Genomic DNA, 72,089 nt, shown 5'->3' with positions numbered 1-72,089 from the left:
TTTGCAGGTTATACAGCAATTCAGGTGCAGGTAACTTTTCAAGCAGTTGAGGGTTTCTGCCTCCACCAGCAAACCAGGCAGCGAATTCCAGACACCCACCTGGGCGGAGAGGCTTTACCTCCTGCCCCCCCACCTCGAATCCTTCCACCGATCACCTTAAATCTACCCCCCCAACCGCTCTTCTCCCCCCCACCCCCCTCCCCCCAACCCCACCCTGCAACCCGTCCCTCCGCCCTCCCCCCCCAACTGCTCCCTCCACCCCCAACCCCTCCCTCCCCCCAACCCAACCCCTCCCCCTCCCTTCCCTCCCCTCCCAGGTAATTGACCTCCCCGCCAATTTGCGAATCTCCTGGTTCGCGTCTTGACTTCCCCGCGCTTTGAACTTACCGCCCATCGCCTGAGCAACGCTCCCCCCGCCCGGTCTCTCTCTCTCTCCTTTTCCCGGGGGGGGGGGCAACAGCAGCCGCGGTGGAGCAGAGGCCGCAAAATGGTTCCGATCCGAGGTGCAGCCCGTCTGTCCCACACGCGCAAACTGCAACACAGCTTTTGCTGGAGAGACCCCTCCGCCCGTCCCACACGCGCACCACAACACAGCTTTTGTTGGAGAGACCCCTCCGCCTGTCCCACACGCGCTAACCACAACACAGCTTTTGCTGGAAAGACGCTTCCGCCTGTCCCACACGCGCTAACCACAGCACAGCTTTTGCTGGAGAGACCCCTCCGCCTGTCCCACACGCGCTAACCACAACGCAGCTTTTGTTGGAGAGACCCCTCCGCCTGTCCCACACGCGCTAACCACAACATAGCTTTTGCTGGAGAGACCCCTCCGCCCGTCCCACACGCGCTAACCACAGCACAGCTTTTGTTGGAGAGACCCCTCCGCCTGTCCCACACGCGCACCACAGCACAGCTTTTGCTGGAGAGACCCCTCCGCCTGTCCCACACGCGCTAACCACAACGCAGCTTTTGTTGGAGAGACCCCTCCGCCTGTCCCACATGCAAATACTGCAGCACAGCTTTTGTTGGAGAGACGCCTCCGCCTGTCCCACACGCGCTAACCACAGCACAGCTTTTGCAGGAGGGACCCCTCCGCCTGTCCCACACGCGCAAACCACAGCACAGCTTTTACTGGAGAGACCCCTCCGCCTGTCCCACACGCGCAAACCGCAACACAGCTTTTGCTGGAGAGACCCCTTCGCCTGTACCACACGCGCAAACCGCAGCACAGCTTTTGCTGGAGAGACCCCTCCGCCTGTCCCACACGCGCAAACTACAACACAGCTTTTGCTGGAGAGACCCCTCCGCCTGTCCCACACGCGCGCACCACAGCACAGCTTTTGCTGGAGAGACCCCTCCGCCTGTCCCACACGCGCAAACTACAACACAGCTTTTGCTGGAGAGACCCCTCCGCCTGACCCACACGCGCAAACCACAACACAGCTTTTGCTGGAGAGACCCCTCCGCCTGACCCACACGCGCAAACTACAACACAGCTTTTGCTGGAGAGACCCCTCCGCCTGTCCCACACACGCGCACCACAACACAGCTTTTGCTGGAGAGACCCCTCCGCCTGTCCCACACGCGTGCAAAACACAGCACAGCTTTTGCTGGAGAGACCCCTCCGCCTGTCCCACACACACATACTGCAACACAGCTTTTGCTGGAGAGACCCGTCATTCCCTCATCTGGCTGGAACCTGTCTGCTCAAATCCCTTTCAAAAACACCTTTCCCCTCGGCGATTTCACCGCTTGCGAGATATCACGGGATCGTGAGCCACCGCGAACATCAGCCCTTCACTGTACACTTAAGGGGAAGCTAGATACATACACCAGGGAGAAAGAAATAGAAGGATGTGCTGTTGGGCGGGCGGCATGTCAGTGGGGATGGTGAAAAAGGCAGACGGGACACTTGACTTTATCAATCGAGGCATAGATGACAAAAAGTTGGGAGGATGTGTTGGAGTTGTATAGAACCTTGGTGAGACCACAGCTGGAGTACTGTGTGCAGTTCTGGTCGCCACATTATAGGAAGGATGTGATTGCACTGGAGGGGGTGCAGAGGAGATTCACCAGGATGTTGCCTGGGATGAAACATTTAAGTTATGAAGCGAGGTTGGATAGATTCGGGTTGTTTTCGTTGGAGCAGAGAAGACTGAGGGGGATGACCTGATCGAGGTGGACAAGATTATGAGAGGCATGGACAGGGTGGATAGGGAGCAGCTGTTCCCTTTCATTGAAGGGTCAGTCACGAGGGGATGCAAGTTCAAGGTGAGGGGCAGGAGGCTTAGGGGGGGATGGCTACGAGGTGGCTTTTTGGAGCAGCTTGTGGTGGAGCCCACTAGGGAACAGGCAATTCTAGATTTAGTGATGTGTAATCAGGCAGATTTGATAAGGGAGCTTAAGGTGAAGGAACACTTAGGAGGATGTGACCATAATATGATAGTATTTACCCTGCAATTTGAGAGGAAAAAGCTGGAATCAGATGTATCGGTATTACAGTTGAATAAAGGCAACTACAGAGGCATGAAGGAGGAGCTGGCCAGAATTGACTGGGAGATGAGCCTAGCAGGAAAGACAGTGGAACAGCAATGGCAGGAGTTTCTGGGAGTAATTTGGGAGACACAGCAAAAATTGACCCCTAGGAAGAAGCATACTAAAGGGAGGACAAGGCAACCATGGCTGACAAGGGAAGTCAGGGACAGCATAAAAGCTAAAGAGAAAGCATACAATGCGGCGAAGAGCAGTGGGAAACCAGGGGATTGGGAAGCCTACAAAGACAAACAGAGGACAACTAAAAAAAAATGAGGGAGATGATTAAATATGAGGGTAAACTAGCCAGTAATATAAAAGAAGATTGCAAGAGTTTTTTTAGATATATAAAGGGTAAGAGAGAGGCCAAAATGGACATTGGGCCGCTGGAGAAGTAGTAGTGGGGAACAAAGAAATGGCGGAGGAACTGAATAGGTACTTTGCGTCAGTCTTCACAGTGGAAGACACGAGTGACATCCCCAAAGTTCAAGAGAGTCGGGGGGCAGAGGTGAGTATGGTGGCCATTACCAAGGAGAAGGTGCTAGGAAAACTGAAAAGGTCTGAAGGTGGATAAATCACCTGGACCAGATGGATTACACCCCAGAGTTCTGAAGAAGATAGCTGAAGAGATAGTGGAGGTGTTAGTGGTGATCTTTCAGGAATCACTGGAGTCAGGGAGGGTCCCAGAGGACTGGAAAATCGCTAATGTAACCCCACTGTTTAAGAAGGGAGTGAGGCAAAAGACGGGAAATTACAGGCCGATTAGCCTGACCTCGGTCGTTGGTAAGATTTTAGAGTCCATTATTAAGGATGAGATTTCAGAATACTTGGAAGTGCATGGTAAAATCGGACAAAGTCAGCATAGTTTTTCATCAAGGGGAGGTCATGCCTGACAAATCTGTTGGAATTCTTTGAGGAGGTAACGAGTAGTTTAGACAAAGGAGAGCCAATGGATGTTATCTACTTGGACTTCCAGAAGGCCTTTGACAAGGTGCCGCACGGGAGGCTGCTCAGTAAGATAAGAGCCCATGGTGCTAGAGGCAAGGTACTAGCATGGATAGAAGATTGGCTGTCTGGCAGGAGGCAGAGAGTGGGGATAAGGGGGTCCTTCTCATGATGGTGGCCGGTGACTAGTGGAGTTCCGCAGGGGTCAGTGTTGGGACCACAACTTTTCACTTTATACATTAATGATCTAGATGAAGGAACTGAGGGCATCCTGGCTAACTTTGCAGATGATACAAAGATAGGTGGAGGGACAGGTGGAATTGAGGAGGCGGGGAGGCTGCAGAAGGATTTGGACAGGTTAGGAGAATGGGCAAAGAAGTGGCAGATGGAATACAATGTGGGGAAGTGTGAGGTCATGAACTTTGGTAGAAAGAATAGAGGCATAGGCTATTTTCTAAATGGGGAGAGAATTCAGAAGTCTGGAGTGCAAAGGGACTCGGGAGTCCTAGTTCAGGATTCTCTTAAGGTTAACTTGCAGGTTGAGTCGGTAGTTAGGAAGGCAAATGCAATGTTGGCATTCATTTCGAGAGGACTAGAATATAAAAGCAGGGATGTGCTGCTGATGCTTTATAAGGCTCTGGTTAGACCACATTTAGAATATTGTGAGCAATTTTGGGCCCCGTATCTCAGGAAGGATGTGCTGGCCCTGGAGAGGGTCCAGAGGAGGTTCATGAGAATGATCCCAGGAATGAAAGGCTTAACCTATGATGAACGTTTGAGGACTCTGGGTCTATATTCGATGGAGTTTAGAAGGATGAGGGGGGGTCTGATTGAAACTTACATAATACTGAAAGGCCTGGATAGAGTGGACGTGGGGAAGATGTTTCCATTAGTAGGAGAGACTAGGACCCGAGGGCACAGCCTCAGAGTAAAGGGAAGACCTTTTAGAACAGAGATGAGGAGAAACTTCTTTAGCCAGAGAGTGGTGAATCTATGGAATTCATTGCCACAGAAGGCTGTGGAGGCCAGGTCATTGAATGTATTTAAGACCGAGATAGATAGGTTCTTGACTGGTCAGGGGATCAAAGGTTATGGGGAGAATGGGGTTGAGAAACTTATCAGCCATGATTGAATGGCGGAGCAGACTCGAATGTCCTCATTTCTGCTCCTCTGTCTTATGGTCTCATGTGAGGAAAAACTTTTTTACCCAGAGGGTGGTGACGGTCTGGAATGCACTGCCTGGGAGGGTGGTGGAGGCGGGTTGCCTCACATCCTTTAAAAAGTACCTGGATGAGCACGCGGCATGTCCTAACATTCAAGTCTATGGGGCCGAGTGCTGGTAAATGGGATTAGATAAGTTGGTCAGGTGTTTCTCACGTGTCAGTGCAGACTCGATGGGCCGAAGGGCCTCTTCTGCACCGTGTGATTCTGTATGTCTACAGATCCCTGAAGGTAGCAGCACAGGTAGATAAAGTGGTTAAGAAGTAACACAGGATACTTTCCTTTAATAGCCGAGCTCTAGGATATAAGAGCAGGGGGAGGCTACGCTGGAACTGTATCAAACACTAGTTAGAGCACAGCTGCAGTACCGTGTACAGCTCTGGTCACCACATTACAGGAAAGGTGTGATCATGCTGGAGAGGGTCGCAGAGGAGATTTCTGACGATGTTACCTCAGAATGGAGAATTTTAACTTTGAGGGAAGATTGGAGAGAGGGGTTGTTTTCTTTAGAACAGAGGAGGCTGAGGGGAGATTTCATACAATTCTGAGGGGCCCAGATAGAGTGAATATTTCTCTCAGCAGAGAGGTCAGTAACCAGGGGGGGAATAGGTTTAGAGTCATTGGTAGAAGGATTAGAGTAATTTTTTTCACCCAGAAGGTGGTGGCGATGTGGGGGGGGCGGGGGAGTGAGGTCTGGAACTCACTACCCCGAGCAGCTGGTGAACACAGAAACCCTCATGGCATTAAAAAAAACATATGAACTCAGAACCATAAAACCGCAGAAAAGTCACAGCACAAGAAGGAGGCCATTCAGCCCATCCTGTCTGCGGCCGGCCAACGAAAAACAAGAAAAAAAAATCTAGCTGCTCATTTCAATCCCACTTTCCAGTGCCCGGTCCAGTCGCCTTGCAGGTTATACAGCAATTCAGGTGCAGGTAACTTTTCAAGCAGTTGAGGGTTTCTGCCTCCACCAGCAAACCAGGCAACGAATTCCAGACACCCACCTGGGCGGAGGCGCTTCTCCTCCTGCCCCCCTCGAATCCTTCCACCGATCACCTTAAATCTATACCCCCAACCCCTCCGCTCACCCCCAAACCCCTCTCCTCCTATCCCCAACCCCTCCCTAACCCCCCAACACCTCTCCTCCTCAACCCAACCTCTCCCTCCCTTCCTAACCCCCTGACCCCTCCCTCCCCTCACCCACCCCCCAACCCCTCCCTCCCCTCCACCCTCCCTGCTCTCCACACCCCCCCAACCCCTCCCTCCCCCTTCTCCTCCCCCCCAACCCCTCCCCTCCTCCCCCAACCCCTCCCCCTGCCTGCCCCCAAACCCCTGAACCCCTCCCCTCCCTCTGAACTCCACCCCCCCAAACCCGGTAATTGACCTCCCCACTCGTTTGTGAATCTCCTGGTTCGCGTCTTGTCTTCCCCGCGCTTTGAACTTACCGCCCATCGCCTGAGCAACGCTCGCTCGCCCATCCATGGGTTTCTTCCCCCACCCCTCGCGCCTCTCTCTCTCTCTCCTTTTCCTGGGCCGGGGGGTGGTGGGGGGGGGGGGGGTAAGAGGGGCAACGGCAGCTACAGTGGAGCAGAGGCTGCAAAAAGGTTCAGAGCCGAGGTGCAGAGGTGCAGGCCGCCTGTCCCACACGTGCTTACCACAGCACAGCTTTTGCTGGAGAGGCCCCTCCGCCTGTCCCACACGCGCATCGTGCAACACAGCTTTTGCTGGAGAGACCCCTCCGCCTGTCCCACACGCGCATCGTGCAACACAGCTTTTGCTGGAGAGACCCCTCCGCCTGTCCCACGCGTGCGGACTACAACACAGCTTTTGCTGGAGAGACCCCTCCACCTGTCCCACACGCGCATACTGCATGTCCGCATTCTCACCGCTCCCTGTGGGTGAGGAGGTCTCCGCATTCTCACCGCTACCTGTGGGTAACGAGCTCTCCGCATTCTCACCGCTCCCTGTGGGTAACGGTCTCCCCGCATCCTCGCCGCTCCCTGTGGGTAACGAGCTCTCCGCATCCTCACCGTTCCATGTGGGTAACAAGATCTCCGCATTCTCACCGCTCACGGTGGGGAATGAGCTCTCCGCATCCTCACCGCCCCCAGTGGATAACGATCTCTCCGCATTCTCACCGCTCCCTGTGGGTAACGAGCTCTCCCCATTCTCACCGCTCCCTGTGGGTAACGGTCTCTCCGCATCCTCAACGCTCCCTGTGGGTAATGAGGTCTCCGCATCCTCATCGTTCCATGTGGGTAAGGAGCTCTCCGCATCCACACCTCTCCCGGTGGGTAACGGGATCTCCGCATTCTCACCGCTCCCTGTGGTAACGGGATCTCCGCATTCTCTGCAACTTGCAGACACTTCCTCCTACCTCTCCCTGGACCATGACCCCACCGCTGAACATCAAGCCATTGTTTCCAGGACTGTCACTGACCTCATCTCCTCTGGAGATCTTCCTTCCACAGCTTCCAACCTGATAGTCTCCCAACCTCGGACAGCCCGCTTCTACCTCCTACCCAAAATCAACAAACAGGACTGTCCCGGCAGACCGATCGTGTCAGCCTGTTCCTGCCCCACAGAACTCATTTCTCGTTATCTTGACCCCCTTCTCTCTCCCTTTGTCCAGTCCCTTCCCACCTACATCCGTGATTCCTCTGACACCTTACGTCACATCAACAATTTCCAGTTCCCTGGCCCCAACCGCCTCCTCTTCATCATGGATGTCCAATCCCTCTACACCTCCATCCCCCATCAGGATGGTCTGGTGGCTCTCCGCTTCTTCCTTGAACATAGGCCTGAACAATCCCCATCCACCACTACTCTCCTCCGTCTGGCTGAACTTGTTCTCACACTGAACAATTTCTCCTTTAACTCCTCTCACTTCCTCCGAATAAAAGGTGTGGCTATGGGTACCCGCATGGGCCATAGCTATGCCGGTCTCTTTATGGAGTATGTGGAGCATTCCTTGTTCCAGTCCTACTCCGGCCCCCTCCCACAACTCTTTCTCCGGTACATCGATGATTACTTCGGTGCTGCTTCATGCTCTCGTCGGGACCTGGAAAAATTTATTAACTTTGCTTCCACTCTCCACCCCTCCATCATTTTCACATGGTCCATCTCTGACACTTCCCTTCCCTTCCTTCACCTCTCTGTCTCAATTTCTGGTGATAGACCGTCCATCAATATTCATTACAAGCCTACCGACTCCCACAGCTACCTCGACTACAGCTCCTCACACCCTGCTTCCTGTAAGGACTCCATCCCATTCTCTCAGTTCCTTCGCCTCTGTCGCATCTGTTCTGATGATGCCACTTTCAAAAACAGTTCCTCTGACATGTCCTCCTTCTTCCTTAACCGAGGTTTTCCACCCACGGTGGTTGACAGGGCCCTCAACCGTGTCTGGCCCATCTCCCGCTCATCCGCCCTCACGCCTTCTCCTCCCTCCCAGAAACATGATAGGGTCCCCTTTGTCCTCACTTATCACCCCACCAGGCTCCACATTCAAAGGATCATCCTCCATCATTTCTGCCAACTCCAGCATAATGCCACCACCAAACACATCTTCCCTTCACCCCCCCGGCGGTATTCTGTAGGGATCGTTCCCTCCGTGACACCCTGGTCCACTCCTCCATCACCCCTGCTCCTCAACCCCCTCCCATGGCACCCACCCATGCGACCGCAGAAGATGCAACATCTGCCCCTTCACTTCCTCTCTCCTCACCGTCAAAGGGCCCAAATACTCCTTTCAAATGAAGCAGCTTTTCACTTGCACTTCCCTCAACTTAGTCTACTGCATTTGTTGCTCCCAACGTGGTTTCCTCTACATTGGAGAGACCAAACGCAGACTGGGTGACCGCTTTGCAGAACACCTTCGGTCTGTCCGCAAGCATTACCCAGACCTCCCTGTCGCTTGCCATTTTAACACTCCACCCTGCTCTCTTGCCCATATTTCTGTCCGTGGCTTGCTGCATTGTTCCAGTCAAGCTCAACGCAAACTGGAGGAACAGCACCTCATCTTCCGAATAGGCACTTTACTAGCCTTCCGGACTGAATATTGAGTTCAACAAATTTAGATCTTGAACTCCCTCCTCCATCCCCACCCCCTTCCCCCTCCCTTTTGTTTTTTCCAATAATTTATATAGATTTTTCTTTTCCCACCTTTTTCCATTATTTTTAAATGTTTTTCCACCCATTGTTTATTTCTACCTTTTAGTATTCCCCCACCCCCACTAGAGCTATCTGTACCTTATCTGTCCTGTCTTCTACTCTTAATTAGCACATTCCTTTAGATAATATCACCACCTTCAAAACCTCTTTGTTCTTTTGTCTGTGACAGCTTTTGGTTATCTCCACCTATTACTGGCTGCTTCTCCCAACAAACCCACCCCCCTCTTAAACCAGCTTATATTTCACCCCTTTCCTATTTTTACTTAGTTCTGTTGAAGGGTCATGAGGACTCGAAACGTCAACTGTGCTCTCCTCCACCGATGTTGCCAGACCTGCTGAGTTTTTCCAGGTATTTCTGTTTCCGTTTTTGATTTAGGCTTAAATGCTGGAGCATAATTAAGACATTAGCAGACGAGTCACAGATTGGAGGGTGGGTGTAGATCGTGAGGAAGGAAGCTGTAGACTGCAGGAAGATTTCAATGGGCTGGCCGGGTAAGCAGGAAAAGCGGAAAATGGAATTCAATCCGGAGAAGTGTGTGGGAATGAATTTGGAAAAGGCTAGCAAGGTAGGGGGATACACAAGAAATGATAGGACAGTGACAAGTGTAGAAGAATAGAGGGACCTTAGGGTGATATAGGGAGTGACAAGGTATTGGAGGTGTTGGCAGGCTTAAAAGGGGACAAATCTCCAGGTCCGGATGATTTGTGTCCCAGACTGCTGAGGGAGACAAGGGAGGACATCGCAGGGGCTCTGACCCAAATTTTTAATTCCTCTCTGGCCACGGGGGAGGTGCCAGAGGACTGGAGAACATCTAATGTGGTTCCGCTATTTAAGAAGGGTTGTAGAGATAAGCCAGGGAACTACAGGCCAGTGAGTCTCATGTCAGTGGTCAGGAAACTATTGGAGAAAATTCTGAAGGAGAGAATCTATCTCCACTTGGAGAGGCAAGGTTTGATCAGGGATAGTCAGCATGGCTTTGTCAGAGGGAGGTCATGCCTAAGAAATTTGATTGAATTTTTTGAGGAGGTGACCAGGTGTGTAGATGAGGGTAGTGCAGTTGATGTAGTTTATATGGATTTCAGCAAAGCCTTTGACAAGGTCCCACATGGGAGACTTATAAAGAAGGCAAATGCACATGGGATACAGGGTAATTTGATAAGGTGGATTCAAAATTGGCTTAGTTGTAGGAGACAGAGGGTGATGACAGAAGGATGCTTTAGTGACTGAAAGCCAGTGTCCAGTGGCGTACCACAGGGATCTGTGCTGGGTCCCCTATTATTCATCATTTACATAAACAACATAGATGACTATGTGGGGGGTAGGATTAGTAAGTTTGCGGATGACACAAAGATTGGCCGGGTGGTTAACAGTGAGGTTGAGTGTTTTGGGCTACAGGAAGATATAGACGGGATGGTCAAATGGGCAGATAAGTGGCAGATGGAATTTAACCCTGAAAAGTGTGAGCTGATACACTTTGGAAGGAGTAATTTGACAAGGAAGTATTCAATGAACTGCATGACACTAGGAAGTTCTGAGGAACAAAGGGAGGTTGGCGTGTGTGTCCATAGATCTCTGAAGGCGGAAGGGCATGTTAGTGGGGTGGTGAAAAAGGCATATGGGACACTTGCCTTTATCAATCGAGGCATAGATTACAAAAATAGGGAGATCATGTTGGAGTTGTATAGAATCTTGGTGAGGCCACAGCTGGAGTACTGTGCACAGTTATAGTCGCCACATTATAGGAAAGATGTGATTGCACTGGAGGGGGTGCAGAGGAGATTCACCAGGATGTTGCCTGGGATGAAACATTTAACTTATGAAGAGAGGTTGGATAGATTCGGGTTGTTTTCGTTGGAGCAGAGAAGACTGAGGGGGGTGACGTGATCGAGGTGTACAAGATTATGAGGGGCATGGACAGGGTGGATAGGGAGCAGCTGTTCCCCTTCTTTGAAGGATCAGTCACGAGGGGGACACAAGTTCAAGGTGAGGGGCAAGAGGTTTAGGGGGGGATGGCTACGAGATGGCTTTTTGGAGCAGCTTTTGGTGTAGCTCACTAGGGAACAGGCAATTCTAGATTTAGTGATGTGCAATCTGGCAGATTTGATAAGGGAGTTTAAGGTGAAGGAACCCTTAGGAGGAAGTGACCATAATACTTAGGAGGAAGTGACCATAATATGATAGTATTTACCCTGCAATTTGAGAGGAAAAAGCTGGAATCAGATGTAACGGTATTACAGTTGAATAAAAGCAATTACAGAGGCATGAGGGAGGAGCTGGCCAGAATTGACTGGGAGATGAGCCTAGCAGCAAAGACAGTGGAACAGCAATGGCAGGAGTTCCTGGGAGTAATTTGGGAGACACAGCAAAAATTCAGCCCTAGGAAGAAGAAGCATACTAAAGGGAGGACAAGGCAACCATGGCTGACAAGGGAAGTCAGGGACAGCATAAAAGCTAAAGAGAAAGCATACAATGCGGCAAAGAGCAGTGGGAAACCAGAGGATTGGGAAGCCTACAAAGACCAACAGAGGACAACTAAAAAAGAAATAAGGAGGGAGAAGGTTAAATATGAGGGTAAACTAGCCAGTAATATAAAAGAAGATTGCAAGAGATTTTTTAGATATATAAAGGGTAAGAGAGAGGCAAAAGTGGACATTGGGCCGCTGGAAAATGACGCTGGACAAGTAGTAGTGGGGAACAAAGAAATAGCGGAGGAACTGAATAGGTACTTTGCGTCAGTCTTCACAGTGGAAGACACGAGTGACATCCCCAAAGTTCAAGAGAGTCGGGGGGCAGAGGTCAGTATGGTGGCCATTAGCAAGGAGAAGGTGCTAGGAAAACTGAAAGGTCTGAAGGTGGATAAATCACCTGGACCAGATGGATTACACCCCAGGGTTCTGAAGGAGATAGCTGAAGAGATAGTGGAGGCGTTAGTGGGGATCTTTCAGGAATCACTGGAGTCAGGGAGGGTCCCAGAGGACTGGAAAATCGCTAATGTAACCCCCCTGTTTAAGAAGGGAGTGAGGCAAAAGACGGGAAATTACAGGCCGATTAGCCTGATCTCGGTCGTTGGTAAGATTTTAGAGTCCATTTATTAAGGATGAAATTTCAGAAGTGCATGGTAAAATCGGACAAAGTCAGCATGGTTTCATCAAGGGGAGGTCATGCCTGACAAATCTGTTCGAATTCTTTGAGGAGGTAACGAGTATGTTATACAAAGGAGAGCCAATGGATGTTATCTACTTGGACTTCCAGAAGGCCTTTGACAAGGTGCCGCACGGGAGGCTGCTCAGTAAGATAAGAGCCCATGGTGTTAGAGGCAAGGTACTAGCATGGATAGAAGCTTGGCTGTCTGGCAGGAGGCAGAGAGTGGGGATAAGGGGGACCTTCTCAGGATGGTGGCCGGTGACTAGTGGAGTTCCGCAGGGGTCAGTGTTGGGACCACAACTTTTCACTTTATACATTAATGATCTAGATGAAGAAACTGAGGGCATCCTGGCTAAGTTTGCAGATGATACAAAGATAGGTGGAGGGACAGGTGGAATTGAGGAGGCGGGGAGGCTGCAGAAGGATTTGGACAGGTTAGGAGAATGGGCAAAGAAGTGGCAGATGGAATACAATGTGGGGAAGTGTGAGGTCATGCACTTTGGTAGGAATAGAGGCATAGGCTATTTTCTAAATGGGGAGAGAATTCAGAAGTCTGGAGTGCAAAGGGACTTGGGAGTCCTAGTTCAGGATTCTCTTAAGGTTAACTTGCAGGTTGAGTCGGTAATTAGGAAGGCAAATGCAATGTTGGCATTTATTTCGAGAGGACTAGAATATAAAAGCAGGGATGTGCTGCTGATGCTTTATAAGGCTCTGGTTAGACCACATTTAGAATATTGTGAGCAATTTTGGGCCCTGTATCTCAGGAAGGATGTGCTGGCCCTGGAGACGGTCCAGAGGAGGTTCACGAGAATGATCCCAGGAATGAAAGGCTTAACATATGAGGAACGTTTGAGGACTCTGGGTCTATACTCGATGGATTTTTAGAAGGATGAGGGGGGGTCTGAATGAAACTTACAGAATACTGAAAGGCCTGGATAGAGTGGACGTGGGGAAGATGTTTCCATTAGTAGGAGAGACTAGGGCTCGAGGGCACAGCCTCAGAGTAAAGGGAAGACCTTTTAGAACAGAGATGAGGAGAAACTTCTTTAGCCAGAGAGTGGTGAATCGATGGAATTCATTGCCACAGAAGGCTGTGGAGGCCAGGTCATTGACTGTATTTAAGACCGAGATAGATAGGTTCTTGATTGGTCAGGGGATCAAAGGTTACGGGGAGAATGGGGTTGAGAAACTTATCAGCCATGATTCAATGGCAGAGCAGACGGGATGGACCGGATGGCCTCATTTCCGCTCCTCTGTCTTATGGTCTCATGTGAGGAAAAACTTTTTTACCCAGAGGGCGGTGACGGTCTGGAATGCGATGCCTGGGAGGGTGGTGGAGGCGGGTTGCCTCACATCCTTTAAAAAGTACCTGGATGAGCACTCGGCACCTCATAACATTCAAGTCTATGGGGCCCAGCGCTGGTAAATGGGGTTAGGTAAGTCGGTCAGGTGTTTCTCACGTGTCAGTGCAGACTCGATGGGCCGAAGGGACTCTTCTGCACTGTGTGATTCTGTGATTCTGTATGTCTACAGATCCCTGAAGGTAGCAGCACAGGTAGATAAAGTGGTTAAGAAGGGACACGGGACACTTCCCTTTAATAGCCGAGCTCTAGGATATAAGAGCAGGGGGAGGCTATGCTGGAACTGTATCAAACACTAGTTAGAGCACAGCTGGAGTACCGTGTACAGCTCTGGTCACCACATTACAGGAAGGATGTGATCACGCTGGAGAGGGTCACAGAGGAGATTTCTGATGACGTTCCCTCAGAATGGAGAATTTTAACTTTGAGGGAAGATTGGAGAGAGGGGTTGTTTTCTTTAGAACAGAGGAGGCTGAGGGGAGATTTCATGCAATTCTGAGGGGCCCAGATAGAGTGAATAGTTCTCTCAGCAGAGAGGTCAGTAACCGGGGAGGGGGGGGGGGGGAGGAATAGGTTTAGAGTAATTGGTAGACGGATTAGAGTAATTTTTTTCACCCAGAGGGTGGTGGAGATGTGGGGGGGGGAGTGAGGTCTGGAACTCACTACCCGAAGCGGCCGGTGAACACAGAAACCGTCATGGCATTAATAAAAAGACATATGAACTCAGAACCATAAAACCGCAGAAAAGTCACAGCACAAGGAGGCCATTCAGCCCATCCTGTCTGCGGCCGGCCAACGAAAAACAAAAAAAGAAAAATCTAGCTGCTCATTTCAATCCCACTTTCCAGTGCCCAGTCCAGTCGCCTTGCAGGTTACACAGCAATTCAGGTGCAGGTAACTTTTCAAGCAGTTGAGGGTTTCTGCCTCCACCAGCAAACCAGGCAGCGAATTCCAGACACCCACCTGGGCGGAGAGGCTTTACCTCCTGCCCCCCCACCTCGAATCCTTCCACCGATCACCTTAAATTGACCCCCACAACCCCTCCCTCCCACCCAACCCCTTCCCTCCCCCCCAACCCCTGCCTCCTCCCCTCTCCCCCAACCCTTCCCTCAGCCTCCCCCAACTCCTCCCTCCCCTCACCCCCCCAACCCCTCCCCTTCCCCAACCCCTCCCCTTCCCCCACCCCAACACCTCCTCCCCCCACCCTTCCCCAACCCCTCCCTCCCTCCGCTCCCCCAGGTAATTGACCTCCCGACTCGTTTGCGAATCTACTGGTTCGCGTCTTGTCTTCCCCGCGCTTTGAACTTACCGCCGACCGCCTGAGCAACGCTCGCTCGCCCATCCGAGTCTTTCTCACCCCACCCCCCCGTCTCTCTCTCTCCTTTTCCCGGGGGAGGGGCAACAGCAGCCGCGGTGGAGCAGAGGCTGGAAGAGGTTCCGAGCCGAGGTGCAGCCCGTCTGTCCCACATGCGCACAGCACAACACAGCTTTTGCTGGGGAGACCCCTCCGCCTGTCCCACACGCGCTAACCACAGCACAGCTTTGCTGGAGAGACCCCTCCGCCTGTCCCACACGCGCTAACCACAGCACAGCTTTGCTGGAGAGACCCCTCCGCCTGTCCCACACGCGCTAACCACAACACAGCTTTTGCTGGAGAGACCCCTCCGCCTGTCCCACACGCGCTAACCACAGCACAGCTTTGCTGGAGAGACCCCTCCGCCTGTCCCACACGCGCGTACAACAACACAGCTTTTGCTGGAGAGACCCCTCCGCCTGTCCCACACGCGCTAATCACAACACAGCTTTTGCTGGAGAGACCCCTCCGCCTGTCCCACACGCGCTAACCACAGCACAGCTTTGCTGGAGAGACCCCTCCGCCTGTCCCACACGCGCGTACAACAACACAGCTTTTGCTGGAGAGACCCCTCCGCCTGTCGCACACGCGCAAACCACAGCACAGCTTTTGCTGGAGAGACGCCTCCGCCTGTCCCACACGCGCTAACCACAGCACAGCTTTGCTGGAGAGACCCCTCCGCCTGTCCCACACGCGCTAACCACAGCACAGCTTTGCTGGAGAGACCCCTCCGCCTGTCCCACACGCGCTAACCACAGCACAGCTTTGCTGGAGAGACCCCTCCGCCTGTCCCACACGTGCGTACAACAACACAGCTTTTGCTGGAGAGACCCCTCCGCCTGTCCCACACGCGCAAACCACAGCACAGCTTTTGCTGGAGAGACTCCTCGCCTGTCCCATACGCGCGTACAACAACACAGCTTTTGCTGGAGAGACCCCTCCGCCTGTCCCATACGCGCGCACCACAACACAGCTTTTGCTGGACAGACCCCTCCGCCTGTCCCATACGCGCAAACTACAGCACAGCTTTTGCTGGAGAGACCCCTCCGCCTGTCCCACACGCGTTTACCGCAACACAGCTTTTGCTCTGGAGACCCCTCCGCCTGTCCCACACGCGTTTACCACAACACAGCTTTTGCTGGAGAGTCCCCTCCGCCTGTCCCACACGCGCAAACCACAGCACAGCATTTGCTGGAGAGACCCCTCCGCCTGTCCCACACGCGCAAACTACAACACAGCTTTTGCTGGAGAGACCCCTCCGCCTGACCCACACGCGCAAACCACAACACAGCTTTTGCTGGAGAGACCCCTCCGTCTGACCCACACGCGCAAACTACAACACAGCTTTTGCTGGAGAGACCCCTCCGCCTGTCCCATACGCGTGCACCACAACACAGCTTTTGCTGGAGAGACCCCTCCGCCTGTCCCATATGCGCAAACTACAGCACACCTTTTGCTGGAGAGACCCCTCCGCCTGTCCCACACACGTTTACCGCAACACTGCTTTTGCTCTGGAGACCCCTCCGCCTGTCCCACACGCGTTTACCACAACACAGCTTTTGCTGGAGAGTCCCCTCCGCCTGTCCCACACGCGCAAACCACAGCACAGCATTTGCTGGAGAGACCCCTCCGCCTGTCCCACACGCGCAAACTACAACACAGCTTTTGCTGGAGAGACCCCTCCGCCTGACCCACACGCGCAAACCACAACACAGCTTTTGCTGGAGAGACCCCTCCGCCTGACCCACACGCGCAAACTACAACACAGCTTTTGCTGGAGAGACCCCTCCGCCTGTCCCATACGCACGTACAACAACACAGCTTTTGCTGGAGAGACCCCTCCGCCTGTCCCATACGCGCGCACCACAACACAGCTTTTGCTGGAGAGACCCCTCCGCCTGTCCCATATGCGCAAACTACAGCACAGCTTTTGCTGGAGAGACCCCTCCGCCTGTCCCACACACGTTTACCGCAACACAGCTTTTGCTCTGGAGACCCCTCCGCCTGTCCCACACGCGTTTACCACAACACAGCTTTTGCTGGAGAGTCCCCTCCGCCTGTCCCACACGCGCAAACCACAGCACAGCATTTGCTGGAGAGACCCCTCCGCCTGTCCCACACGCGCAAACTACAACACAGCTTTTGCTGGAGAGACCCCTCCGCCTGACCCACACGCGCAAACCACAACACAGCATTTGCTGGAGAGACCCCTCCGCCTGACCCACACGCGCAAACTACAACACAGCTTTGCTGGAGAGACCCCTCCGCCTGTCCCACACGCGCGGACTGCAACACAGCTTTTCCTGGAGAGACCCCTCCGCCTGTCCCACATGCGCATACTGCCACACAGCTTCTGCTGGAGAGTGCCCCTTTGCGTGTCCCACACGCACATACTGCAACACAGCTTTTGCTGGAGCGACGCCTCCGCCTGTCCCACACGCGCAAACTACAACACAGCTTTTGCTGGAGAGTACCCCTCCGCCTGTCCCTCACACGCAAACTACAACACAGCCTTTGCTGGAGAGACCCCTCCGCCTGTCCCACACGCGCACATTGCAACACAGCCTTTGCTGGAGAGACCCCTCCGCCTGTTCCACACGCGCACATTGCAACACAGCCTTTGCTGGAGAGTCCCCCTCTGCCTGTCCCACACGTACATACTGCAACAGCTTTTGTTGGAGAGACCCCTCCGCCTGTCCCACACGTACATACTGCAACAGCTTTTGTTGGAGAGTACCACTCCGCCTGTCCCACACGTACATACTGCAACAGCTTTTGCTGGAGAGTACCCCTCCGCCTGTCCCACATGCGCATACCGCCACACAGCTTTGCTGGAGACCCCTCCGCCTGTCCCACACGCGCAAACTACAACACAGCTTTTGCTGGAGAGACCCCTCCGCCTGACCCACACGCGCAAACCACAACACAGCTTTTGCTGGAGAGACCCCTCCGCCTGACCCACACGCGCAAACTACAACACAGCTTTTGCTGGAGAGACCCCTCCGCCTGTCCCATACGCACGTACAACAACACAGCTTTTGCTGGAGAGACCCCTCCGCCTGTCCCATACGCGCGCACCACAACACAGCTTTTGCTGGAGAGACCCCTCCGCCTGTCCCATATGCGCAAACTACAGCACAGCTTTTGCTGGAGAGACCCCTCCGCCTGTCCCACACACGTTTACCGCAACACAGCTTTTGCTCTGGAGACCCCTCCGCCTGTCCCACACGCGTTTACCACAACACAGCTTTTGCTGGAGAGTCCCCTCCGCCTGTCCCACACGCGCAAACCACAGCACAGCATTTGCTGGAGAGACCCCTCCGCCTGTCCCACACGCGCAAACTACAACACAGCTTTTGCTGGAGAGACCCCTCCGCCTGACCCACACGCGCAAACCACAACACAGCATTTGCTGGAGAGACCCCTCCGCCTGACCCACACGCGCAAACTACAACACAGCTTTGCTGGAGAGACCCCTCCGCCTGTCCCACACGCGCGGACTGCAACACAGCTTTTCCTGGAGAGACCCCTCCGCCTGTCCCATGCGCATACTGCCACACAGCTTCTGCTGGAGAGTGCCCCTTTGCGTGTCCCACACGCACATACTGCAACACAGCTTTTGCTGGAGCGACGCCTCCGCCTGTCCCACACGCGCAAACTACAACACAGCTTTTGCTGGAGAGTACCCCTCCGCCTGTCCCTCACACGCAAACTACAACACAGCCTTTGCTGGAGAGACCCCTCCGCCTGTCCCACACGCGCACATTGCAACACAGCCTTTGCTGGAGAGACCCCTCCGCCTGTTCCACACGCGCACATTGCAACACAGCCTTTGCTGGAGAGTCCCCCTCTGCCTGTCCCACACGTACATACTGCAACAGCTTTTGTTGGAGAGACCCCTCCGCCTGTCCCACACGTACATACTGCAACAGCTTTTGTTGGAGAGTACCACTCCGCCTGTCCCACACGTACATACTGCAACAGCTTTTGCTGGAGAGTACCCCTCCGCCTGTCCCACATGCGCATACCGCCACACAGCTTTGCTGGAGACCCCTCCGCCTGTCCCACATGCGCATACTGCCACACAGCTTTGCTGGAGACCCCTCCGCCTGTCCCACATGCGCATACTGCAACACAGCTTTGCTGGAGAGTCCCGTCCTTCCCTCATCTGGCTGGAACCTGTCTGATCAAATCCCTTTCAAAAACACCTTCCCCCTTGGCGAATTCACCGCTTGCGAGATATCACGGGAACGTGAGCCCCCGCGAACATCAGCCCTTCACTGTACATTTAAGGGGAAGCTAGATACATACACGAGGGAGAAAGGAATAGAAGGATGTGCTAATGGGCGGGGGGCATGTCAGTGGGGGTGGTGAAAAAGTCAGACGGGACACTTGCCTTTATCAATCAAGGCATGGATGACAAAAAGTAGGGAGGTCATGTTGGAGTTGTATGGAACCTTGGTGAGGCCACAGCTGGAGTACTGTGTGCAGTTCTGGTCGCCACATTATAGGAAGGATGTGTTTGCACTGGAGGGGGTGCAGAGGAGATTCACCAGGATGTTGCCTGGGATGAAACATTTAAGTTATGAAGAGAGGTTGGATAGACTTGGGTTGTTTTCGTTGGAGCAGAGAAGACTGAGGGGCGACCTGATCAAGGTGTACAAGATTATGAGGGGCATGGACAGGGTGGATAGGGAGCAGCTGTTCCCCTTAGTTGAAGGGTCAGTCACGAGGGGGACACAAGTTCAAGGTGAGGGGCAGGAGGTTTAGGGGGGGATGTGAGGAAAAACTTTTTTACCCAGAGGGTGGTGATGGTCTGAAATGCGCTGCCTGGGAGGGTGGTGGAGGCGGGTTGCCTCACATCCTTTAAAAAGTACCTGGATGAGCACTCGGCATGTCCTAACATTCAAGGCTATGGGGCCGAGCGCTGGTAAATGGGATTAGGTAGGTAGGTCAGGAGTTTCTCACGTGTCGGTGCAGGCTCAATGGGCCGAAGGGCCTCTTCTGCACGGTGTGTGATTCTGTGATTCTGAGATGAAGAGGGGTGGGTGGAGGCTCATGTAGAGAATAAATACTGACAGAGACCAATTGAACCGACTGGCCTGGCCCTGTGCTGTAGACTCAATGGAACAGAGACAAATGTATTTATTTTAGATCTACCTATACTCAAATCCCCTTGCGGTAAAGGCTAACGTACCATTTGCCTTCCCATTTGAAGATAGAAGTTAGGAGCAGGATGAGGCCACTCGGCCCCTCGAGCCTGCTCCCCCATGCAATGAGATCATGGCTGATATGACTGTACCCTCAGCTCCACATTCCTGCCTCCCTCCACCCCCTCAATAACCTTTCACTCCCCTTGCCTAGGGTGACCTGATGGAAGTCTTTAAGATGATGAAGGGGTGCAATAATCCAATGGGGATTTCATGAGAAACCTCTTTATCCAGCGAGTGGTGAGAATGTGGAACTCTCTAGTACAGCAAGTGGTTGAGGTGAACAGCATGAATACATTTAAGGAGAAGCTAGATACATACATGAGGTAGAAAGGAATAGAAGGATATGCTGATGGGGGGAGATGAAGAGGGGTGGGTGGAGGCTCATGTGGAGCATAAATACTGACATAGACCAATTGAGCCGACTGACCTCTTCCTCAACTGCATGTGGCTGCAGGGATGAGGGATCTCAGTCGTGATCGGCGAAACGTTCTCCTTGGAGAAGAGAAGGCTGGGAGGAGATTTGATAGCGGTGCTCGGAATGGCGAGGGGTCCGGACAGAGGAGAGAATAGGGAGGGAAAGTGCTCCCGTTGGGCAGAAGGTTTGAGAGAGGCAAAGGTGACCAGCGAAAGGAGCAGCGGCAAGACGAGAACAAGCTTTTCCACGCAGTGGGTGGTTACGGTCTGGAAGGCGCTGCCTGCGAGAGCACTGGAGGCAGACTCACCCACGGCATTCAAAGCCGTCTGAGGACAAGGAAATCAGCAGGGGCGATGGGGGATAAGGCGGGGCAGTGGGTCTGGTCGAATGGCTCACCAGGAGAGCCGGCATGGACACGAAGGGGCCGACTGGCATCCTTCAGTGCCGTCACCATTCTGGAACATTCAGCATCTTCCAAACCCACGACCGCTACCATCTAGAAGAATGAGGGCAGCAGACGCACGGGGAACACCACCACCCGAAAGTTCCCCTCCGGGCCACTCACCATCCCGACTTGGAAATACATCGGCCGTTCCTTCACTGTCGCCGGGTCAAAATCCTGGGAACTCCCTCCCTAACAGCACAGTGGGTGTACCTACACCACAGGGACTGCAGCGGATCAAGAAGGCATCTCACCCACCACCTTCTCAAGGGGGCAATTAGGGATGGGGACTAAATGCTGGACCCGGCCAGCGAGGCCCACATCCCCGTGAATGAATCAAGTTTTAAAAAATTCCGGAAAATCAGAGAAAGTATCAACTGCCAAGGAAGAACAATTTAGTTCAAAGTTGGACCTTCAGTCTCCATGTGGCTGGTGGTGGAGGGAGTGGGATACCAGGGATGGGCGGCCTGTCTTATGAGGGAAGGTTGGACAGGCCGGGCTTGAGTCCACTGGAGTTTAGAAGAGTAAAAGGCGACTTGATTGAAACCTTTAAGATGCTGAGGGGTCTTGACAGGGTGGATGTGGAGAGGATGTTTCCTCTTGTGGGAGAATCTAGAACGGTGGGGGAGGGTCACTGTTTAAAAATAAGGGGTTCGCCCGTTTAGGATGGAGACGAGGAGAAATTTTTTCTCTCAGAGGGCGGCGAGTTTTTGGAAATCTCTTCCTCGAAAGGCGGTGGGAGCGGAGCCTCGGGATATTTTTAAGACAGAGCGAGATAGATTCTCAAGAAGCGAGGGGGGGTGGTGGTGAAAGGTTATTGGGAGGGAGGTGAGGCAGGAATGTGGGGTAAAGGTTACAACCGGATCAGCCGCCATCTTACTGAATGGCAGAGCAGGCTGGAGGGGCCGAATGGCCTCCTCCTGCCCCTAATTCGCTTGTTCGTGTGCGCGCGCATTTCCTTTTTTTTTTAGGGAAAGCCTCTCCGAGTGCACGAGGGATGGGTGTGCCGCAGGCAAGATCAACGTGTAGTTGACCGTCCCTGGTGGTGGTGGTGCTGGTGGCGGCGGTGGTGGATCTTCAGCCTGGCTCGCTGCACATAACGTGCTCCCATGCCAGTGACCGGCTGGGAAATGTCCGGGATAAACTGAGCGCCCCGAAGGGAACTGGGCGAAATGTGTCCGAGCCCTGGCGGCTGCCTGACCCGGGCAGCCCTGGCTCCCACTGCCCTCTGCTCCTGCTCGGTGGAGGATGCCGCAAGGGAGCGAGCTCCAGCTCGGTGCAGCGGGGACAGAGGAGCAGGAGGAGGCCGCTCGGCCCCTCGAGTCTGTTCCTGTGCCATTGGCGACCACGGGGTGGGTCCTCCCTTAACACCGTTACCCAACGAAAGACCCCGTTTTGAAATCTTCAATCGGTTCCCCCCAGCACCCACAGCCTTTCTTTAATGGGGCGTGAGACGGGGGTAGGCAGTTCCAGATTTCCTCTACGCTTTGTGTGAAAAAGTGCTTCCTAACATCGCGGCTGAATGGACGGGCTCTGATTTTAAGGCTCTGGACTCCCCCCTCACCAGTGGAAATATTTTTTTTCTCTCTCTTTAGCCGATCGGGTCCTTTAATCATCGCGTACCCCCTTGATTAGATCACCCCTTAAATCTTCTTAATGGAGAGGGAGTACAAGCCCGGTCTGTGCACCTCTTCCTGATGTTCTGTGGTAAGTTTTTATCCTCAGGCTACAATTTAGACCGGCACTCAGACCCTGACTGAGAACGTCAATACCGCCAGCTGGTTAAAGAGCCCAGTTAGGAGAAACTGCCTTCCATCCAATGCACAGCGGCAGCAGTGTGTGTACCATCTACAAGATGCACTGCAGCAACTCACTGAGGCTCCTTCGGCAGCACCTTCCAAACCCACGACTGCTACCGTCTAGAAGGACCAAGGCAACAGACGCACGGGGAACACCACCACCTGGAAGTTCCCCTCCGAGCCACTCACCGTCCTGACTTGGAAATATATTGGCCGTTCCTTCACTGTCGCCTGGTCAAAATCCTGGGACTCCCTCCCTAACAGCACGGTGGGTGGACCTACAACACGCGGATGCTGGGTACATGACACCAACACCTTCTCGGTCGGGGGGGGGGGGCAATTAGGAGATGGGCAATGAAGGCTGGGCCCAGCCAGCGATGCCCACAGCCCATGAATGAATAAAAAGAAAACAGCATCTGCTATCTGTTGATTAACACCATGTCTCCGGCTATTGCAAGTTGGCCGCACAAGATAGCCACCAATACCAGTCCGGGCAAGCGGAGAAATGCACTAACATCGCTCCGCTACACCTTGATCCGTTCCTGAGACACTATTTCCTGTGATAGAAATCCATTCCATCATCTTATTCATCACCTTGAACAGTAAGTGTACCAGACTGCTTTCTACGTACGGTTCCACGAATCAAGGTGCAGTACCAGTTAAAGCTAATGCCTTTTTTTATTTTGCTGCTGCTTCTCACAGGCTCGCAAATCTCTGGCTAGCTTAACTCAACATCCATAAATCTCCGGCTAGCGTAACTCGACATCCATAAATCTCTGGCTAGCGTAACTCGACATCTGTAAATCTCTGGCTAGCGTAACTCGACATCCATAAATCTCCAGCTAGCATAACTCAACATCCATAAATCTCCGGCTAGCATAACTCGACATCTGTAAATCTCTGGCTAGCGTAACTCGACATCTGTAAATCTCTGGCTAGCGTAACTCAACATCTGTAAATCTCCAGCTAGCATAACTCAACATCCATAAATGTCCGGCTAGCGTAACTCGACATCTGTAAATCTCCAGCTAGCTTAACTCGACATCCGTAAATCTCCGGCTAGCTTAACTCGACATCCATAAATCTCTGGCTAGCTTAACTCGACATCCGTAAATCTCTGGCTAGCGTAACTCGACATCCGTAAATCTCTGGCTAGCTTAACTCGACATCCGTAAATCTCTGGCTAGCGTAACTCGACATCTGTAAATCTCTGGCTAGCGCAACTCGACATCCGTAAATCTCTGGCTAGCGTAACTCGACATCTGTAAATCACTGGCTAGCGCAACTCGACATCCGTAAATCTCTGGCTAGCGTAACTCGACATCTGTAAATCTCCGGCTAGCTTAACTCGATATCCGTAAATCTCCAGCTAGCGTAACTCGACATCCGTAAATCTCCAGCTAGCTTAACTCAACATCCGTAAATCTCCGGCTAGCTTAACTCGACATCCGTAAATCTCCGGCTAGCTTAACTCGATATCCGTAAATCTCCAGCTAGCGTAACTCGACATCCGTAAATCTCCGGCTAGTGCAACTCGACATCAGTAAATCTCCGGCTAGCGTAACTCGACATCGGTAAACCTCCGGCTAGCTTAACTCGACATCCGTAAATCTCCGGCTAGCGCAGCTCGACATCCGTAAATCTCCAGCTAGCTTAACTCGACATCCGTAAATCTCCGGCTAGCGCAACTCGACATCCGTAAATCTCCAGCTAGCTTAACTCGACATCCGTAAATCTCCGGCTAGCTTAACTCGACATCCGTAAATCTCTGGCTAGCTTAACTCGACATCTGTAAATCTCCAGCTAGCTTAACTCGACATCCGTAAATCTCCGACTAGCATAACTCGACATCTGTAAATCTCCAGCTAGCTTAACTCGACATCCGTAAATCTCCGACTAGCATAACTCGACATCTGTAAATCTCCGGCTAGCGTAACTCAACATCTGTAAATCTCCGGCTAGCGTAGCTCGACATCCGTAAATCTCTGGCTAGCTTAACTCGACATCCGTAAATCTCTGGCTAGCGTAACTCGACATCCGTAAATCTCCGGCTAGCTTAACTCGACATTCGTAAATCTCTGGCTAGCGTAACTCGACATCCGTAAATCTCCGGCTAGCTTAACTCGACATCCGTAAATCTCCGGCTAGCTTAACTCGACATCCGTAAATCTCCGGCTAGCGTAACTCGACATCCATAAATCTCCGGCTAGCGTAACTCGACATCCGTAAATCTCCGGCTAGCTTAACTCGACATCCGTAAATCTCCGGCTAGCTTAACTCGACATCCGTAAATCTCCGGCTAGCTTAACTCGACATCCGTAAATCTCCGGCTAGCTTAACTCGACATCCGTAAATCTCCGGCTAGCTTAACTCGACATCCGTAAATCTCCGGCTAGCTTAACTCGACATCCGTAAATCTCCGGCTAGCTTAACTCGACATCCGTAAATCTCTGGCTAGCGCAACTCGACATCCGTAAATCTCTGGCTAGCGCAACTCGACATCCGTAAATCTCCAGCTAGCGTAACTCGACATCCGTAAATCTCTGGCTAGCGCAACTCGACATCCGTAAATCTCTGGCTAGCGCAACTCGACATCCGTAAATCTCCGGCTAGCGCAACTCGACATCTGCACAAATGTTTCAGTCTTTCAAAAATTAAATCTTTTCCAAGTCTTCTCTTTTTTAACTGTCTCCCGAGGAGAGGCCGGTGGTCAGCATGTTCCCCCACCCCCTCTGTCTCTTTTCTTCCTCTGTTACAAAAATACTCCTAAACCTGCTGCCTACTCTGTGGTCCCACAACGACGTAACGGAGCAAAATGCTAGACCCACGCATGCACGGCATTGGCAACAATCGCAGCCGTTAATTGGCGGGAAGCGAGTAGGCGTTTCATCACCGTAGCCAGGGAGCTGACTTAGCAGTCGCAACTTGCGTTTGAGTCATCAGACCGCTATAAAAGCAGACAGGTTCTGCTACCGCACAGAGTGCAACGAGGCACGAGTGCTAACTGGTGAATTTGGTGCAGGAGAGGATTTGGAGCAGAGGAGGGAGGAGGAAGGAGGGGGTGCTTTTCATATTTCGTTTTCAGCCTCAAGAAGTTGGTGACTGTTCAAGGCTTTAATTTCGTGATCAGGTAGGTATATTGCTTGGTGAGTTTTTTAAAGGTTCTATCCCGCTAAACATGGGTAGCAGTTTAAACTGGGGAGGCACAAGTATTGCATCAAATTTACAGCTTAACTAGTTAAGCTACTCGGTACAACTACAGACAACAGTTGAGTGATATTTCTAAGCTTGAATGCTATTTAGTTAAATTAAACACAGTAAAGTTGGCAGGGCAGGTGGTGTGTTGCAGCTGTAGCACGTGGGTACTGATGGACACCAGGGTGATCCACAGCAACCACATCTGCAATAAACGTTTGCAGCTTGAGGGACTTCGGCTCAGAGTTGATGAACTGGAGTCCGAGCCTCGGACACTGCAACGCATCAGGGAGGGAGCAAGTTACCTGGACACTTCAGTCCAGGAGGCAGGCCCTTAGGCTAAATACTTCAGATTTGGTGTGAGATCAGGGACAGGATGGTGTGACTATGAGTGAGGAAGATATGAGGTTCCAGGAGGTAGCTTTGGGGGTCCCTCAGCCCTTGCAGTTGCCCAACAGGTTCGAGGTTCTTGCAAATTGTGGGGATGAGAACAGGGACTTTGGGGAGGATGAGCAAACTAGCCTCAACATAGTAGTGCAGGGAGGCAGTCAGGTGGGGTGACAAGTCAAAACGAATGTAGTTGTAACAGGAGACTGTATAATTACGGGGATTGACACTGTTCTCCACAGTTGAGAGTATGTGTCCCAAAAGCTGTGTTTTTAAAAATTCATTCATGGGATGTGGGCTTCGCTGGCTGGGCCAGCATCTATTGCCCATCCATAATTGCCCCTTGAGAAGATGGTGGTGAGCTGCTTTGTTGAACCGCTGCAGTCCCTGTGGTGTAGGTACGCCCACTGTGCTGTTAGGGAGGGAGTTCCAGGATTTTGACCCGGCGACAGTGAAGGAACGGCCGATATATTTCCAAGTCAGGATGGTGAGTATGGTGGTGTTCCCATGTGTCTGCTGCCCTTGTCCTTCTAAATGGTAGTGGTCGTGGGTTTGGAAGGCTCTAAGGAGCCTTGGTGAATTCCTGCATTGCATCTTGTAGATGGTACACACACTGCTGCTACTGTGCGTTGGTGGTGGAGGGAGTGAATGTTGGTGGATGGGATGCTGATCAAGTGCACTGCCTTGTCCTGGACAATGTCGAGCTTCTTGAGTGTTGTGGAAGTTGTGGTCTTTCAGACAAGCGGGGAGTATTCCATAACACTCCTGACTTGTGCCTTGTAGATGGTGGACAGGCTTTGGGGAGTCAGGAGGTGAGTGACTTGCCACAAGACTCCCAGCCTCTGACCTGCTTTTGTAGCCACAGTATTTATATGGCTGGTCCAGTTCAGTTTCTGGTCAATGGTAATGCCCAGGATGTTGATAATGGGGGGATTCAGCGATGGTAATGTCATTGAGCATCAAAGGGTGATGGTTAGATTCTCTCTAGAAGGGCAAGGGCAGCATACATATGGGAACACCACCATCTGGAAGTTCCCCTCCAAGTCACTCACCATCCTGACTTGGAAATACGTCAGCAGTTCCTTCATTGTTGCTGGGTCAAAATCCTGGAACTCCCTCTCTAATAGCACTATGGGTGTACCTACACCATATGACTGCAGCAGTTCAAGAAAGTAGCTCACCACCAGCTTCTCAAGATCAATTAGGTTGGAGAAGGTCGGTGCCTGGCACTTGTGGGGCACAAATGTTAATTGACACATGTCAGCCCAAGCCTGGATATTGTCCAGGTCTTGCTGCGTTTGGACATGGACTGCTTCAGTATCTGAGGAGTCGCTAATGGTGCTGAACATTGTGCAATCATCAGTGAACATCCCCATTTCTGACCTTATGATGGAAGGAAAGTCATTGAGGAAGCAGCTGAAGATGGTTGGGCCGAGGACACTACCCTGAGGGATTGCCTGCCCGGTGCCAGGGTTTAAGGACATCTCCTCCAAGATGTAGAGGAATTTGGAGTGGGAGGATCCAGTTGCCATGGTCCACATGGGTACCAACAACATAGGCAGGACTAATACAAGGGTTATGCTGAGGGAGTATGGGCAGCTGGGGTCTAAATTAAAAAGGACCACAAAGCTGATAATCTCTGCACTACTACCTGAGCCACGAGTATACTGCCATAAGGCAAATAAGATTCTGAGAGTTGAATGCGTGGTTCAATGATCAGAGTGGGAGATGTGGATTTCGATTCATGGGTTACTGGCACCAGTACTGGGGGAAGAGGGAGCTTGTACTGTTGGCATGTCTTTCACCTGAGCCACATTGGGACCAGTGGTCCTGTCAAATTGCAAAACCAGGATTATAGAGAGGGCTTTGAAATAAATAATTGGTGTTGGAGGTTGTGGGGGGGGGGGGGGGGGGGGGGGCGGGGTAGGTGGGTGAAGAATTTGCGAGGGGGAGAGACTTTGAAAGTTAAAGGACAAGGCAATCATGCAGGGTAGCAAGGGGGTTAATGATAACCCAAGGGTGACAGGAAGGGACAGGGTGTACAAGTATAAGAGTGTACCAGCAAATAAGGTCACAGTAGGGAAAATTGGTAAAAAAGACAGAATTAAAGACCCTTTATCTGAATGCGCACAGCGTTTGTTATAAGACAGATGGACAACTAGAAATGCATTAGTTACAGAGGCATGGCTGGAATCGGAACCTTCAAGGGTATTTGATATCTCAGGAGGATGGGAAGAAAGCAAAGGGAGGCGGGGTAGCTCTATTAATAAAGGATGAGATCAGCTCGGTAGTGAGAAATGATCTTGGTTTAGAGGATCAAAATGTAGAATCAGTTTGGGTCAAGATAAGAAATAGCAAAGGAAAGAAGTCACTTGTGGGAGTAGTTTATAGGTCCCCTGACAGTAGCTGTATAAATCAAAAACAAATGGGGGCTGGTTAAGAAAGATACTGCAATAGTCATGAGAGTTTTTGTTCTTCAGATAGATTGCACACAGCATATTGGCAAAAGTAACTTGGAGGATGAGTTTATAGAGTGTCATCCGGACAGTTTCTTGGAACAATACGTCCTGAAACCAACCAGAGAACAGGCTATTTTAGACCTGGTAGCCATGCTAATGTGTAATAAGGCAGGATTAATTAATGACTGCATAGTAAAGAATCATCTAGGTAAGAGTGATCATAACATGATGGAATTTCACATTCAGTTTGAGGGTCAGAAATTTGGTTCTGAAACTAATGACATAAACTTAAATAAAGGCAAGTGCAAGGTTACGAAGACAGAGATGGCTAAAGTGGAATGGGAAAATAGGTTGAACAGTAAAACAGTAGAGGTGTTGTTCAATGTGTGTCAGGGAGAGAAGGCAGGAATTTTAAGCTTCCTGAGAAGAAAAACGACGAGTCTATCGGGGCAGTAGTTAACTGAATAATCAGTTATGGGACTCAGTAAAGTGATCAGTTTAGCAGAGGTGCTTGAGTTTAGGGAGCTCATTTGTTGGCTCTGCAGTTGAAGAAACAGCGAGCTGAGAGAGTGGGGATTTTTTTGCCGGGGGGGGGGGGGGTGTCTCAGGGAGGAATACGAGTTGGGTGAGAAGCATCAAGCAAATGCTGAGGAATTCACTGGAAGAAAACCGACTGCAACTGTGCCAGCCCCAAGCGAGAAGCCTTTGTGTCAAGCTAGTGGTAAACTCTTCCCAGGATTGTGCGACTGTAAAGATGTCGCTCGGGTAAAGGAATAGCGGGAATTTGAATCGTCTTCTTGTGCGTGTATCGAGATCTTTCCAACCTTTATTGTTTGCCTGTAATATAGTTCACTTTTCTTGTTTAAAAAAATTATTTTATTCTTTGCATTAAAAGTTCATCAGCAGACTCCAGTGAATTTGTTCAGTAGTTTTCCTCCATGGTTTCCAAAAAAAAAACATTAGGCTCTACCGAGCCAGGTTTCGCTCTGGGATCTGACTTGGCCAGTATTGAAATCAGCTGGGACCGTAACACTGCAGGGCCAGCGGTTGTAATCTTCCAAACTTCCCTCGGTTCTGAAAAGGTCCCAGTGGATTGGAAAACTGCAAACATTACACCACCATTCCAGAAAGCAAGCAACTATAGGCCAGTCAGTCTAACATGCATCATTGGGAAAATGCTGGAATCTATTAGCAAGGAGGCAGTAGAGGGACATTTGAAAATCATAATATAATTGGGCACAGTCAACATGGTTTTGTGAAAGGGAAATCGTGTTTGACTAATCTATTAAGAGTTCTTTGAGGATGATGTAACAAGTGCGTTGGATAAAGGGGAGCCAGTAGATGTGGTGTATTTGGATTTCCAAAAGGCATTCAAGAAGATGCCACATAAAAGGTTACTGCACAAGAGCTCACAGTGTTGGGGATGGTACATTAACATGGATAGAGCATTGGCTAACTGACAGGAAACAGAGAGTCGGGATAAACGGGCCATGTTCAGGGTGGCAAAACTGTAACCAATGGAATGACTTAGGTGAAGGGACCAACTGTATTGTAGCCAGATTCGCCAATGATAGGTTGGTAAAGCAAGTTGTGAGGAGGCTACAGAGAGTCTGCAAAGGGATATAGATAGGTTACATGAGTGGTCAAAATACTGGCATATTAGAATGGCAAATGGGATGTTGGCCTTTATTGCAAGGTGGATGGAGTACAAAAGTAGGGAAGTGTTATTGTAGCTGTACAGGGTATTGGTGAGGCCGAACCTGGAGTACAGTGTACAGTTTTGGTCTCCTTACTTAAGGAAGGATATACTTTACATTGGAAGCAGTTCAGAGAAAGTTCACGAAGCTGATTCCTGGGATGAAGTGGGGTTTGTCTTATGGGGAAAGGTTGAGCAGGTTGGGCCGGTACCCACTGGAGTTTAGAAGAGTGAGAGGGGATCTTATTGAAACAGATAAGACCCTGGGGGGGTGGCGGTGGTGCTTGATAGGGTGGATGCTGAGAGGATGTTCCCCCTTCCCTCACCACCCTTGGGGGGATCTAGAACTAAGGGGCACAGTTTAAAAATTAGGGGGTCCCCCATTGAAGACGGAGGTGAGGAGGAATTTAATCTCTCAGAGGGTCATTAACCTCTGGAATTCTCTTGCCCAGTGAACAGTGGAGGCAGGGTCATTGAATACATTCAAGGCGGAGTTAGACAGGTTTTTGATCGACAAGGGAGTCAAGGGTTAGGGGGGACTGGCGGGAAAGTGCAGTCGAGGCATGATCTCATTGAAGGGCGGAGCAGGCTTGATGGGTTGAATGGCCGGGACTCCTGCTCCTACTGCTTATGATCTTGTGACCTAGTCGCCTCTTATCACGAAGGCATCAAGGAACTCGACGCAATGTGTGTTGAAAGGGAGCTGATTTATTACATGGGTATCCAGGTTATTAAACCCCAGGCCAGGGATGGGAGAGTATTAGTCCTGGATTGTGATTAACAGCAGCAGTAACAGCAGAATTCAACACCCCTACCCACCCCGCCCAGTCACGTGTGAGCACACCGGTGATTCAGCAGGTAGGACGAGCGAGTGAATCTCTTGCCACAGGTGGTGCAGGGGAACGGCCTCTCCCCGGTGTGAACCCGCTGGTGCGTCAGCAGGTTGGAGGAGCGGGAGAAGCCCCTCCCGCACACCGGGCAGGTGAAGGGCCTCTCCCCGGTGTGCGTGCGCTGGTGGGTCTGCAGGGCGGAGGGCTGGGTGAACCCCTTCCCGCACACGGGGCAGGCGAAGGGCCTCTCGTCGGCGTGGAGCCGGCGGTGGGACAGCAGGTGGGAGGAGCGGGTGAAGCCCTTCCCGCAGGCGGCGCAGGTGAAGGGCCGCTCCGCCGCGTGGACGTACCGGTGCGTGGTCAGGTTGGAGGACTGGCTGAAGCCCTTCCCGCACTCGGAGCAGGTGAAGGGCCTCTCCCCGGTGTGGACCCGCTGGTGCCGCAGCAGGTGGGACGAGCGGGTGAAGCCCTTCCCGCACTCGGGGCAGCCGAAGGGCCGCTCGCCGGTGTGGACCCGCCGGTGGGTCCTCAGGCTGGACGCGCGGGTGAACCGCTCCCCGCACTCGGGGCAGCCGAAGGGCCGCTCGCCGGTGTGGGCCCGCCGGTGGGTCCTCAGGCTGGACGCGCGGGTGAAGGCCTCGCCGCACTCGGGGCAGGCGAAGGGCCGCTCGCCGGTGCGGACCCGCCGGGCGAGCCCCTCCCCGCGCACGGAGCAGGCGAACGGCCTCCCCCTGCCACGGAGCCTGCAGCCCGGGGCACCCCCCGCGAGTCTCCCTGCACAGTCGGTGCAGGCGAACGGCTCCCGGTCGGCATAGTCCGGCTGCTTTATCATCAGCGGGGGCGAAACCATCCGCGCTCTCTCTCTCTCGCGCGCACACACACACGCGCAAAACGAGCACTGTCTCTCCCCCCCCGGTTCGGGCCTCCTCGTCTCTCTCTCGCCAGGTTCGGCAACCAGTCGGCGCCTCGTCCGTCCGCACGGGGGGACACGTGTCCGGTCTCTCTCCCCCCCTCCCCCCAGCCGTGAACGGCGTGACGTTTGTTGTTTCGGTCGCTCCGCGTAACCGGTCGAAGTTCTGCCGGTAGCCAGAAGCGCTCTCGCTCAAGGGTGTGGGGGTGTGTGTTGTTGGGGGTGGGGGGTCTCGGTGCTTTTCCAGTCCCCCTGACGTTCAAGGTCTTCTGAAGCCGGCAGGACGCAGAAACATCCCTCCTTCTGGATTCGAAGGCCGGCGGTATTCGGGGTCCCGGTGAATCGGGCGCCTCCGTCGGGCCTTGTGCGGTTTGAGGTTTCCGTCTGTGAGGCTCCCCCTTCTCATATATCCTGTGAAAGGGGTTCGCAAAAATCGCCAGCGTCAGTGCAGGGCAGAAATTCGGAACGGACAAGTCTAACGTCGTGGGGACATTCTTCCCCCCACCTCCCGTCTCTCCTAAACTGTAAACCACAACCCCACTCTGTTGCCTGGGATGAAACATTTAAGTTATGAAGAGAGGGTTGGATAGACTTGGGTTGTTTTCGTTGAAGCAGAGAAGACTGAGGGACGACCTGATCGAGGTGTACAAGATTATGAGGGGCATGGACAGGGTGCATAGGGAGTAGCTGTTCTCCTTAGTTGAAGGGTCAGTCACGAGGGGGACGCAAGTTCAAGGTGAGGGGCAGGAGGTTTAGGGGGGGTGGATGTGAGGAAAAGCCTTTTTACCCAGAGGGTGGTGAGGATCTGGAATGCGATGCCTGGGAGGGTGGTGGAGGTGGGTTGCCTCACATCCCTTTAAAAAATACCTGGATGAGCACTCGGCACGTCCTAACATTCAAGGCTATGGGGCCGAGTGCTGGTAAATGGGATTAGGTAGGTCGGTCAGGTGTTTCTCACGTGTCGGTGCAGACTCGATGGGCCGAAGGGCCTCTTCTGCACTGTGATCCTGTGATATCATTTTATTCCCACGTCCTCCTCTCTCTCTCTCTCGCCTCCTCGGTCAAATTGAGACTCGCCCACATCCATTGGACTTTGGAACTCTGCCTCGGAAGGCACTGAATGTTTTTAAGGCGGAGGTAGATAGATCTTGTCCGGCGAGGGAATCGAAGGTTATCGGTGGGTGGGGGTGTAGATGGGAATGCGGTACTCGAAACGCAACAGGGTCGGAGCAGGATCGAGGGGCCGAGCGGCCCACTTCCGAAGTTCCCATCTCCCTCCCTACGGTTTGGGGTTCCCTCGGGAGGTTTCACGCGTTACCTCCTTTGAATCTGCTGGCTAGCACTCGGGGTGCTGTTCCTCCTCCTTCTGGGTCACTGGTCCCCTGTGCGAAACGTCACAGGGGCCTCCGGAGTCAGGCAGCGCGGTGCCAGGGCTACCGTGTCGTGTCCGCCGCCGCTCTGGCCGCCCAGGAGGCCACCCTGCGGAGCACCCACCCGGGCGCTCAGAGGGATTTGGGTGCGCTCATACAAGGAGGGCAGAAAGTTCGCATTTGCAGGTGCCGCCAGCGTTTAGGAAGGCAAATGACACGTCGGCCTTTATGGCAAGGGGGATTGGAGCGCAGGAATAAAGAGGTCTCGCTGCAATTGGGAGCTGCTGGTGGCGCAGTGGTCTTGTCACTGACTAGCATTCCAGAGACCCAAGGTGTTGCTCTGGGGAAATCCCACCACCACCACGTCAGATGGTGAAATTTAAATTCAACTAACAAAAAAAAAAATCAATCTGGAATTAAAACGAAACCATTGTCGTAAAAACCCCATCGGGTTCACTCATCCCCTTCAGGGAAGGAAGTCTGCCGTCCTTACCTGGTCTGTGTGACCCCAGAACCAGTGGTTGACCCTGAACAGGGGCAAGTAGGGACGGGCAATAAATGCTAGGCCTAGCCAGCGACGCCCCACGTCCCGTGAACGAATAAAGAAAAAAGTTGTAGAGGGTTTTGGTGAGACCACATCTGGAATCCCAGAGCAGCTGTACGGGCTCGAAATGTTAACTCTGTCTCTCTCTCCACCGACGCTGCTGGACCTGCTGAGCTTTTCCAGCGTTTTCTGCTTTTATTTCAGGCTTCCAGCACCTGCAGTATTTTGTTTTTATCCGGAGCGCGCTGTGCGGTTTTGGCCTCCACGTTGAAGGAAGGATATACTCGCGGTACAAGCAAAGGTTCACTCAATCAGTCCTCGGGATGAGGGGGATGTGGAGGTGGGGAGGAGGGGGATTGTCCTGCGATGAGAGGCTGAGTAAAACCGGGCTCGGATTCTCCGGGAATCGAGGAGAACGAGAGGCGACCTGGTCGGGAGCTACGTGGTTCTGAAGGGGGGGGTTCGACAAGGCGGACGCCCAGAGATCGTTCTCCGGCTGGTCCCGGGGAATCTAAAACACCCGGGATGGGGGGAGGGAGGGAGGGAGGTGAGGGGCAGAGTCTCGGGATGACGGGGCGGCCATTTTGGGGACTGACATGAGGAGAAATTTCTTCACTCGGAGGGTTTGTGAATCTTCCACCCCGGCGGTGGGGGGGGGGGGGTGGTGTGTGTGTGTGTGTGGTTAGTTGCGGACGCTCCCCGGCGCTGAAGACATTCGAGGCCGGGACGGACAGATTCCCGGGCTCACGAGAGAAATCGAGGGATACGGGGAGCGGGCGGGGGAACGGGAGTCAAAGTCCCTACCCAACCCCCCCACAAGGTCAGCCATGATCGCAGGGGCAAGAGGAGAGGGAGAGGTTGGACAGACTGGGCTTGTTTCCACTGGAGTTTAGCAGAGTGAGGGGCGATTTGATTGGAGTTTACAAGACCCTGAACGGCCTCGACAAGACGGATGTGGGTGAGTCCAGAACGGTGGGGGGGGGTGTGGTCACTGTTTTAAAATTAGGGGAGGGGTGGCCTTTTTAGGACGGAGATGAGGAGAAATGTTTTCTCTCTCTGAGAGGGTTGTGCGACTTTGGAGGTCTCAGCCTCAGGAGGCGGGGTTTCAGCCTCACGGGGGCGGGGGTCTCAGCCTCAGGAGGCGGGGGTCTCAGCCTCAGGAGGCGGGGGTCTCAGCCTCAGGAGGCGGGGGTCTCAGCCTCAGGAGGCGGGGGTCTCAGCCTCAGGAGGCGGGGGTCTCAGCCTCAGGAGGCGGGGGTCTCAGCCTCAGGAGGCGGGGTCGCTGAATATTTTTAAGGCGGAGGTAGATAGATCCTTGTTCGGGGAGGAAATCAAAGGTAATTTGGGGGGGGGGGGGGGGGGGGGGGGGGGGTAGATGGGAACGTGGAACTCGAAACACAAGCAGACCAGCCGCCATCTTATCGAACGGCGGAGCAGGGCTCGAGGGGCCGAGTGGCCTACCCCTGTTCCTATTGGGTAAGTCCCCATGTCCACTCAGGCGGGGAAATCGGGGAGCTTTCGGATCCGAAAGAGGGAACCACGGAACTGGAAGAGAGGTGACGGCACAGAAAGAGGCCACTCAGCCCATCGCGCCTGCGCTGGCCGAGAAAGGAAAAACGTTTAAAAACGAGCCGCCGAAGTCCTAGCCCCACCTTCCAGCTCCCGGTCCGTAACCCTGCAGGTTAACAGCGCTTCAGATGCAGATCCAGGGGCCTACTCAGCGAGTCCAGCGTTTCGGCCTCAAACACCGGCTCAGCCAGCGAATTCCACACACTCACAAAACTCTGGCTGAAGAGGATTTCCCTCACGTCCCCCCCTAATCCTTCTACCGATCACCTTAAATCTACGTTCCCCACATCCCCGCCCACGGTAACTGACCCTTCCGCCAACGGGAATCAAGTCCTTCCTGTCTATCCCATCGATTGCTTTGTAATCTTGTACGCCTCAAACAGGTGACCACCACCCCCGCCCCCTCAGCCTCCTCTGTTCCAAGGAAAACATGCCCCATCCGACCCAATCTCTCCCTGGACGCTGCAGTTTTCCAGATCCCGTGCTTGTTGGGAGACACAGATCGGTGGGTATCTGGACACGAAGGGGGGAACCATCTGGCTGTGGCTGAACTGAAACATTGCACAGATTTCACGAGGGATAAAGAAATAATTCAATAGGCGAATAGGACATTGTCCGTTAGCCACTGCGACCCTGTGTTACTGACTGTATCTGTACTGATGTTAATCCAGCTCCCTCACACTGTCACTCAGTAACCCCTCTCCCCCCCAGCACCCTGTGTTACTGACTGTATCTGTACTGATGTTAATCCAGCTCCCGCACACTGTCACTCAGTAACCCCTCTCCCCCCCAGCACCCTGTGTTACTCGATGTATCTGTACTGATGTTAATCCAGCTCCCGCACACTGTCACTCAGTAACCCCTCTCCCCCAGCACCCTGTGTTACTGACTGTATCTGTACTGATGTTAATCCAGCTCCCTCACACCGTCACACAGTAACCCCTCTCCCCCCCAGAACCCTGTGTTACTGACTGTATCTGTACTGATGTTAATCCAGATCCCTGACACTGTCACTCAGTAACCCCTCTCCCCCCCAGAACCCTGTGTTACTGACTGTATCTGTACTGATGTTAATCCAGATCCCTGACACTGTCACTCAGTAACCCCTCTCCCCCAGCACCCTGTGTTACTGACTGTATCTGTACTGATGTTAATCCAGCTCCCTCACACCGTCACACAGTAACCCCTCTCCCCCCCAGAACCCTGTGTTACTGACTGTATCTGTACTGATGTTAATCCAGATCCCTGACACTGTCACTCAGTAACCCCTCTCCCCCCCAGAACCCTGTGTTACTGACTGTATCTGTACTGATGTTAATCCAGATCCCTGACACTGTCACTCAGTAACCCCTCTCCCTCCCAGCACCCTGTGTTATTGATTGCACCTGTACTGATGCTAATCCAGCTCCCTCATACTGTAACTCAGTAAGACCGCGCCCCGCAGCACCCTGTGTTACAGACTGTATCGTCACTGTTGTTAATCCAGCTCCTTCACACTGTCACTTAATAACCCCTCTCCCCCCAGCACCCTGTGTTACTGTCTGTATCTGTACTGATGTTAATCCAGCTCCCCCACTGTCACTCAGTAACCCCTCTCCCCCCCACAACACCCTGTGTTACTGACTGTATCTGTACTGATGTTAATCCAGCTCCCTCACACTGTCACTCAGTGACTCCTCTCCCCCCAGTGCCCTGTGTTACTGACTGTATCTGTACTAATGATAATCCAGCTCCCTCACACTGTCACTCATTAACCCTCTCGCCCCTCAGCACCCTGCGTTACTGACTGTATCTGTACTGATGCCAATCCAGCTCCCTCACTCTGTCACTCAGTAACCCCGCTCTCCACAATCACCCTGTGTTACTGACAGTATCTGTACTGATGTTAATCCAGCTCACTCACACTGTCACTGAGTAACCCCTCGCCCCACAAGCACACTCTTACTGACTGTATCTGTATTGATGTTAATCCAGCTCCCTCATTGTCACTCATTAACCCTCTCCCCCCTCAGCACCCTGTGTTACTGACTGTATCTTTACTGATGTTAATCCAGCGCACTCACTCGGTCACACAATAACCTCTCTCCCACCCAGCACCCTGTGTTACTGGCTGTATCTGTACTGATGTTAATCCAGCTCCCTCACACTGTCACTCAGTAACCCCTCTCCCCCCAGCGCCCTGTGTTACTGACTGTTCTGTACTGATGTTAATCTAGCTCACTCACACTGTCACTCAGTAACCCCTCACCGCCCCGCAGCACCCCGTGTTACTGACTGAATCTGTACTGATGCTAAAATAGCTCCCTCACACTGTCACTCAGTGACCCCTCTCTCCACAAGCACCTTGTGTTACTGACTGTATCTGTATTGATGTTAATCCAGCTCACTCACACTGTCACTCAGTAACCCCTCTCCCCCCTCGCACCCGGTGTTACTGACTTTATCTGTACTGATGTTAATCCAGCTCCCTCACACTGTCACTCAGTAACCCCTCTCCCCCCAGCACCCTGTGTTACTGACTGTATCTGTACTGACGTTAATCCAGCTCCCTGACACTGTCACTCAGTAACCCCTCTCCGCCCAGCAGCACCCTGTGTTACTGACACTATCTCTACTGTTGTTAATCCTGCTCCCATACACCGTCACTCAGTAACACCTCTCTCCCCAGCACCCTGTGTTACTGACTGTATCGTTACTATTGTTAATCCAGCTCCTTCACACTGTCACTGAGTAACACCTCTCCCCCCCAGCACCCTGTGTTACTGACTGTATCGTTACTGATGTTAATCCAGCGCCATCACTCGGTCACTCAGTAACCCCTGTCCCACCCGCCTCCCTGTGTTACTGACTGTATCTGTACTGATGTTAATCCAGCTCCCTTACACTGTCACTCAGTAACCCCTGTCCCCCCAGCACCCTGTGTTACTGACTGTATCTGTGCTGATGTTAATCCAGCTCCCTGACACTGTCACTCAGTAACCCCTCTCCCCCAGCACCCTGTGTTACTGACTGTATCTGTACTGATGTTAATCCAGCTCCCTCACACTGCCACTCATTAGCCCTCTCTCCCCTCAGCATCCTGTGTTACTGACTGTATCTGTACTGATGTTAATCCAGCTCCCTTACACTGTCACTCAGTAACCCCTGTCCCCCCAGCACCCTGTGTTACAGACTGTATCAGTATTGATGTTAATCCAACGCCCTCACTTGGTCACTCAGTAACCCCTCTCCCAGCAGCACCCTGTGTTACTGACTGTATCTGTACTGTTGTTAATCCAGCTCACTCACACTGTCACTCATTAACCCTCTCCCCCCTAAGAGCCCTGTGTAAATGACTGTATCTGTACTGATGTTAATCCCGCTCCCTCACACTGTCATTTAGTAACCACTCTCTTCACAAGCACCCTGAATTACTGATTGTAACTGTATTGATGTTAATCCAGCTCCCACACTGTCACTCAGTAAACCCTCTCTCCCCAGCACCCTGTGTTACTGATTGTATCTGTATTGATGTTAATCCAGCTCCCACACTGTCACTCAGTAACCCCTCTCCCCCCAGCACCCTGTATTACTGACTGTATCTGTATTGATGTTAATCCAGATCCCTGACACTGCCACTCAGTAACTATTCTCCCCCCAGTGCCCTGTGTTACTGACTGTATCTGTACAAATATTAATCCAGCTACCTCACACTGTCACTCAGTAACCCCTCTCCCACCCAGCACCCTGTGTTACTGACTGTATCTGTACTAATGTTAATCCAGATCCCTCACACTGTCACTCAGTAACCACTCTCCCCCACAGCACCCTGTGTTACTGACAGTATCTGTACTGATGTTAATCCAGATCCTTCACACTGTCACTCAGTAACCCCTCTCCCCCCCCCAGCACCCTGTGTTACTGACTGTATCTGTACTGATGATAATCCAGCTCTCTCACTGTCACTCAGTAAACACTCTCCCCCCCCAGGACCCTGTGTTACTGACTGTATCTGTACTGATGTTAATCCAGATCCCTGATACTTTCAGTCAGTAACCCCTCTCCCACCAGCACCGTGTTATTGACTGTTCTGTACTGATGATAATCTAGCTCAATCACACTGTCACTCAGTAATGCCTCACCGCCCCGCAGCACCCTGTATTACTGACTGTATCTGTACCGATGCTAAAATAGCTCCCTCACACTGTCACTCAGTGACCCCTCTCTCCACAAGCACCCGGTGTTACTGACTTTATCTGGACAGATGTTAATCCAGAACCGTGACAGCGCCACTCAGTGACTTCTCACCCCCCAGTGCCCTGTGTTACTGACTGTATCTGTACTAATGTTAATCAAGCTCACTCACACTGTCACTCATTAACCCTCTCCCCCCAGCGCCCTGTGTTACTGACTGTTCTGTACTGATATTAATCCAGCTCCTTCACACTGTCACTGAGTAACACCTCTCCCCCCAGCACCCTGTGTTACTGACTGTATCGTTACCGATGTTAATCCAGCGCCATCACTCGGTCACTCAGTAACCCCTCTCCCACCCGCCTACGTGTTACTGACTGTATCTGTACTGATGTTAATCCAGCTCCCTTACACTGTCACTCAGTAACCCCTCTCCCCCAGCACCCTGTGTTACTGACTGTATCTGTACTGATGTTAATCCAGCTCCCTGACACTGTCACTCAGTAACCCCTCTCCCCCAGCACCCTGTGTTACTGACTGTATCTGTACTGATGTTAATCCAGCTCCCACACTGTCACTCAGTAAACCCTCTGCCCCCAGCACCCTGTGTTACTGACTGTATCTCTACAGATGTTAACCCAGATCCCACACACTGTCACTCAATAACCCCTCTCCCACCCAGCACCCTATGTTACTGACTGTATCTGTACTGATGTTAATCCAGATCCCTCACACTGTCACTCAGTAACCCCTCTCCCCCCAGCAACCTGTGTTACTGACTGTTACTGTACTGATGTTAATCCAGCTCCCTCACACTGTCACTCATTAACCCTCACTCCCCTCAGCACCCTGTGTAACTGACTGTATCTGTACTGATGCCAATCCAGCTCCCTCACACTGTCACTCAGTAACCCCTCTCTCCATAAGCACCCTGTGTTACTGACTGTATCTGTACTGATGATAATCCAGCTCCCCCACTGTCACTCAGTAAACACACTCCCCCCAGCACCCTGTGTTACTGACTGGATCTGTACTGATGTTAATCCAGCTCCTTCACAACGTCACTCAGTAACCCCTCTCCACCCCAGCACCCTGTGTTACTGACTGTATCTGTCCTGATGCTAATCCAGCTCCCTCACACTGTCACTCAGAAAGACTTCTCCCCGCAGCACCCTGAGTTACAGACTGTATCAGTACTGATGTTAATCCAGCGCCCTCACTCGGTCACTCAGTAACCCCTCTCCCCCCCCAGCACCCTGTCTTACTGACTGTATCTGTACTGTTGTTAATCCAGCTCACTCACACTGTCACTCATCAACCCTCTCCCGCCTCAGCGCCCTGTGTAACTAACTGTATCTGTACTGATGTTAATCCCGCTCCCTCACACTGTCACTTAGTAACCACTCTCTCCACAAGCACCCTGAATTACTGATTGTATCTGTACTGATGTTAATCCAGATGCCTCACACTGTCACTCAGTAACCCCTCTCCCCCCAGCAACCGGTGTTACTGACTGTATCTGTACTGATGTTAATCCAGCTCCCTCACTGTCACTCAGTAACCCCTCTCCCCAGCACCCTGTGCTACTAACTGTATCTGTATTGATGTTAATCCAGATCCCTGACACTGCCACTCAGTAACTACTCTCCCCCCAGTGCCCTGTGTTACTGATTGTATCTGTACAAATAATAATCCAGCTCCATCACACTGTCACTCAGTAACCCCTCTCCCACCCAGCATCCTGTGTTACTGACTGTATCTGAACTGATGTTAATCCAGATCCCTCACACTGTCACTCAGTAACCCCTCTCCCCCCCAGCACCCTGTGTTACTGACAGTATCTGTACTGATGTTAATCCTCATCCTTCACACTGTCAGTCAGTAACCCCTCTCCCCCAATCACCCTGTGTTACTGACTGTATCTGTACTGATGTTAATCCAGATCCTTCACACTGTCAGTCAGTAACCCCTCTCCCCCCAGCACCCTGTGTTACTGACTGTATCTGTACTGTTGTTAATCCAGCTCACTCACACTGTCACTCATTAACCCTCTCCCTCCTCAGTGCCCTGTGTAACTGACTGTATCTGTACTGATATTAATCCCGCTCCCTCACACTGTCACTTAGCAACCACTCGCTCCACAAGCACCCTGTGTTACTGACTGTATCTGTACTGATGTTAATCCAGCTCTCACACTGTCACTCAGTAAACCCTTCTGCCCCCAGCACCCTGTGTTACTGACTGTATCTGTACTGATGTTAATCCAGCTCCCTCACTGTCACTCAGTAACCCCTCTCACCCCAGCACCCTGTGTTACTGACTGTATCTGTACTGATGTTAATCCAGCTCCCTCACTGTCACTCAGTAACCCCTCTCCCCCCAGCACCCTGTCTTACTGACTGTATCTGTACTGTTGTTCATCCAGCTCACTCACACTGTCACTCAGTAACCCCTCTCCCGCCTCAGCACCCTGTCTTACTGACTGTATCTGTACTGATGTTAATCCCGCTCCCTCACACTGTCACTTAGTAACCACTCTCTCCACAAGCACCCTGAATTACTGATTGTATCTGTACTGATGTTAATCCAGATCCTTCACACTGTCACTCAGTAACCCCTCTCCCCCCCCCAGCACCCTGTGTTACTGACTGTATCTGTACTGATGATAATCCAGCTCTCTCACTGTCACTCAGTAAACACTCTCCCCCCCCAGGACCCTGTGTTACTGACTGTATCTGTACTGATGTTAATCCAGATCCCTGATACTTTCAGTCAGTAACCCCTCTCCCACCAGCACCGTGTTATTGACTGTTCTGTACTGATGATAATCTAGCTCAATCACACTGTCACTCAGTAATGCCTCACCGCCCCGCAGCACCCTGTATTACTGACTGTATCTGTACCGATGCTAAAATAGCTCCCTCACACTGTCACTCAGTGACCCCTCTCTCCACAAGCACCCGGTGTTACTGACTTTATCTGGACAGATGTTAATCCAGAACCGTGACAGCGCCACTCAGTGACTTCTCACCCCCCAGTGCCCTGTGTTACTGACTGTATCTGTACTAATGTTAATCAAGCTCACTCACACTGTCACTCATTAACCCTCTCCCCCCAGCGCCCTGTGTTACTGACTGTTCTGTACTGATATTAATCCAGCTCCTTCACACTGTCACTGAGTAACACCTCTCCCCCCAGCACCCTGTGTTACTGACTGTATCGTTACCGATGTTAATCCAGCGCCATCACTCGGTCACTAAGTAACCCCTCTCCCACCCGCCTCCGTGTTACTGACTGTATCTGTACTGATGTTAATCCAGCTCCCTTACACTGTCACTCAGTAACCCCTCTCCCACCCGCCTCCGTGTTACTGACTGTATCTGTACTGATGTTAATCCAGCTCCCTTACACTGTCACTCAGTAACCCCTCTCCCCCAGCACCCTGTGTTACTGACTGTATCTGTACTGATGTTAATCCAGCTCCCTGACACTGTCACTCAGTAACCCCTCTCCCCCAGCACCCTGTGTTACTGACTGTATCTGTACTGATGTTAATCCAGCTCCCACACTGTCACTCAGTAACCCCTCTCCCCCCAGCACCCTGTGTTACTGACTGTATCTGTACTGATGTTAATCCAGATCCCTCACACTGTCACTCATTAACCCTCACTCCCCTCAGCACCCTGTGTAACTGACTGTATCTGTACTGATGCCAATCCAGCTCCCTCACACTGTCACTCAGTAACCCCTCTCTCCATAAGCACCCTGTGTTACTGACTGTATCTGTACTGATGATAATCCAGCTCCCCCACTGTCACTCAGTAAACACACTCCCCCCAGCACCCTGTGTTACTGACTGGATCTGTACTGATGTTAATCCAGCTCCCTCACACTGTCACTCAGTAACCCCTCTCCACCCCAGCACCCTGTGTTACTGACTGTATCTGTCCTGATGCTAATCCAGCTCCCTCACACTGTCACTCAGGAAGACTTCTCCCCGCAGCACCCTGAGTTACAGACTGTATCAGTACTGATGTTAATCCAGCGCCCTCACTCGGTCACTCAGTAACCCCTCTCCCCCCCCAGCACCCTGTCTTACTGACTGTATCTGTACTGTTGTTCATCCAGCTCACTCACACTGTCACTCATCAACCCTCTCCCGCCTCAGCGCCCTGTGTAACTGACTGTATCTGTACTGATGTTAATCCCGCTCCCTCACACTGTCACTTAGTAACCACTCTCTCCACAAGCACCCTGAATTACTGATTGTATCTGTACTGATGTTAATCCAGATGCCTCACACTGTCACTCAGTAACCCCTCTCCCCCCAGCAACCGGTGTTACTGACTGTATCTGTACTGATGTTAATCCAGCTCCCTCACTGTCACTCAGTAACCCCTCTCCCCCAGCACCCTGTGCTACTAACTGTATCTGTATTGATGTTAATCCAGATCCCTGACACTGCCACTCAGTAACTACTCTCAACCCAGTGCCCTGTGTTACTGATTGTATCTGTACAAATAATAATCCAGCTCCATCACACTGTCACTCAGTAACCCCTCTCCCACCCAGCATCCTGTGTTACTGACTGTATCTGAACTGATGTTAATCCAGATCCCTCACACTGTCACTCAGTAACCCCTCTCCCCCCCAGCACCCTGTGTTACTGACAGTATCTGTACTGATGTTAATCCTCATCCTTCACACTGTCAGTCAGTAACCCCTCTCCCCCAATCACCCTGTGTTACTGACTGTATCTGTACTGATGTTAATCCAGCTCCCTCACACTGCCACTCAGTAACCCTCACTGCCCTCAGCACCCTGTGTAACTGACTGTATCTGTACTGATGTTAATCCAGATCCCTCACACTGTCACTCAGTAACCCCTCTCCCCCCAGCAACCTGTGTTACTGACTGTATCTGTACTGATGTTAATCCAGATCCTTCACACTGTCAGTCAGTAACCCCTCTCCCCCCAGCACCCTGTGTTACTGACTGTATCTGTACTGTTGTTAATCCAGCTCACTCACACTGTCACTCATTAACCCTCTCCCTCCTCAGTGCCCTGTGTAACTGACTGTATCTGTACTGATATTAATCCCGCTCCCTCACACTGTCACTTAGCCACCACTCGCTCCACAAGCACCCTGTGTTACTGACTGTATCTGTACTGATGTTAATCCAGCTCCCACACTGTCACTCAGTAACCCTTCTGCCCCCAGCACCCTGTGTTACTGACTGTATCTGTACTGATGTTAATCCAGCTCCCTCACTGTCACTCAGTAACCCCTCTCACCCCAGCACCCTGTGTTACTGACTGTATCTGTACTGATGTTAATCCAGCTCCCTCACTGTCACTCAGTAACCCCTCTCCCCCCAGCACCCTGTGTTACTGACTGTATCTGTACTGATGTTAATCCAGATCGCTCACACTGTCACTCAGTAACCCCTCTCTCCCCAGCACCCTGTGTTACTGACTGTACCTGTACTGATGTTAATCCAGCTCCCTCACTGTCACTCAGTAACCCCTCTCCCCCAGCACCCTGTGCTACTGACTGTATCTGTACTGATGTTAATCTAGCTCACTCACACTGTCACTCAGTAACCCCTCTCCCCCCAGCACCCTGTGTTACTGACTGTATCAGTACTGATGTTAATCCAGCTCCCTCACACTGTCACTCAGTAACCCCTCTCCCCCCCAGCACCGTGTTACTGACTGTTCTGTACTGATGTTAATCTAGCTCACTCACACTGTCACTCAGTAAACACTCTCCGCCCCAGCACACGGTGTTACTGACTGGATCTGTACTGATGTTAATACTGCTCCTTCACAACGTCACTCAGTAACCCCTCTCCGCACCAGCACCATGTGTTACTGACTGTATCTGTCCTGATGCTAATCCAGCTCCCTCACACTGTCACTCAGTAAGACATCTCCCCCCCAGCACCCTGTTTTACTGACAGTATCTGTACTGTTGTTAATCCAGCTCACTCACACTGTCACTCATTAACCCTCTCCCCCCTCAGCGCCCTGTGCAACTGACTGTATCTGTACTGATGCTAATCCAGATCCCTCACACTGTCACTCAGTAACCCCTCTCCCCCAGCACCCTGTGCTACTGACTGTGTCTGTATTGATGTTAATCCAGATCCCTGACACTGCCACTCAGTAACTACTCTCCCCACAGTGCCCTGTGTTACTGACTGTATCTGTACAAATATTAATCCAGCTCCCTCACACTGTCACTCAGTAACCCCTCTCCCCCCAGCAGCATGTTACTGACTGTATCTGTACTGATGATAATCCAGCTCCCTCAATGTCACTCAGTAAACACTCTCCCCCCCAGCACCCTGTGTTACTGACTGTATCTGTGCTGATGTTAATCCAGATCCCTGATACTGTCAGTCAGGAACCTGTCTCCCACCAGCACCATGTTACTGACTGTTCTGTACTGATGTTAATCTAGCTCACTCACACTGTCACTCAGTGACCCCTCTCTCCACAAGCACCCTGTGTTACTGACTGTATCTGTACTGATGTTAATCCAGCTGCTTCACAACGTCACTCAGTAACCCCTCTCCGCCCCAGCACCCTGTGTTACTGACGGTATCTGTATTGATGTTAATCCAGATCCCTGACACTGCCACTCAGTAACTACTCTCCCCCCAGCACCCTGTGTTACTGACTGTATCTGTCCTGATGCTAATACAGCTCCCTCACACTGTCACTCAGTAAGACCTCTCACCGCAGCACCCTGAGTTACAGACTATATCAGTTCTGATGATAATCCAGCGCCCTCACTCGGTCACTCAGTAACCCCTCTTCCAGCAGCACACTGTGTTACTGACTGTATCTTTACTGTTGTTAATCCAGCTCACTCACACTGTCACTCAGTGACCCCTCTCTCCACAAGCACACTGTGTTACTGACTGTATCTGTACTGATGTTAACCCATCTCCGTCACAACGTCACTCACTAACCCCTCTCCGCCCCAGCACCCTGTGTTACTGACTGTATCTGTCCTGATGTTAATCCAGCTCCCTCACACTGCCACTCATTAACCCTCACTCCGCTCAGCCCCCCGTGTAACTGACTGTATCTGTACTGATGCCAATCCAGCTCCCTCACGCTGTCACTCAGTAACCCCTCTCTCCATAAACACCCTGTGTTACTGACTGTATCTGTACTGATGATAATCCAGCTCCCCCACTGTCACTCAGTAAACACTCTCCCCCCAGCACCCTGCGTTACTGACTGGATCTGTACTGATGTCAATCCAGCTCCTTCACAATGTCACTCAGTAACCCCTCTCTCCATAAGCACCCTGTGTTACTGACTGTATCTGTCCTGATGCTAATCCAGCTCCCTCACACTGTCACTCAGTAAGACCTCTCCCTGCAGCACCCTGAGTTACAGACTGTATCAGTACTGATGTTAATCCAGCGCCCTCACTCGGTCACTCAGTAACCCCTCTCCCCCCCCAGCACCCTGTCTTACTGACTGTATCTGTACTGTTGTTCATCCAGCTCACTCACACTGTCACTCATCAACCCTCTCCCGCCTCAGCGCCCTGTGTAACTGACTGTATCTGTACTGATGTTAATCCCGCTCCCTCACATTGTCACTTAGTAACCACTCTCTCCACAAGCACCCTGAATTACTGATTGTACCTGTACTGATGTTAATCCAGCTCCCTCACTGTCACTCAGTAACCCCTCACCCCCAGCGCTACTGACTGTATCTGTATTGATGTTAATCCAGATCCCTGACACTGCCACTCAGTAACTACTCTCCCCCCAGTGCCCTGTGTTACTGACTGTATCTGTACAAATATTAATCCAGCTCCCTCACACTGTCACTCAGTAACCCCTCTCCCACCCAGCACCATGTGTTACTGACTGTATCTGTACTGATGCCAATCCAGCTCCCTCACTGTCACTCAGTAAACACTCTCCCCCCCCAGCACCCTGTCTTACTGACTGTATCTGTACTGTTGTTAATCTAGCTCACTCACACTGTCACTCATTAACCTTCTCCCCCCTCAGCGCCCTGTGTAACTGACTGTATCTGTACTGATGTTAATCCCGCTCCCTCACACTGTCACTTAGTAACCACTCTCTCCACAAGCACCCTGAATTACTGATTGTAACTGTACTGATGTTAATCCAGCTCCCACACTGTCACTCAGTAAACCCTCGCCTCCCAGCACCGTGTTACTGACTGTATCTGTACTGATGTTATCCCAGATCCCACACACTGTCACTCAATAACCCCTCTCCCACCAGCACCCTGTGTTACTGACTGTATCTGTACTGATGATAATCCAGCTCCCCCACTGTCACTCAGTAAACACTCTCCCCCCAGCACCCTGTGTTACTGACTGTATCTGTCCTGATGCTAATCCAGCTCCCTCACACTGTCACTCAGTAAGACCTCTCCCTGCAGCACCCTGAGTTACAGACTGTATCAGTACTGATGTTAATCCAGCGCCCTCACTCGGTCACTCAGTAAACCATCTCCCCTCCAGCACCCTGTCTTACTGACTGTATCTGTACTGTTGTTAATCTAGCTCACTCACACTGTCACTCATTAACCCTCTCCCCCCTCAGCGCCCTGTGTAACTAACTGTATCTGTACTGATGTTAATCCCGCTCCCTCACACTGTCACTTAGTAACCACTCTCTCCACAAGCACCCTGAATTACTGATTGTATCTGTACTGATGTTAATCCAGCTCCCTCACTGTCACTCAGTAACCCCTCACCTCCCCGCAGCACCCTGTGTTACTGACTGTATCTGTACTGATGTTAATCCAGCTCCCTCACACTGTCATTCATTAACCCCTCTCCCCGCCAGCACCCTGTGTTACTGACTGTATCTGTACTGATGTTAATCCAGCTCCCACACTGTCACTCAGTAAACCCTCTCCCCGCAGCACCCTGCGTTACTGACTGTATCTGTACTGATGCCAATCCAGCTCCCTCTCATTGTCACTCAGTAACCCCTCTCTCCATGAGCACCCTGTGTTACTGACTGTATCTGTATTGATGTTAATCCAGCTCCCTCACACCGTCACTCAGTAAACCATCTCCCCCCAGCACCCTGTGTTACTGAATGTATCTGTACTGATGTTAATCCAGCTCCCTCACTGTCACTCAGTAACCCCTCTCTCCCAGCACCCTGTGCTACTGACTGTATTTGTATTGATGTTATCCCAGATCCCACACACTGTCACTCAGTAACCCCTCTCCCCCAGCAACCTGTGTTACTGACTGTATCTGTACTGATGTTAATCCAGCTCCCTCACTGTCACTCAGTAACCCCTCTCTCCCAGCACCCTGTGCTACTGACTGTATTTGTATTGATGTTAATCCAGATCCCTGACACTGCCACTCAGTAACTACTCTCCCTGCAATGCCCTGTGTTACTGACTGTATCTGTACTGATGTTAATCCAGCTCACTCACACTGTCACTCAATAACCCCTCTCCCACCCAGCACCCTGCGTTACTGACTGTATCTGTACTGATGATAATCCAGCTCCCTCACACTGTCACTCAGTAACCCCTCTCCCCTCCATCACCCTGTGTTACAGACTGTATCAGCACTAATGTTAATCCAGCGCCCCCACTCTGTCACTCAGTAACCCCTCTCCCTCCAGCACCCTGTGTTACTGACTGTATCTGTCCTGATGCTAATCCAGCTCCCTCACACTGTCACTCAATAAGACCTCTCCCCACAGCACCCTGAGTTACAGACTATATCAGTACTGATGTTAATCCAGCGCCCTCACTCGGTCACTCAGTAACCCTTCTCCCAGCAGCACACTGTGTTACTGACTGTATCTGTACTGTTGTTAATCCAGCTCACTCACACTGTCACTCAGTGACCCCTCTCTCCACAAGCACCCTGTGTTACTGACGGTGTCTGTATTGATGTTAATCCAGATCCCTGACACTGCCACTCAGTAACTACTCTCCCCACAGTGCCCTGTGTTACTGACTGTATCTGTACAAATATTAATCCAGCTCCCTCACAGTGTCACTCAGTAACCCCTCTCCCACCCAGCACCCTGTGTTACTGACTGTATCTGTGCTGATGTTAATCCAGATCTCTGATACTGTCAGTCCGTAACCCCTCTCCCACCAGCACCGTGTTACTGACTGTTCTGTACTGATGTTAATCTAGCTCACTCACACTGTCACTCAGTAACCCCTCTCCCCCAGCACCCTGTGTTACTGACTGTATCTGTACTGATGCCAATCCAGCTCCCTCACACTGTCACTCAGTAACCCCTCTCTCCATAAGCACCCTGTGTTACTGACTGTATCTGTACTGATGATAATCCAGCTCCCCTACTGTCACTCAGTAAACACTCTCCCCCCAGCACCCTGTGTTACTGACTGGATCTGTACTGATGTTAATCTAGCTCCTTCACAACGTCACTCATTAACCCCTCTCCGCCCCAGCACCCTGTGTTACTGACTGTATCTGTCCTGATGCTAATCCAGCTCCCTCACACTGTCACTTAGTAACCACTCTCTCCACAAGCACCCTGAATTACTGATTGTACCTGTACTGATGTTAATCCAGCTCCCTCACTGTCACTCAGTAACCCCTCACCCCCAGCGCTACTGACTGTATCTGTATTGATGTTAATCCAGATCCCTGACACTGCCACTCAGTAACTACTCTCCCCCAAGTGCCCTGTGTTACTGACTGTATCTGTACAAATATTAATCCAGCTCCCTCACACTGTCACTCAGTAACCCCTCTCCCACCCAGCACCATGTGTTACTGACAGTATCTGTACTGATGTTAATCCAGTTCACTCACATTGTCAGTCAGTAACCCCTCTCCCCCCAGCACCCTGTGTTACTGACTGTATCTGTACTGATGTTAATCCAGCTCCCACACTGTCACTCAATAACCCCTCTCCCCCCAGCAACCTATGTTACTGACTGTATCTGTACTGATGTTAATCCAGATCCCTCACACTGTCAGTCAGTAACCCCTCTCCCCGCAGCACCCTGAGTTACAGACTGTATCAGTACTGATGTTAATCCAGCGCCCTCACTCGGTCACTCAGTAAACCATCTCCCCTCCAGCACCCTGTCTTACTGACTGTATCTGTACTGTTGTTAATCTAGCTCACTCACACTGTCACTCATTAACCCTCTCCCCCCTCAGCGCCCTGTGTAACTAACTGTATCTGTACTGATGTTAATCCCGCTCCCTCACACTGTCACTTAGTAACCACTCTCTCCACAAGCACCCTGAATTACTGATTGTACCTGTACTGATGTTAATCCAGCTCCCTCACTGTCACTCAGTAACCCCTCACCGCCCCGCAGCACCCTGTGTTACTGATTGTAACTGGATTGATGTTAATCCAGCTCCCTCACACTGTCACTCAGTAACCCCTCTCCCCCCCAGCACCCTGTGTTACTGACTGTATCTGTACTGATGTTAATCCAGCTCCCTCACTGTCACTCAGTAAACCCTCTCCCCGCAGCACCCTGAGTTACTGACTGTATCTGTACTGATGTTAATCCAGCTCCCTCACACTGTCACTCAGTAACCCCTCTCCCCCCCAGCACCCTGTGTTACTGACTGTATCTGTACTGATGTTAATCCAGCTCCCTCACTGTCACTCAGTAAACCCTCTCCCCGCAGCACCCTGAGTTACTGACTGTATCTGTCCTGATGTTAATCCAGCTCCCTCACACTGTCACTCAGTAACCCCTCTCCCCCCCAGCACCCTGTGTTACTGACTGTATCTGTACTGATGTTAATCCAGCTCCCTCACTGTCACTCAGTAAACCCTCTCCCCGCAGCACCCTGAGTTACTGACTGTATCTGTCCTGATGTTAATCCAGCTCCCTCACACTGCCACTCATTAACCCTCTCTCCCCTCAGCACCCTGTGTAACTGACTGTATCTGTACTGATGCCAATCCAGCTCCCTCACACTGTCACTCAGTAACCCCTCTCCCCTCCATCACCCTGTGTTACAGACTGTATCAGCACTGATGTTAATCCAGCGCCCCCACTCTGTCACTCAGTAACCCCTCTCCCCCCAGCACCCTGTGTTACTGACTGTATCTGTCCTGATGCTAATCCAGCTCCCTCACACTGTCACTCAATAAGACCTCTCCCCACAGCACCCTGAGTTACAGACTATATCAGTACTGATGTTAATCCAGCGCCCTCACTCGGTCACTCAGTAACCCCTCTCCCAGCAGCACACTGTGTTACTGACTGTATCTGTACTGTTGTTAATCCAGCTCACTCACACTGTCACTCAGTGACCCCTCTCTCCACAAGCACCCTGTGTTACTGACGGTGTCTGTATTGATGTTAATCCAGATCCCTGACACTGCCACTCAGTAACTACTCTCCCCACAGTGCCCTGTGTTACTGACTGTATCTGTACAAATATTAATCCAGCTCCCTCACACTGTCACTCAGTAACCCCTCTCCCACCCAGCACCCTGTGTTACTGACTGTATCTGTGCTGATGTTAATCCAGATCTCTGATACTGTCAGTCAGTAACCCCTCTCCCACCAGCACCGTGTTACTGACTGTTCTGTACTGATGTTAATCTAGCTCACTCACACTGTCACTCAGTAACCCCTCTCCCCCAGCACCCTGTGTTACTGACTGTATCTGTACTGATGTTAATCCAGCTCCCTCACTGTCACTCAGTAACCCCTCTCCCCCCCAGCACCCTGTGTTACTGACTGTATCTGTACTGATGTTAATCCAGCTCCCTCACACTGCCACTCATTAACCCTCACTCCCCTCAGCACCCTGTGTAACTGACTGTATCTGTACTGATGCCAATCCAGCTCCCTCACACTGTCACTCAGTAACCACTCTCTCCATAAGCACCCTGTGTTACTGACTGTATCTGTACTGATGATAATCCAGCTCCCCTACTGTCACTCAGTAAACACTCTCCCCCCAGCACCCTGTGTTACTGACTGGATCTGTACTGATGTTAATCTAGCTCCTTCACAACGTCACTCATTAACCCCTCTCCGCCCCAGCACCCTGTGTTACTGACTGTATCTGTCCTGATGCTAATCCAGCTCCCTCACACTGTCACTTAGTAACCCCTCTCCCCCCAGCACCCTGTGTAACTGACTGTATCTGTACTGATGTTAATCCCGCTCCCTCACACTGTCACTCAGTAACCCCTCTCTCCACAAGCACCCTGAATTACTGATTGTACCTGTACTGATGTTAATCCAGCTCCCTCACTGTCACTCAGTAACCACTCTCCCCCCAGCAACCTGTGTTACTGACTGTATCTGTACTGATGTTAATCCAGCTCCCTCACTGTCACTCAGTAACCCCTCTCCCCCAGCACCCTGTGCTACTGACTGTATCTGTATTGATGTTAATCCAGATCCCTGACACTGCCACTCAGTAACTACTCTCCCCCCAGTGCCCTGTGTTACTGACTGTATCTGTACTGATGTTAATCCAGCTCACTCACATTGTCCGTCAGTAACCCCTCTCCCCCCAGCACCATGTTACTGACTGTATCTGTACTGATGCCAATCCAGCTCCCTCAATGTCACTCAGTAAACACTCTCCCCCCCAGCACCCTGTGTTACTGATTGTATCTGTGCTGATGTTAATCCAGATCCCTGATACTGTCAGTCAGTAACCCCTCTCCCACCAGCACCGTGTTACTGACTGTTCTGTACTGATGTTAATCTAGCTCACTCACACTGTCACTCAGTAACCCCTCACCGCCCCGCAGCACCCTGTGTTACTGATTGTAACTGGATTGATGTTAATCCAGCTCCCTCACACTGTCATTCATTAACTCCTCTCCCCCCCAGCACCCTGAGTTACAGACTGTATCAGCACTGATGTTAATCCAGCTCCCTCACACTGCCACTCATTCACCCTCTCTCCCCTCAGCACCCTGTGTAACTGACTGTATCTGTACTGATGCCAATCCAGCTCCCTCTCACTGTCACTCAGTAACCCCTCTCTCCATGAGCACCCTGTGTTACTGAATGTATCTGTACTGATGTTATCCCAGATCCCACACACCGTCACTCAATAACCCCTCTCCCCCCAGCACCCTATGTTACTGACTGTATCTGTACTGATGTTAATCCAGATCCCTCACACTGTCACTCAGTAACCACTCTCCCCCCAGCACCCTGTGTTACTGACTGTATCTGTACTGATGTTAATCCAGCTCCCTCACTGTCACTCAGTAACCCCTCTCCCCCAGCACCCTGTGTTACTGACTGTATCTGTACTGATGTTAATCCAGATCCTTCACACTGTCACTCAATAACCCCTCTCCCCCCAGCGCCATGTTACTGACTGTATCTGTACTGATGTTAATCCAGCTCCTTCACAAAATCACTCAGTAACCCCTCTCCGCCCCAGCACCCTGTGTTACTGACTGTATCTGTCCTGATGCTAATCCAGCTCCCTCACACTGTCACTCAGTAACCCCTCTCCCCTCCAGCACCCTGTGTTACTGACTGTATCAGTACTGATGTTAATCCAGCGCCCCCACTCTGTCACTCAGTAACCCCTCTCCCAGCAGCACCCTGTGTTACTGACTGTATCTGTACTGTTGTTAATCCAGCTCCCTCACACTGTCACTCAGTAACACCTCTCCCCCCCAGCACTGATGTTAGCACGAGAAATCTAAGTGCTTGTCTGCTCTGTATACCTGAAAAAGAAACTTATTCCAGGTGCCCTGCATTTTTTATTCAGTGATACACCATACGTTTCTAGCCACTTCGCTTGCTTTGGGTTCCAGCCCGCCTGGGCTCCGGCGATTGTTACTAACGCAAGTCCAAATGCGTTACCCGAAAACTGACATAATCCGCACGTTTTCCGAGGGTTTCGGAGAACGGACACTCCCAAGCCCGTACGCCGCCTGCCCACCTTGACGTTCAGCCCTGCGCCTGCTCGTCGATGTCCCCCCAAAAAAAATGTGAAGAGAAAGCGGAGGTCCTCATGTGGCCCCCATGGGGGAACGCCACAGAGTACGCTCCCAGCTGTCCGAGAAACAGCCCCCCCGCCCCCCACCCGGAGCCACTCGTCTATCTCCCCCCCAACCCTCCCCTCCGTCACTTGATCAACTCCTCACCCAGGAGCTGCCACTGTTGTCCCTTCTCTTCACCGGGCTTCAACTTTTTCTGGCTAATCTGAGCATTCAAGGCTATGGGGCCGAGCGCTGGTCAATGGGGTTAGGTAGGTAGGTCAGGTGTTTCTCACGTGTCGGGTGCAGACTCGATGGGCCAAAGGGCCTCTTCTTCACCGTGTGTGATTCTGCGACATCTATTCGTGCGGGGGTTTTATCAGGCACCATTTCAGAAGCCCGTGTGCAGCCCACCCCCCACATCGCCCCTCGTTGCTACCCTACCACCCAAGCAGGAAAAAAAACAAACAAGCAAACAAACCCAACCAAGTTGGCTTGGCGCCTTGTTCTTCAGCGAGTCTGTGCTGGCGTTCCTCAAGCCATCCGCATCGCAGAGTTTATTATGGGGTTTGGTCCATTTGGCCCATCGTGTCCGTTCGTGGGTATGTGGGCATCGCTGGGCCGAGCCCGGCATTAATCGCCCGTCCCTAATTGCCCCCTTGAGAAGGTGGTGGTGGGTGAGCCGCCATCTTGAGCCGCTGCAGTTGGCTCTCAGATCCACCCTTCACCCTTCTCTTTTCCAGGGAACAAGATTCCCAGCCCTGCTCAATCCTTCCCGACACTTCGAACTTCTTGGTTCTGGTAACATTCCTGCCAGATGGACTGTCTGTTCACTTAGACTCATAGACGTTTACAGCACAGAAGGAGGCCATTCAGCCCATCATGTTCGCACCGGTCAACAAAGACATGACTACCCTATTCCCATTTTATCGCACTTGGCCCATAGCCCTGGAGGCTCTTTACCTTATTTGCTCACAGGATGTGTGGACACCACCACCAAGGCCCAGCATTTATCGTCCATCCCTAATTGCCCCCTTGAGAAGGTGGTGGGTGAGCCGCCATCTTGAGCCGCTGCAGTCCCTGTGGTGTAGGTACACCCACCATGCTGTTAGGGAGGGAGTTTCCCCAGGATTTTGACCCGGCGACAGTGAAGGAACGGCCGATATATTTCCAAGTCGGGACAGCGAGTGTGGCTCGGAGGGGGAACTTCCAGGTGGTGGTGCTCCCCGTGCGTCTGCTGCCCTCGTCCTTCTAGATGGTAGCGGTCGTGGGTTTGGAAGGTGCTGTCGAAGGAGCCTCGGTGAGTTGCTGCAGTGCATCTTGTAGATGGTACACACACTGCTGCCGCTGTGCGTCGGTGGTGGAGGGAGTGAATGTTTGTGGATGGGGTGCCGATCGAGCGGGGGCTGCTTTGTCCTGGACGGTGTCGAGCTTCTCGAGTGTTGTGGGAGCTGCACTCATCCAGGCAAGTGGGGAGTGTCCCATCACACTCCTGACTTGTGTCTTGTAGATGGTGGACAGGCTTTGGGGGAGTCAAGAGGTGAGTTACTCACCACAGGATTCCCAGCCTCTGACCTGCTCTTGTCGCCACAGTATTTATATGGCTGGTCCAGTTCAATTTCTGGTCAATGGTAACCCCCAGGATGTTGATAGTGGGGAGATTCAGTGATGGAAATGTCATTGAATGTCAAGGGGCGATGGTTAGATTCTCTCTTATTGAAGATGGTCGTTGCCTGACACTTGTGTGGTGCAAATGTTACTTGCCACTTGTCAGCCTAAGCCTGGGTATTTGGACATGAACTGCTTCAGTCTGCACCGACTCTCTGAGCATCTTAACTTAGTGCCAATCTCCTGCCTTTTCCCAGTAACCCTGCACATATAATAATCATCCAAAACCTTCCTGAATGCCTCAATTGAACCTGCCTCCACCACACTTCTAGGCAGCGCACTCCAAATCCTAACTACTCACTGTGTGAAGTCTCCCATTAGCCTTCTCCTCTCCAAGGAGAACAGTCTCCAACTTCTCCAATCTTCCCTCATAACTGAAGCTTGATAGAAGTTTTCAAAATCACAAGGGGTCTGGGCAGAGTAGATGGGGAGAAACTGTTCCCGCTCGTAAACGGATCGAGAACCAGACAGCACAGTTTTAAATTGTTTTGCAAAAGAAGCAAATACGAGATGAGATAAAACCTTTCTCCTGAACACAGTCTAAGAACGCTTGTCCCTCACTGCCCCTTGCACGACCACCGTCCCAGTCGATATACAGGTAATTAAAGTCCCCCATTGTAACTACTCTATGATGTTTACACCTCTCTGTAATTTCCTTGCAGATTTGTTCCTCTATATCCTTCCCACTAGCTGGTGGTCTATATATTACACCAGGCAATGTAGTTGCACCCTTCTTATTCCTTAGCTCTAGCCAATTCGATTCTGTCCTTGAATCCTCTGACACATCCTCTTTCTCCAGTACTGTAATACTCTCCTTAACCAAAAACGCCACCCCTCCTCCTTTTTTCCCTTTCCTTTCTTTTCTGAACACCTTGTAACCAGGAATATTTAACACCCAGATCTGCCCTTTCTTAATCCAGGTTTCCGTTATCGCCACAACATCATAATCCCACAAGGCAATCTGTGCCTGTAACTCCCCAATTTTATTAACTATACTCCGTGCATTCACATACATGCAGTGCAACCCTGATTTAGACTTCATTACTTGCTCCCTTACTCTGACTCCATCTATTAACTTACTGTTCTCTATTTTAGTGCTATCTGCCTCCCCCAGCATTTTGTGCACCCTGGTATTACTTTCTAATATTCTCTCCTGTTTCCCACACCCCTGCTGATTTAGTTCAAACCCTGCCCAACAGTACTGGCAAAATGCCCTGCAAGGAACTCAGTCCCAGCTCTGTTCAGCTGCAACCCGTCTGGCTTGTACAGGTGCCATCTCCCCCAGAGCCGGTCCAGTGTCCCAGGAATCTAAAGTCCTCCCTCCTGCACCATCTTTCCAGCCACACATTCATCTTATCTTCCTATTTCTGTACTCACTTGCACGTGGCACTGGGAATAATCTGGGGATTACTACTTTCGAGGCCCTGCTTGCTATTTTTCTACCTAGCTCCCTAAATTCTGATTGCAGGACTACATCCTCCTTCCTACCTATGTCGTTAGCACCAATGTGGACCACGACCTCTGGCAGTTTGCCCTCCCCCACAAGAATGTCCTACAGCTGTTCTGTGACATCCTTGACCCTGGCACCAGGGAGGCAACAAACCATCCTGGAGTCACATTGATAGCCACAGAAACGTCTGTCTGCTCCCCTAACTAACGAATCTGCCCTTCCGCTCTTCTTCCTCCCCTCCTGTACAGCTGGGCCACCCATGGTGCCATGCGTTTGGCTCTTGCTGTGCTCCTTCAAGGACCCTCCATGACAGGAGGATACATGCATACATACACATACACACTCACACTTACATACACATTCATACATGCACACACATACACACATCCATGTGCACACATACATATACACACACGCATGTACACACAAACATGCAAAACAAGGATCCATTGCCCTCACCGATATCCAGAATGGAAAACCGGTTAGTGAGCGGGACCTCTGGGGACTCCTACACGACCTGCCTGTTTCTCTTGGGCTGCCTGGCGGTCACCCATTCCCTATCTGCCTGCTTGCCCCTAACTTGCGGTATGACCACCTCTCTGAACATGCTACCCCCCCCACCCCACCCCGTAGTTTTCTGCCTCACGGATGCACCTCAGTGACTCCAGCCACCGCTCAAGCTCTGAAACGCGGAGCTCAAGCTTGTGCAGCCGGTGACACTTCCTGCACATGGGCTCATCTGGGTCACGGGAAGCGTTCACGACTCCCCACATGCCACAGGAGGGGCATTCCGCTTGGCTGAGCTGTCCTGCCATGCCTTAACCTTTTAAATCGCTATTTACTTTAACTTTAGTTAATTTCACTTACTTTAACCTTGCTCTTGTATTATTAACTATAAAGTAGAAATTAGTAGAAAGTACAAATTCTTTGCCCTTACTCACAAATCAGCTCCTTCTCCTGTGCCAATAAATTCTTACTTTCCCTGTGCTAGTTTAGAAATTTACATTTTTTTCAAAATTAACAGGGCTGAAACACAGTCCCTAACAACAGCTGCGGAATAACCAATCTACTCCCGACTTTCCTGTGATATCAATCCCTCACTTTTTTCCCCCCAAATCCACCAAGCAGCTCAGGAAGGGTGCTCCGACGCAGGTCTGACTCGCCTGGCCCCCTCCCCCTCCCCTGGAAGGTATTCATCCAAGTGACTTGTTAATTTTGGTGGTGCCTGATAAAAGCCTCACACAAATAGATTTGCCAGAAAGAGTGGAAACCCAGTGAATAAAAGGGACAACAGCGACAGCTCGGGTAAGAAGTTGGTCGAGCCGACAGGGGAACAAGAGGGTGGTGGTGAAAGATTTTGTTTTCTGGACTGGCGGGAATGCAGATTGAAGTGCTCTCCAGGGGGCTATGCTGGGAAGCGCGGGGTGGGTGAGAAAACAAACAAAATATATACATATTAAAAAAAATCACTGAGGGAGTCTCAGTAATGGCGGACTGCAGCTCCCACAATACCCTGCGCTCCAGAATGCCCTCTATGGGTCAGCCGGGGGCGGGATGTGCGCATGCGCGGCCAGGGAGCGCCGCCATTTTGGGCGCCTGAGCGAGATGCCGAAAGGAGCCACAATATGGCGGCTCCGTCCCGCGTCCCCGTCCCCCCGACCCTCCATCCGCCCGCCTCCACCCCCCCACCTCCCCACGCCCAGCCTACACAAACCTGGACCGCGGGTCGGTTACGGTGCCCGGCGACTGCAAAGTGTTCGGGTGTTGTGTAGTCGGGGTGGATAACAAGGCCCCGAGAGGGCCGCTCTCGATCTAATCTCGCCGCTCGCCCTCTTCCCTCCTCCGGCTCCGATGGCGGCGGATGCTCAGCCTCTCCGGCCGGCTAGCCGTCACCGCGCATGCGTTCTGTGGCGGGGCCGGCCGGCTGGTGCTGCGCACGCGTAACCCCTCGTTCTGGCGGGAGGGGGTCCTTGAGCTTCTGCGTCTGTGCGCTAGCCCCGGATCGGGTGCCTTACGTCCCGCGGGGCAGTGTGGGTCAGGGGAGCCTCCATGACAGGAGGATACATGCACACATCCATGTGCACACATACATATACACACGCATGTACACACAAGCACATATACATACATACACGGACAAACATACACACACATACATAAAAACATACATGCACACATACTTCACAGAATCACACAGTGCAGAAGAGGCCCTTCGGCCCATCGAGTCTGCACCGACATGTGAAAACACCTGACCTACCTACCTAATCCCATTTACCAGCACTTGGCCCATAGCCTTGAATGTTATGGCGTGCCAAGTGCTCATCCAGGTACTTTTTAAAGGATGTGAGGCAACCCGCATCCACCACCCTTCCAGGCAGTGCATTCCAGACCGTCACCACCCTCTGGGTAAAAAGGTTTTTCCTCACATCCCCCCTAAACCTCCTGCCCCTCACCTTGAACTTGTGTCCCCTCATGACTGACCCTTCATAGAAACATGGAAACTAGGAGCAGGAGTAGGCCCTTCAAAGCCTGCTCTGCCATTCATTATGATCATGGCTGATCATCCAACTCAATAGCCCTGCTCCCGCTTTCTCCCTGTAACCCTTTGATCCCTTTAGCCCCAAGAGCTATATCTAACTCCTCCTTGAAAACATGCAATGTTTTGGTCTCAACTATTTTCTGTGGTAACGGATTCCACAGGCTCACCGCTCTCTGGGTGAAGAAATTTCTCCTCATCTCAGTCCTAAATGGTCTACCACATATCCTCAGACTGTGACCCCTGGTTCTGGACTCCCCCACCATCGGGAACATCCTGCATCTACCCTGTCTAGACCTGTTAGAATTTTATAGGTTTCTATGAGATCCCCCCTCATTCTTCTGAACTCCAGCGAATATAATCCTAATCGACTCAATCTCTCCTCATATGTCGGTCCCGCCACCCCAGGAATCAGTCGGGTAAACCTTCGCTGCACTCCCTCTATAGCAAGTACATCCTTCCGCAGATAAGGAGACCAAAACTGCACACAATATTCCAGGTGTGGTCTCACCAAGGCCCTGTACAATTGCAGCAAGACGTCCCTGTTCCTGTACTCGAATCCTCTGGCTATAAAGGCCAACGTACCATTTGCTTTCTTTACCGCCTGCTGCACCTGCATGCTTACCTTCAGCGACTGGTGTACAAGGACACCCAGGTCTCGTTGCACATTCCCCTCTCTCAATTTATAGCCATTCAGATAATAATCTGCCTTCCTGTTTTTGCTACCAAAATGGATAACCTCACATTTATCCACATTATACTGCATCTGCCATGCATTTGCCCACTCACTCAGCTCGTCCAAATCACACTGAAGCATCTCTGCATCCTCACAGCTCACCCTCCCACCCAGCTTTGTGTCATCTGCAAATTTGGAGATTCAACTAAGGGGAACAGTTGCTCCCTACCCACCCTGTCCATGCCCCTCATAATCTTGTACACCTCGATCAGGTCGCCCCTCAGTCTTCTCTGCTTCAACAAAAACAACCTAAGTCTACCCAACCTCTCTTCATAACTTAAATGTTTCATCCCAGGCAACATCCTGGTGAATCTCCTCTGCACCCCCTCCAGTGCAATCACATCCTTCCTATAATGTGGTGACCAGAACTGCACACAGTACTCCAGCTGTGGCCTCACCAAGATTCTATACAACTCCAACATGACCTCCCTACTTTCATAATCTATGCCTCAATTGATAAAGGCAAGTGTCCCATATGCCTTTTTCACCACCCCACTAACATGCTCCTCCGCCTTCAGAGATCTATGGACACACACGCCAAGGTCCCTTTGTTCCTCAGAACTCCTTAACGTCATGCCATTCATTGAATACTTCCTTGTCAAATTACTCCTTCCAAAGTGTATCAGCTCACACTTTTCAGGGTTAAATTTCATCTGCCACTTATCTGCCCATTTGACCATCCCGTCTATATCTCCCTGTAGCCCAAGACACTCAATCTCACTGTTAACCACCCAGCCAATCTTTGTGTCATCCGCAAACTTCCTAATCCTACCCCCCACATAGTCATCTATGTTGTTTATATAAATGACGAATAATAGGGGACCCAGCACAGATCCCTGTGGTACCCCACTAGTCACTGGTTCCAGTCACTAAAGCAGCTTTCTGTCATCACCCTCTGTCTCCTACAACTAAGCCAATTTTGAATCCACCTTATCAAATTACCCTGTATCCCATGTGCATTTGCCTTCTTTATAAGTCTCCCATGTGGGACCTTGTCAAAGGCTTTGCTGAAATCCATATAAACTACATCAACTGCACTACCCTCATCTACACACTTGGTCACCTCCTCAAAAAATTCAATCAAATTTGTTAGGCATGACCTCCCTCTGATAAAGCCATGCTGACTATCCCTGATCAAACCTTGCCTCTCCAAATGGAGATAGATTCTCTCCTTCAGAATTTTCTCCAATAGTTTCCCTACCACTGACATGAGACTCACTGCTCTGTAGTTCCCTGGCTTATCTCTACAACCCTTCATAAATAGCAGAACCACATTAGATGTTCTTCAGTCCTCTGGCACCTCCCCTGTGGCCAGAGAGGAATTAAAAATTTGAGTCAGAGCCCCTACGATCTCCTCCCTTGCCTCCCTCAGCAGTCTGGGACACAAATCATCCAGACCTGGAGATCTGTCCACTTTTAAGCCTGCCAACACCTCCAATACCTTGTCACTCCCTATATCAACTTGCTCAAGAACCTCGCAGTCTCTCTCCCCGAGTTTCATGCCTTCATCCTCATTGTCTTGGGTGAAGATGGATGTGAAGTATTCATTCAACACTCTGGCTCCACCCATAGATTGCCCCCTTGGTCCCTAATGGGCCCTACTCTTTCTCTGGTTATCTTCTTCCCATTGATATACTTATAGAACATCTTGGGATTTTCCCTACTTTTACCAGCCAGAGCTTTCTCATATCCCCTCTTTGCTCTCCTAATTGCTTTCTTAAGCTCCACCATGCACTTTCTGCACTCCGCTAATGCCTCCACTTACATGCGCGCACACACACACACACACACATAGGTACATACATGCACGCATACACACCCACATACATACACGCACCAGCACACTTACACACAGACCCACACATTATGACCCATTCATTTATACACACTCGGGCACGTACTCATATATACACACACACACACACACATCAGAGAGCGGTAAGGACTTGGAACTCATTGATTGTCATTGAAACAAAAATACCACCGGGTTCACCAAAGCCAATTTTGGGGAGGGTCTGGCCTACACGTGACTCTGGACCTGCAGACCCACCCCCTCAAATGGCCCCAGCAACCCCTCATCAAACCGCGACAGAAAATTCACTGTGGGAGCACCTACACCAGAATGGAGCGGTTCAGCAGGCAAGCTCACCGCGACCTTCTCCTTTGAGCAAGTGGGGGCTGGGCGATAAGCGCTGGCCTTGCCACAGACGCCTGCATCCTGAGGACGAAGAAGTACAATATCTTCTCTTTTTTTGCAGAGGGCAGTTCACCGATGTTGAAGCTCCAACCGCAGAACACTGAAGGCAGCAAAGCCTGTGGCATACAAGTCAAGAGGGATTGTCAGCAAGGGTCTATCAGCACTTTTCACATTCAAGATTTGAAACCATGGAACCTTTCAAACCCAAGAACACAGGAGCAGGAGTGGACCATCGAGTCTGATCTACCATTCAGTAGAATTGTTGCTCGTCTTGGGGCTTCAAGTCCACTTTCCTACCCCATATCCCCAAAAAGGCCAAATATCTGTCCGTCCCGGCCTTAAATACATTCAACGATGGAGCATCCACAATGCGCTGGGGTATAGAATCCCCAAAGATACCGTAGATAAAACTTTTTTAAAAGTGGAAAGTGCTGGAAACGCTCAGCAGTTTCTGGCAGCGTCTGTGGCGAGAGAAACAGAACTCAAGTTCTGAAAAGGACTCAAAACATTAACTCTGTGTCACTGGCGGCTAGGTCTACATTTATTGCCCATCCTTAATTGCCCTTGTTCAGGGGGCATTTAAGAGTTAAGGGCCACATATAGGCCAGGACCTAAAGGACATTAGTGAACCAGATGGGTCTTTATCAAGCAATGGTTTCATGGTCATTCTCAGACTTTTAATGAATTCAAATTCCACTATCTGCTGTGGTGGGATTTGAACCCAGGTCCTCAGAGGGTAACTCTGGGTTTCTGGATTATTAGTCCAGCGACAATACCATTATGCTATCACCTCCCCACAGATGCTGTTAGACCCGCTGAGCCTCTCCAGTGCTTTCTTTATCTTCATTCCAAAGATTCACAACCCTTTGAGCGAAGAGATTTCTCCTCATCTCAGTCCTCAATGACTAGCCCTTTATCCTGAGGCTGTGCAGAAACGATCTCTCAGCCTCCACCCTGTCGAATGCCCTTCAAGAATCGGGTACATTTCGATCAGATCGCTTCTCATTCTTCTAAACTCCAGAGAAGATAAGCCCAGTTTACTCAGCCTCTCGTCATAGGGCAACCTCCTCACCCCAGGGACCAATTTAGTGAACCTTCGCTGCTACTGCCTCCGATGCGAGTATAGCCTTTCTTCAGCCTGGAGACCAAAACGGCACATGGTGCTCCAGATGTGATCTCAACAGAACCCTGTGCAACTGTAGCAAGACTTCCTTATTCCAGTACTGCAATCCTCTGAGCTGATTTTCCCCACACCCTCCTCATCACCTCTTCAGCAGACCGCCAACCTCCGCAGCACCGCCCATCTACACCCCTACCTCAGCTCCTCGGTGACTGGGACCCTCATCCCTGCCTTTCTGGCCGCTAGTCTTGACTATTCCAAGACTCCCCTGCCTGATCTCCCATCTTCCCCCCCCACCTCCCCGGAGCTCCAGCTCACCCCAAACTCTGCTGCACCTCTGCTATGTCGCCATAAATCCCGTTCACCCATGACCCCAGGGCGCTCAGGGACTGACGATTCTGACACAAGAATTAGGAGCGGGAATAGACCAAAGGGCCCATTGAGCCCACTGGCCATTCAATACAAACATGACTGATCTCTGGGCTTCAACTCCATTTTCCCGCCCGCTTCCTGATTAGTTTGGATTGTTAAAGGGCAATGGGGAGAGAGCGGGGCAGTGGGACTAGATTGGGATCAATACAGGGCTATGGGGAGAGAGCGGGGCAGTGGGACTAGATTGGGATCAATACAGGGTTATGGGGAGAGAGCGGGGCCGTGGGGTTAGATTGGGATTGATACAGGGCTATGGGGAGAGAGCGGGGCAGCAGGATTATTATGGGATTGATACAGGGCTATGGGGAGAGAGGAGGGCAGTGGGATTAGTATGGGATTGATACAGGGCTATGGGGAGAGTGCAGCAGTGGGATAAGATTGAGATTGATACAGGGTTATGGGGACAGAGCGGGGCAGTGGGATTAGTTTGGGATTGATACAGGGCTATGGGGACAGAGCGGGGCAGTGGGATTAGTTTGGGATTGATACAGGGCCATGGGGAGAGAGCAGGGCAGTGGGATTAGTTTGGGATTGATACAGGGCTATGGGGAGAGAGCGGGGCAGTGGGATTAGTTTGGGATTGATACAGGGCTGTGGGGAGAGCAGGGCAGTGGAATTAGTTTGGGATTGATACAGGGCTATGGGGAGAGAGCGGGACAGCGGGATTATTATGGGATTGATACAGGGCTATAGGGAGAGAGCAGGGCAGTGGGATTAGTATGGGATTGATACAGGGCAATGGGGAGAGTGCAGCAGTGGGATAAGATTGAGATTGATACAGGGTTATGGGGACAGAGCGGGGCAGTGGGATTATTATGGGATTGATACAGGGCTATGGGGACAGAGCGGGGCAGTGGGATTAGTTTGGGATTGACACAGGGCCATGGGGACAGAGCGGGGCGGTGGGATTAGTTTGGGATTGATACAGGGCTATGGGGACAGAGCGGGGCAGTGGGATTAGTTTGGGATTGATACAGGGCTATGGAGAGAGCGGGACAGTGGGATTGGTTTGAGATTGAGACAGGGCACTGGGGTTACATTTGAGATTCAGTGGGATTATCTTTGGGGTTGATCCAGGGTTGTGGATCAGTTTGGGATTGAGGCAGGGCAGTGGGATTAGTTTGGCATTGAGATAGGGTTGTGGGATTATATTTAGGATTCAATAAAACGATATTGAGATAGGGCTGTGGGATTATATTTAGGATTCAGTGGGATTATATTTGGAGTTGGGACAGGGCAGTTGGAATATATTTGGGATTCAGTGGGATTATATTTGTGAATGGGGTAGGACAGTGGGATTAGTTTGGCATTGAGATAGGGCTATGGGATTATATTTAGGATTCAGTGGGATTATATTGGGGATTCAGTGGGAATTTATTTGGGGTTGGGACAGAGCAGTTGGAATGTATTTGGAATTCAGTGGGATTCTATTTTGGATTCAGTGAGATTATATTTGGGAATCACAGGGATTATATTTCGGATTCTGTGGGATTATATGTTGGATTCAGTGGGATTATATCAGTGAATGAGGCAGGGCAGTGGGATTATATTTGGGATTCACAGGGATTATATTTGGGATTCACAGGGATTATATTTGGGCTTCAGTGGGATTATAATTGGGATTCACGGATTAAATTTGGGATATAGTGGGATTATATTTGGTATTCATAGGGTTTACATTTGGGATACAGTAGGGTTATATTTGGGATTCAAAGGGTTTAAATTTGGGATTCAAAGGGATTATATTTGGGATTCAGTGGGATTATATTTGTGATTCAATTGGATTATATTTGGGATTCAGTGGGATTATATTTGTGATTCACAAGGATTATAATTTGGATTGAGTGGGATCATATTTGGGATTCACTGAGATTATATTTGGGATTCACAGGGATTATACTTGGTATTCAGTGGGGTTATATTTGGGATTGAGTGGGATTATATTTGGGATTCACTGAGATTATATTTGGGATTCACAGGGATTATAATTGTTATTCAGTGGGATTATATTTGGGATTCAGTGGGATTATATTTGTGATTCACAAGGATTATAATTGGGATTGAGTGGGATTATATTTGGGATTCACTGGGATTATATTTGGGATTTAGTGGTGATTTATCCATCACACTCAGTCCTTCCTCAGGGCTTTTTTTTGCCGATTGTTTTGGCGGGAATCTGATCTCCTCCTGTTTCTCTTCCTGAGGAACCTCGACGCTTTATTGGTGGAGCCGGCTGTTGCCGGGCCACGTGGTGCCTCCGTTGTCTCTCCCCATTGGCTGCCTTCTCGCCCGCTCCCGGTCCGTGGGCGGGGATTACTGCTCTCTCCACCGATTGGCTGATGATGGGCCGGGGTCTTATGGTTCGCTGTCCAATCAGCAGGAGGGTCTCTGTCTGCGCTCTCAGCTGATTGGTTGGAGCTTCCTGTTTGCAGGAGAAAGTAGCAAAAACAACCGGTAAAGAGACAACAGAGACTCGGATACAGAGAAAGAGACAGAGACTGACTGACGGACAGAGACAGAGAGACACAGAGACTGACTGAGAGACAGACAGAAAGAAAGAGACAGAGACTGACTGAGAGAGAGAGAGAGACTGACTGAGAGACAGAGAGAGAGAGACTGACTGAGACAGAGAGAAAGAGACAGAGACTGACTGAGAGAGAGAGACTGACTGAGAGAGAGAGACAGAGACTGACTGAGAGAGAGAGACAGAGACTGACTGAGAGAGAGAGAGACAGACTGACAGAGAGAGAGACAGATACTGACTGAGAGACACAGAGACAGACTGAGAGACAGACAAAGACTGACTGAGAGACAGAGAGAGAGAGAGACAGAGACTGACTGAGAGACAGAGACTGACTGAGAGACAGAGAGAGAGAGAGACAGAGACTGACTGAGAGACAGAGAGAGAGAGAGAGAGAGAGACTGACTGAGAGAGAGAGAGAGACTGACTGAGAGAGAGAGAGAGAGACTGACTGAGAGACAGACAGAGAGACAGAGACTGACTGAGAGATAGAGAGAGACTGAGAGACAGAGAGAGAGAGACAGACAAAGTGACTGAGAGACAGAGACAGAGTGACTGAGAGACAGAGACTGACTGAGCGACAGAGACTGACTGAGAGACAGAGAGAGAGAGACACAGAGACTGACAGAGAGACAGAGACTGACTGAGAGACAGAGACTGACTGAGAGACAGAGACTGACTGAGAGACAGAGAGAGAGAGACTGACTGAGAGAGAGAGACTGACTGAGAGAGAGAGACTGACTGAGAGACAGAGACTGACTGAGAGACAGAGAGAGAGACAGAGACTGACTGAGAGAGAGACAGAGACTGACAGAGAGAGAGAGAGAGACTGACTGAGAGAGAGAGAGAGAGAGACTGACTGAGAGACAGAGAGAGAGAGATTGACTGAGAGACAGAGAGAAAGAGACAGAGACTGACAGAGAGAGAGAGACTGACTGAGAGACAGAGAGCGAGAGACTGACTGAGAGACAGAGAGCGAGAGACTGACAGAGACAGAGAGAGACCGACTGACTGAGAGACAGAGAGAAAGAGACAGAGACTGACAGAGAGAGAGAGAGACTGACTGAGAGACAGAGAGAGAGACTGACTGAGACAGAGAGAGAGACAGAGGCTGACTGAGAGACAGAGAGAGAGACAGAGACTGACTGAGAGACAGAGAGAAAGAGACAGAGACTGACTGAGAGAGAGAGAGAGACTGACTGAGAGACAGAAAGAGAGAGATTGACTGAGAGACAGAGAGAAAGAGACAGAGACTGACAGAGAGAGAGAGACTGACTGAGAGACAGATAGCGAGAGACTGACAGAGACAGAGAGAGACCGACTGACTGAGAGACAGAGAGAAAGAGACAGAGACTGACAGAGAGAGAGAGAGACTGACTGAGAGACAGAGAGAGAGACTGACTGAGACAGAGAGAGAGACAGAGGCTGACTGAGAGACAGAGAGAGAGACAGAGACTGACTGAGAGACAGAGAGAAAGAGACAGAGACTGACTGAGAGAGCGAGAGACTGACAGAGACAGAGAGAGACCGACTGACTGAGAGACAGAGAGAAAGAGACAGAGACTGACAGAGAGAGAGAGAGACTGACTGAGAGACAGAGAGAGAGACTGACTGAGACAGAGAGAGAGACAGAGGCTGACTGAGAGACAGAGAGAGAGACAGAGACTGACAGAGAGACAGAGAGAAAGAGACAGAGACTGACTGAGAGAGAGAGAGACTGACAGAGACAGAGAGAGAGAGACTGACTGAGAGAGAGAGACTGACAGAGAGAGAGACTGACTGAGAGACAGAGACTGACTGAGAGACAGAGACTGACTGAGAGAGAGAGAGAGAGAGACTGACTGAGAGACAGAGACTGACTGAGAGACAGAGAGAGAGACAGAGACTGACTGAGAGAGAGACAGAGACTGACAGAGACAGAGAGAGAGAGACAGAGAGAGAGAGAGAGACTGACTGAGAGACAGAAAGAGAGAGATTGACTGAGAGACAGAGAGAAAGAGACAGAGACTGACTGAGAGACAGAGAGAAAGAGACAGAGACTGAGAGCGAGAGAAAGAGACAGAGACTGAGAGCGAGAGAGAGACTGACAGAGACGGAGAGAGAGACTGAGACAGAGAGAGAGAGAGAGACTGACACAGAGACAGAGACTGACTGAGAGACAGAGAGAGAGAGACAGAGACTGACTGAGAGACAGGAGAGAGACAGAGACTGACTCAGAGACAGAGAGAGAGAGACTGACTGAGAGACAGACAGAGAGAGGGAGAGAGACAGAGAGAGAGAGAGAGAGAGTGAGACAGAGAGAGAGAGAGTGAGACAGAGAGAGAGAGTGTGAGCCAGAGACAGACAGAGAGAGAGAGACAGAGACAGAGACTGACTGAGAGAGAGAGAGACTGACTGAGAGACAGAGAGAGAGAGACTGACTGAGAGACAGAGACTGACTGAGAGAGAGAGAGAGAGACAGAGACTGACAGAGACAGAGAGAGAGAGACAGAGACTGACAGAGAGAGAGAGAGACTGACTGAGAGACAGAGAGAGAGAGATTGACTGAGACAGAGAGAAAGAGACAGAGACTGACAGAGAGAGAGAGACTGACTGAGAGACAGAGAGAGAGAGACTGACAGAGACAGAGAGAGAGACAGAGGCTGACTGAGAGACAGAGAGAGAGACAGAGACTGACTGAGAGACAGAGAGAAAGAGACAGAGACTGACAGAGAGACAGAGAGAGAGAGAGAGACTGACTGAGAGACAGAGAGACAGAGACTGACTGAGAGACAGAGAGAGAGAGACTGACTGAGAGAGAGAGACTGACTGAGAGAGAGAGACTGACTGAGAGAAAGAGACTGACTGAGAGAGAGAGACTGACTGAGAGACAGAGACTGACTGAGAGACAGAGACTGACTGAGAGACAGAGAGAGAGACAGAGACTGACAGAGAGAGAGACAGAGACTGACAGAGAGAGAGAGAGACTGACAGAGACAGAGAGAGAGAGATTGACTGAGAGACAGAGAGAAAGAGACAGAGACTGACTGAGAGACAGAGACTGAGAGCGAGAGAGAGACTGACAGAGACGGAGAGAGAGACTGAGACAGAGGGAGAGAGAGAGACAGAGACTGACTGAGAGACAGAGAGAGAGAGACAGAGACTGACTGAGAGACAGAGACTGACTCAGAGAGACAGAGACTGACTCAGAGACAGAGAGAGAGAGACTGACTGAGAGACAGACAGAGAGAGGAAGAGGGAGAGAGACAGAGAGAGAGAGAGTGAGCCAGAGACAGAGAGAGAGAGAGAGTGTGAGCCAGAGACAGACAGAGAGAGAGACAGAGACTGACTGAGAGACAGAGACAGAGAGAAAGAGACAGAGACTGAGAGCGAGAGAGAGACTGACAGAGACGGAGAGAGAGACTGAGACAGAGACAGAGAGAGAGAGACAGAGACTGACTGAGAGACAGAGACTGACTGACAGAGACAGAGAGAGAGACAGAGACAGAGAGAGAGAGAGACAGAGACTGACAGAGAGAGACAGAGACTGACTGAGAGACAGACAGAGAGAGACTGACTGAGAGACAGAGACTGACTGAGAGACAGAGAGAGAGACAGAGACTGAGAGAGAGACAGAGACTGACAGAGACAGAGAGAGAGAGACAGAGACTGACAGAGAGAGAGAGAGAGACTGACTGAGAGACAGAGAGAGAGAGAGACTGACTGAGAGACAGAGAGAGAGAGATTGACTGACTGAGAGACAGAGACTGACTGAGAGACAGAGAGAAAGAGACAGAGACTGAGAGCGAGAGAGAGACTGACAGAGACGGAGAGAGAGAGACTGACTGAGAGACAGAGACAGACTGACTGAGAGACAGAGAGAGAGACAGAGAGAGAGACAGAGAGAGAGACAGAGAGAGAGACAGAGAGAGAGACAGAGAGAGAGACAGAGACTGACAGAGAGACAGAGAGAGAGACAGAGACTGACTCAGAGACAGAGAGAGACTGACTGAGAGACAGACAGAGAGAGGGAGAGGGAGAGAGACAGAGGGAGAGAGAGTGAGCCAGAGACAGACAGAGAGAGAGAGAGACAGACAGACAGAGAGAGAGACAGAGACTGACTGAGAGACAGAGAGAGAGAGACAAAGACTGACTGAGAGACAGAGAGAGAGGGAGAGAGAGACTGAGATAGAAAGACAAAGTCTGAGATTGATCGAGGGATAGAGAGAGAGAGGTTTAGAGATAGACTGAGATAGAGAGAAAGAGAGAGGGACAGGGAGAGAGAGACCGAGATAGAGGGAAAGAGACAGACTGAGATAGAGGGCGAGAGATCGAGAGAGGGATAGAGAGAGAGACAGAGAGAAAGATAGTGAGAGAGATAGGGAGGGAAAGAGAGAGAGAGTGAAAGACACAGGTAGAAGCGGAGAGATAAAGAAAGGAAAAACAGGCACAGAAAGAAAGAGACAGAGAGAGGGAGAAAAAAATCAGAGAGAGAGAGAGACAGAGAGAGAGAGAGAGGGAGGGAGGGAGAGAGAGAGAGAGACAGACAGAGAGAGACGGAGAGGGAGACGGAGAGGGAGAGAAAGATAGGGAGACGATAGTTCAGACAGTGTGAGAGGACTGACACTGCGACTGCACCATGTTCTATTTCCCAGACGTGTTACAGAAAAGTACTGGCAAATTTAGCACCATCTGGTGAGAGTGTGTGGGTGTGGGGAAGGGTGGGGTTGGGGTGAGGAGTGGGTGTGGGGAG

The 72,089-nt window shown here is 51.3% G+C and overlaps 1 protein-coding gene across 1 annotated transcript; it reads right to left on the bottom strand.

Annotated features, from left to right (window-relative positions):
• Window positions 1-31,027: 31,027 nt before the first annotated feature.
• LOC144674857 (uncharacterized) lies at window positions 31,028-59,727 on the bottom strand. The gene is made up of 2 exons (XM_078536027.1): window positions 59,530-59,727; window positions 31,028-32,485 (listed from the first exon to the last, which is right to left on the bottom strand). The coding sequence occupies exon 2, from the start codon at window positions 32,012-32,014 to the stop codon at window positions 31,163-31,165; it is 852 nt and encodes a 283-aa protein (XP_078392153.1). The 5' UTR covers window positions 32,015-32,485; window positions 59,530-59,727; the 3' UTR covers window positions 31,028-31,162.
• Window positions 59,728-72,089: the final 12,362 nt, after the last annotated feature.

Source organism: Cetorhinus maximus, unplaced genomic scaffold (assembly GCF_964194155.1).
Source record: "Cetorhinus maximus unplaced genomic scaffold, sCetMax3.hap1.1 HAP1_SCAFFOLD_833, whole genome shotgun sequence".
NCBI lineage: Eukaryota > Metazoa > Chordata > Chondrichthyes > Lamniformes > Cetorhinidae > Cetorhinus > Cetorhinus maximus.
Note: the sequence above shows the minus strand (reverse complement) of the source record. Positions and strands in the feature narration are given on the sequence as shown.

Bases quoted from the DNA above. Each gene is read 5' to 3' on its own strand.
- LOC144674857 (XM_078536027.1), bottom strand. From the start codon at position 32,014: ATGGTTTCGCCCCCGCTGATGATAAAGCAGCCGGACTATGCCGACCGG.